Source organism: Homo sapiens, chromosome 11, assembly GCF_000001405.40.
Source record: "Homo sapiens chromosome 11, GRCh38.p14 Primary Assembly".
NCBI classification, from domain to species: domain Eukaryota; kingdom Metazoa; phylum Chordata; class Mammalia; order Primates; family Hominidae; genus Homo; species Homo sapiens.
This window is the reverse complement of record NC_000011.10, coordinates 97,205,136-97,277,224: the sequence shown is the minus strand read 5'-3', so window position 1 is coordinate 97,277,224 and position 72,089 is coordinate 97,205,136. Positions and strand designations below refer to the sequence as shown.

The following is a 72,089-nucleotide window of genomic DNA, read 5'->3' as shown; positions in this document are numbered from 1 at the left end:
ATGTCTTTGCTATTGTAAATAGTACTGCAATTAACATATGTGTGCATATGTCTTTATAATAGAATGATTTATAATTCTTTGAGTACGTACCCCGTAATGGGATTGCTGGGCCAAATGGTATTTCTGTCTTTAGGTCTTTGAGGAATTGCCACACTGTCTTCCACAATGGGTGGGCTAATTTCCACTCCCACCAGCAGTGTATGCTTTCTCTCCACAACCTTGCCAGCATCTGTTATTTTTTGACTTTTTAATAATGGCCATTCTGACTGGTTTGAGATGGTATCTCATTGTGGTTTTGATTTGCATTTCTCTCATCAGTAATGTTGAGCTTTTGTTTATGTACTTGTTGGCTACATGTATGTCTTCTTTTTAAATGTGTCTGTTCGTGTCCTTTGCCCACTTTTTTATGGGGTTGTGTGTGTTTTTTTATTGTAAATTTGTTTCTTATAGATGCTGGATATTAGACCTCTGTCAAATGCACAGTTTGTAAAATTTTCTCCTATTACTGTGAGGACAGCTTCTTTTGCTGTGCAGAAGGTCTGTAGTTTCATTATATCCCATTTGTCAATTTTTGCTTTTGTTGCAATTGCTTTTTGCATCTTCTTTGTAAAATCTTTGCCTGTGCCCTAAATGGTATTGCCTATGTTGTTAGGATTTTTATAGTTTTGGGTTTTACATTTAAGTCTTTAATCCATCTTGAATTAATTTTTGCACATAGTGTAAGGAACGAATCCAGTTTCATTCTTCTGCATATGGCTAGCAGTTTTTCAGCACCATTGATTGAATAGGGAATCCTTTCTCCATTGCTTTTGTCAGGTTTGTTGAAGATCAGAGAGTTGTAGGTGTACGGTCATATTTCTGGGTTCTCTATTTTGTCCCATTGATCTATGTGTCTGTTTTTGCACCAGGACCTACTGTTTTGCTTACTCGATCCCTGTAGTATAGTTTGAATTCAGGTAATGTGATGCCTCCAGCTTTGTTCTTTTTGCTTAGGACTGCCTTGGCTATTTAGGTTCTTTATTGGTTTCATATGAATTTTGAAGTAATTTTTCTAGTTCTGTGAAGAATGTCAATGGTAGTTGAATAGTAATAAATAGCATTAAATGTACAAATCGCATTGGGCAGTATGGACATTTTAACAATATTGATTCTTCTTGTCCATGAGCATGACATGTTTTTCCATTTGTGTCATCTCTGATTTCTTTGAGCAGTGGTTTGTAGTTCTCTTGGTAGAGATCTTTCATTTCTATAGTTAGTTGTATCTGTAGGTATTTTATTCTTTTTGTGGCAATTCTGAATGACAGTTTATTGTTGCTTTGGTCCTTGTATTGACTGTTGTTGGTGTATATGAATGCTAGTGATTTATATGGAATATCTTTTTTCAAACCTTCACTTTCAGTTATGTGAATCTTTACAGGTGATTAGAGTGTTTTTTAGGCAGAATACAGTGGGGTCTTTTGAAAACATCTATTTAGCTTGTCTGTATCTTAATTGGAGGATTTAAAACTTTGACACTCAAGGTTGTTATTGATAAGTGAGGACATACTTCAGTCATTTTGTTAATTGGCTTCTGATTATCTTGTATGTTATTTTTTCTTATCTTGGTCTCTTACTGTTTATCTTTGTGATTTGGTAGTTTTCTATAGTGATAACTTGATTCCTTTCTTTTTTATTTGTGTATGTGCTTTCACAGTGAGTTTTATAATTTTGTGTGCCCTCATGATGGTAGATACTATTCTTTCATTTTCAGATCAATCATTCCTTTAAGCATTTCGTGTAGGGTGGTGAATTCTCTCCATTTTTTTCTTTGCCTGGGAAAGACTATTTCTCCTTCATTTCAGAAGGATACCTTTACTGTGTGTATTATTCCTAGCTGACAGTAATCATTTTTATACTCTTTGCATATATTATTCTATTTTTTCCTTGCCTGTAAGGGTTTTCCTGAGAAATCTGCTGTTAATAGTTTGATAGGATTTCCTTATGAATGACTTGGCACTTTCCTCTTGCTGTTCTTCGAATTCTCTTTGTTGTTGTCTTTTGAAAATTTGAGTATAAGGTGCCTGAAGAGAAACTCTTTGGATGAATGTATTTGGGAAACTTTCAGCTTCCTGTATATGTATCTCTCTTCCAAGATTTGAGAATTTTTTAAGCTATTATATTATTAAATTGTTTTTTCATGGTTTTTCCTTATCTCTTCTGAAACTCTCAAAACTCAAATATTTGTTTATTTGATGATGTTCCATGTTACATACACTTTTTTCATACTCTATTTTTACTTTACTTTCTATTGTATTTTTATTTCATCCATTGAATTCTTCAGTTCTAAGGTTTCTGTCTGGTTTGTTTTTATGTTATGCACCTTATTTAATGTCACATTCGTTTGATCATAAATTGTTTTTCTGATATTTTTGTATTATGTATGTGTGTTCTGTTTTATTTCCTGAAGATCATTATTTTTGAATTCCTTTTCAAACATTACATAGATATTCTTTTCTTCACAGTCTTTTACTAGGGAGTTACAGTATTTCTTTGGAGATGTCACGTTTCCCTACTTTCATGTTCCCCTACTTTTTCATGTTTCTTGTGTTAGTACATTGATATCTACACATCTGGTATAAAACTCACTTCTTCCCATATTATGGAGTAGCTTCTGTCTGGGAGTACTTTCTTCTTGCAGATGTATCTATAGTGTCAACTGAATAAAACACATTAGCTTTGGTGTTGGGTGGGTACCTTAGTGTAGTCTCCATAGGATTTCTTCAGCTTTAATAAATATCAGTGGTATCTGTAAGTTCCTCACTGGCTTAGGCTGTGGTTGTGTGTGGAGGCTGTAGTAAGGCTTTGCTGGAGACTAGGGCACTGGGTGGATTTCTCCCTAGGCTCCAGGGTGGCATACTTGGGTACCAGTTGTGGTGGTAGTGGGCCATGGGTAAACTAGTACTCAGTTCCCCTGATGGCTCATACAGACAGAGTGATGTTGGCGGCTGGATATAGCCTCAGGCTCCTGTGGCAGGTTGTGTGGTCACAGGCAGTAGTGGTGGCAGTCCAGACAGGCCAGTCCTTAGACCCTGGACATTATGCACAGGTAACTCTGGTGGCAGTAGGAGGCCAGGTTTTCAGTCTCCAGGTGGTACACATGGATGCACAGCAGCCTGCGCTCTGGAGGGGTGAGATTGTATTGATGTCTGTGTCCCTAGTCAAGCAGCTCTCAGAATCCACGGAGCACATGCTTTGGCTCCCTATTTCCTGGGTGCAGCCTCCTGGATATGCTCAATTATCTCTTCCCTGGGATATAGGATACTGTATGGACTCGGGTACCAGAGACATGATGGCACCACTGGGTCCAGCTGGTGTCATAATGCTGCAGTCAACTGAGTCAACATGAGGTAATGTCAGTTGGGCCCTAAGAATGTGAAAATACAGGGTTAATTGGGCTCCAGGGAAGGATGTAATATGGTGTTGCCTCTGCTCTCCAAATGCCACTGTGCTGCAGCATCCTGGGTCCCAGTGTGTGGACGAGACCCAATGTAAATATCCTCTTTGAAATAATGTAGTTGTATGGACTCCAGGTAGTTTCCTACACTAACCTCAGGGCCTCTAAGGACTTAGGAGCTCCCCTGTTACTAGGATTGCAGACATATGTGGTGGAAAGGTGGACTATTGACAATGTCTCACCTACCATTTCTCCTATAACCATAGAGTCCTCTCTGGCTCTGAGCCTGTCCTCACTGGCTGCTTCACGTCCCTCTCTATGCTGCCATCTCAAGTTTTTATGGCTCAGAGAGTTCCTGTCACTTCCCTGCTGAATTCCTGTGTTCTTCCTTAGAAACTCTATTCTATTTTTGATTATCTACTGGCTGTTTTGTTTCTTCTTCGTGGAGAAGGTAAGTGCCATGTACTTCTAGTCAGTCATCTTGATGACTTGTCTAAAAAAAAATTTTTTAAAATGTGTTTTCAACTATATTATGTTCAAAAGATATTCTCAAACTGTAATGAGCTTCATAATATATCATGTAGTTTATAAAACTGCAGCTCCCAAAATTGTCAATCCATTTACTCATTTTTTCAATCTATAACACAAAACAGTTTAAGGACAAATTCCTAAGAAAAAGTTGAAGTTTTTAATTGTGTGTTTTATTTGATATATGTTTAACTTCTTTTCAATTTACATGAGTTCATATATTGGTATTCATGGTTATTTATTCCCACTTTTCAATCAATCTTTCATTATTTTATCCATCATTGTTAAATGGTATTCTTTGACTCTCACACATTACCTGCCCAGTAGTGAATAATTTGAATCTTTCCCCTTTCTCTTGCTCTTCTGATAATTTTAGTAGCAATGTTTTCTACTTGTCAAATCATATGTTTACATAATATTTTTTAATGTTACCACTCTTGGTTGTATGTTGGTTCTATGATTGAAAATAATAAATGATCCAGTAGCCTATGTTTTCAAAGTTTCCCTAGGCATTTATGGTTAGATGGCACCCATCCTTCAGTAGAATTCTCAGAAACAGCACTTGAACACAGTGAACTCTGGTGTTCTTGAATATTGCAAACTGATTTTCTATGTTCTTAATACTTGAAAGAGAGCTTGGCTTGATCTAAAATCCCTGGCTCCTATTTTGTTCCTTTAAACTTCTTAAAAACATTGCTTCACCATTGCCTTACTTTGTGCATTTGAGAAAAATAATTATTTTTCCCTTATTCGTTATTTAATCTTTTTGTCTGGAAGCCCTAAGGATTTTTTTCCATCTTCCAATTTTAGGTTTTAATAGAGTATATCTCAGAATTGATTGCTCTTGTCAATATTATGAGGTACCCACGAGCCCTATCAATGCTTAGCTTCTGTCTTCTTCTATTTCTAGGAAGCTTCCTTGGATTACACTTTGGGCAGTTTTTTTTTCCCCCATTGTTGTTTAGTTTGTTCTTCTATTCAGGGACTCCAATATTTATATGTTGGATCTCCTTTATATGACTGCTATTTCAACTTACTCCCTTTAATCCTTTCTTGAATTATTATTATTATTATTATTTTTTTTTTTTTGAGACAGAGTCTCACTCTGTTGGCCAGGCTGGAGTGCAGTGGTGCGATCTCGGCTCACTGCAACCTTTGACTCCTGGGCTCAAAGCAATTCCCCTGCCTCAGCCTCCTGAGTAGCTGGGTACAGGCATGTGCCACCACACCCACCTAATTTTTGTATTTTTAGTAGAGATGGGGTTTCACTATGTTGGCCAGGCTGGTCTCGAACTCCTGACCTCAAGGTAATCCTCCCAAAGTGCTGGGATTACAGACATGAGCCACCACGCCCGGCCGAATTATTTTCATTCTTATGTTTACTTTCCTTCTTTTCTATATTCCTTATTAAATGTTCATGCAAATGTATACTTGCTTGGACATCTTGGACTTTACTCTTCATTTCTCATATGATTTTGCTCTGTTGAAAACATTTTCTTCCTGAGTTTAACAACTATAACATTTCTTCATATTTTTTACCTATACAATTTTAATTTGTGAATTTCTAATTCAAGATTTCTTTTCATACCTAAAATGGCTTCTATTACATGATACAATTCCATTTGAAATGTTACTTTAATAGTTGATTTTTAAAGAAAAGTTATCAGCTGTAATATTTCTATTCATATTTTTTAAATTTTATTTTTACAATAGCTTTGTAAAATATTAATTTAATTTGTATCTCCTATATTTAAGCATTTGTGAAAAGAATTTCTAACTTACATGTGCCTTCTTCCCTTGCTTAAAGGAACCATTTTCTTTAATGAAAGATATTGGGTGGAGATAGAATTAGGTATGTTTTCTTTTTAGTTTGTCCTTTTACCTCTTTAGAATTCTGATTTTTATTTTATCTTATCTCCCTACAATGCTATGTCTCCAAGTTTAATCATGCTTACTCTGTTTACAAATACAGAACTCACGCCTCCTTAAAAACAATACTTCTATTCCCCCTCAATTTTGAACCATTTCCTACTAATTATAAAAAGTGTGCTCATTAGGTTTATACTATTAGATTTTTATTTCAAGCATTAAGGGTTTTATCTTGTTGTTCCATGTCCCCCTCCTCTTTTTATTAGACTCTTATATCCCTTATTATACTCTCTAGACACATTGGCTTGAAATGATTGTGGCCACTTTGTTGTAATTAGGTGTATTTATTTCTCTACTTTATAGGTAATTTGAAGGTAGCAGTATTTCTCTGAATTCTAGGAATGCTCAAGGTATAGTCCATATATTTTTATTTGTTTTACTTATTTTGCAGCTTATGAATTATAAGATACATTAACAGAGTTCTCAGGGATTTTCTTTTTCTTGCTTCATGAAAATTTATTTCTGTTTCTCCAAGGCTTTAGAAGAATTTGGCTTATTATATATTGGTGTTGGATATATTTGACGAATCAAGGAATAGGACTTATCCATAGTTGGGGGAAATGTTAATGTATCAGCAGCAGTAGATTAGACAAATGAATCTACAAGACCATAGACATGCTTTGCAAGGCTCTGGAACCATGGTATTGGCCATTGTGATAGATGAAAATGAGGATAGATTTTTGAAGCATAAACATTCATTAAGAAACAAAAAATGGTCAAATATAAACAAGCTTTTTAAGTATATTCATTAGAAGTTAGAGTTCAGGCTTCTCTTATCTGTAAATCACAAGGAAATGATATTTGCAGTCTAGATAATTTGTGACTATTTGATACTCATATCAGTCAGTCAGGACTCTGTGGTTCCAAGTAATTAAACCTGACTTCTGTTAGTTGAAGCAGAAACTAAAGAAGGTATCATCTTTTAGAACCTAGCCACTTAAAGAATCAATACAGGTCTGACCTAAAGTGCTTAGTTGAATGATATTAACTCAAAGACTATGTATGTGTATTTGTGTGTGTGTATGAGTGTGTGTGGGCATGCTGTATAAAGGTAGATTATACATGTATGTATATGTCTAATATTGTAAGTGTGTGTATTACACATTGCATACAACTATCTCAGACATTCAAAATTTGCAAAAAAAAATTTACCTTTTTCTTTGAAATTCTGCAGTCAAGATATCATAATTTTTCTGCACAATATACCAGGAAACAAAACATTTGCATTAACTCAGATAGTAAGTAGACTATTACACCATAATGTATACTATCCTCCAAACTAGCCTGGTCAAATAATATGTTACATGTTTACAGATATCGTATGACTGTCAAACAAATATAAGGAAATTCTATTTCTGGAATGGTATTATGAGAAGCTGAATGGGCCACTCAGTGAAATGAACATAACTGGTAATAATAATTAAAAGTAATGTCTCTGGAATTATTCTAAAGGCATACAGCCAAAGACGACACATTTATTTAAGAAAACCTACTAAAACTCAGTAAGAACAATGAGACTGGCATTTGAACGATGACCTCTCTCTCTGCACTCTCAGCATAATGTGATGGAAACTTCCCTCAGGCAAATGTAGCTAAGAACACAACTATCCCCCTAGTGGAAGGGTATGATATCTTCTGAGGAGGAGCAAGCCAGTGGAATTTTTTTTTTTAATACTCCTTTCAGCTACTTTGCAGAGGCTAAATTCCAGGCAAGTTCACTGAAGAGGTCAGTGGCTCGCTTTATCCACTGAGCCCCACTCATGGGTGGGGGCCTTAGCTTACGGACAACATGCTGAGAACACCAGGCCCCAATGGCTTTCATACCAACTCATTTATAAGGAAGAGTTTCCCCACCTAATCTGTAGAAAAGAAGCATGCCTAGAAAACTAGGGGTGTACATGCCTTTCCAGCAGGGGTAACTCAGCGAAAAGTGGTCCAAAGTCCTGGACTGCAGCTCTAGGAACTTGGTTCAGAAATTTTGTCCAGGGGCAGAGGCAAGTCTCAACAGAGAACTCTGAAGCTTTACTGAAAAGAACTGACTTCACTTAAGTAGAGTCTGGCGAAGTTCAAGCCTAACGGTGCTTTCCAAAACATTGAAGGTGTTAATAAAGCAATTACATGGAGGTAACTTCATGAGAAGAATAAGATCAGTCATACTCAAGCCGCTTTAGGAGAGACGAGGGGAATGAGACAGCTAAGAAAAGCAATCCTGGAGTCATAAAAACCTCATATAGTGGCCCCAAATACTATCTGGGCAAAGGTCCTCAATTTAATTGGAACAGTCTATAGAACAATATATGCCCCATGGAATTTTTGAAAACAGAGTACCTGATCAGCAACTCGATGTGATCAGTGTAAGAAACAGTTAAAGATAGCTCTGCTGAAACTACTGTCATCCCAGGGTGACTTTGAACATGTCCAGAGCTATAACCTCTGAGGAGCGACTTCAGGAACTTCATGCCTTGGGACAAATAGACTTCACTAAAATATTCCAGACAGTCACTAAACAAACAGAAAACAACTACTGCTACTCAGAAGAATCAATAAGGAAATAAAAGATGTGGACAAGCTTATATACCAACCAGATGTAACAGACATCTGTAGAACACTGCACCCAACAACAGCATAGTACACATGAAACATTCTCCAGGGTAGAGTATGTGTTAGGCCATAAAATAAGCCTCAATAAATTAAAGTAATTGAAATTCTACAAAGCATATTCTGCAGCCACAACTGAATAAAATTAGAAGTCAATAACACAAAGAAATTTGGGAAATTCACAAATACATGAAAATTAAACAACATACTCCTAAATAACCAAATAATCAAAAAAGAAATCACAAGGGAAATTAGAAAGTGCTTTGGATATAAATTAAATGAAGACAAAACATACCAGAGCTTATCAGACGCAGTTAAAGCAAGTACTTAGAAATCTGTAGTTGTAAGTGCCTATTATTTTAAACAGGGAAAGATCTGAAATCAATAAGGTAACATTTCACCTCAAGACACTAGGAAAAAAAGATCAAATTCTACTCAAAGAAAGATTAAAAAAGCAAATAGTTTTGAAATTAATAAAATACAGACTATAAAAACAATAACGAATAAACAAATCAAAAAGTTGTTTTATTGAATAGCTTAATAATTATAAATATTTAGCTAGACTGAAAGAAGCGAGAATGCTCAAATTACTAAAATCAGGAATGAAAGAGAACACTACTAGACTTAAATAATAAAGTATTGTCAGGGAATACTATGAAAATTATGTGCTAATAAATTAGAAAATTTAGATGAAAGAACAAAACACTAGAAAAACAAATTGCTAACACTGACTCATAAGGAAATAGAAACTTCATATAGACTTAACAATGTTTAAAGTAATTGAATTGATATTTAGAGAAAAATAAACTACTCACAGAGAAAATACAAAAGCTCAGGCCCGTTTACTTCAATGGTGAATTTTAACATTTAAAGAATTAATACCATCTTTTTACAGACTCTTACAAAAAAATGGAGCAGGAGAAGTGTATACTCCCAATTCTCTGAGTCCAGTATTACCCCGATACAAAACCAAAAAAAGAAATAAAAGGAAAAGAAAATAGGAGAACTATATCTATATCTCTGTCTATCTATCTATCCATCTATCTATCTAGAGAGAGGCAAAATTTCTTAACAAAAAGCTAGCTCACCAGATCCATCCATATATAAGAGACTAGACATTGTAACAAAGTAAAATTTATCCCACAAATGCAATACTGATTTAACATGTAAAAATCTATTAATGTATGCAACATGTTAATGCAATAAAGGACGAATAAAATTATTGCAATAGAACCACAAGTAGCATTTAACAAAATCCAACACCTCTCCATTATGAGAATACTCAACAAACTATGAATATAAACAAAATTCTTCAATTTGATTTAGGGAATCTACCAAAAATCAATGGACAGCTGCATGCTTAGTGGAAAAACTGTATTTTCTTCATAAAATCAGGAACAAGGCAATAATGTTTTCTCTTACCACTTCTATTCAGTATTATACTGAAGTTTCTAGTAAGGGTAAAATAGCAATAAAGTGAAATAAAAGACACCAGGTTGAAAAAGAAGTAAAACTATGTATCTTTGTAGATGGCATGATTTTGCATATAAAACTCTTCTAAGACATTCACCACAAAACAAATTCTGCAAGGTTGCAGCATATAAGATTGCTATACCAATATCTTTTGTATTTCTATACACTTGCAAGGAAAAATCCAAACATGTAATTAAGAAAACAATTTATAATAGCAGCAAAAATTGCTTAGAAATTTAACAAAAAAGTCAAAACTAATACTCCATATCAGATAACTTAATTAACAATTAACACTAAGATAGTAACAAGCCTATATAAATCTACAGATTCAGTGCATTCTCTGTCAAAATTCCAGCTGTGTATTTGTAGATATTAATAAGTTGGCCCAAACACTCATATGGACATTCAAAATATCCAGATTGCCAAAACAATCTTGATAAAGAACAAGACTATATTATTCACACTTCCCAAACTCAAAACTCACTACAAAGTTACAGAAACCATGACAGTGTGGTATTGGCTAAAGGCTATATATGTATACATATGCTATGGTTTGGATGTTTGTCCCCCTCCAAACCTCATGTTGAAATTTGGTTCCCTATGTTGGAGGTGGAGCCTAACGGGAGGTATTTGGGTCATGGAGGTGGATCCCTCATGAATAATGTCCTTTCTTGAGGATAGGTGAGTTCTAACTCTATTAGTTCCCACAAAAGGTAGTTGGTAAAAAGCACTTGGCACCTCTCCCTTCTCTCTCACGTGCTTCCTCTCCTGCCATGTGATCTCTGCACATGCTGGCTACCTTTCACCTTCTGCCATAAGTGGAAACCCCCTGAAGCCCTCACCAGATGCAGAAGCCCAGTCTTGAACTTTCCATAGCAGAATCATGAGCCAAACAGACTTATTTCCTCATAAATTACCTAGTGTCAGTTATTCCTGTACATTAATGTAAAACAAACTGAGACAGACACATACACACATACACATACACACTCTAAACTACTCAAAAAGAAACACACAGACACATATATATGAATGTAATAGAAATGGGAGTTTCAAAATAAACCTTTACATTTATAGTCTATTTTTGAGAAGGGTGACAACTGAAATCTTTTCAACAAATGGTGCTGGTCCCACTGGATATCTACATGCAAAGGATTAAATTGGACCCCTATTTTACATAATTTACAAAAATTACCTCAGTGAATCAAAAGCCCTAAATACAAGAGGTAAAGAAATTAAAGTCTTAGAATAAAATGTAAGTCATCACCACCTTGGACCAGGCAATCATTTATTAGTTATGACATCAAAATCACAAGCAACAAAGAAAAAATATGTAAATTATACTTCATTAAAATTCAAAACTTGTATTCTTCAAAGGACACTATCAAGAACCTATAGAGTGAAAGAAAATATTTACAAATCTCGTATCTTTAATAACTTCTATCTAGACAACATAAATAACATTTACAACCCAATATCACAAATTACCCAACTAAAAAGTCGTCAATTAAATTAACACATGTTTTTACAAAGGTTTAAATGGCCAATAAACATATGAGAAAATGCTAAACAATATTAGCTGTTAGGGAAATGAAAATAAATGTCACAGTGAGGAACAACTTCACACTCAGAATTATAGTGACTTATATAATTAGCGATTTAATTATATCACTATATATAGTGATAGTCACTAAGGTGACCATCATTAAGATGCAGGTAATGACAAATAGCAACAAGGATGTGGAAAAACTGAAACCCTCATACACTACTAGAGAGAATGTAAAATGAGGCATACACATTGACAGTCTGCCAGTTCCTCACAAGTTTAAACGTAGAGTTGCTACCCTTACTCCCAAGATAAATGAAACCATATAGTCACACAAAAAATTGTTCATGAATATTTATAGCAGCCTCATTCAGAAAAGTCAAAAAATGAAAACAACCTAAATGTCTACTGATTGATGAATGGATAAACAAGATATGGTATATCCACATAAGGGAAATTATTTGCCAATAAATAAAGTACTGATGGAAGCCGTACCATAGATGATCCTTGAAAACATTTATTCTAAGTAAAAGAAGCCAGTAAATAGGATCACATATTATATAATGCAATTTATATGAAATGTCCAGGATGTGAAAATCAATAGAAAAAGTTAATTAGTGGTTGACTAGAGATAGAGGGAATGAGGATAACAGTATGTGACTGTAAAAGGGTACAATTGCAGGATTTGGGGGGATGATGAAAATGTTGTAAAATTGTGGTAATGGTTGCACAACTTTGAATAGACTAAAAGCCATAGAACTGTACATTTTAAATATGAATTTAATTGTATATAAATTACATCCCAATGAAATTATTACTAAAAAAATGTGAATTATTTCCTTCAGGCATCATGTTTGATTCTTTTGGAGCCAAGGAATAGAATCTCTTGGTGTACTCCAAATTACGGGAAGTTTGATATAAATATAAGAAGAAATTTGGTCATTTTTCCTGTCCTCATCACAAATTGGGGAAGCCAAACACTATATCTCATAGGGGACCCAGAAACAGTAACCAAATTGACCTCTCCAAAGTTTTAAAAGCTTACCAGAGACTTATAAGTGCTGTCAGCCCTTTGAAAGTTTGTTCAGAATACTAAGTAGCCTGAGAATACAGGTTAGCTTATGCTTTCGATGATAACATTCACTTGAGGACACAGCATTCTTGTTTATTTTCCATGTGTATCTTTTTGCTTCTTATTGAAATTAATTATTCCTCATTCTTTGGACCTAGTTTTCAAATTTCAGACAGAAAATATTCTGATTGAATTTCATTTACATCACCAGCATTTTTTGCTGGTGTAACGCTTGACATGTGATTTTTATGAGTCTGCATAAAACTCTGACTCTCTCATGAACCAGATATATTTAGAGCATAATCATGTAACAAAGCATGTGTCAATTGAATGAAAACTCATAAGAAAACAAGTTGAAAAATCTCATTGCTATGGTTTGAATGTGTTCCCTCCAAAATTCAGGTGTTACCAATTGTGATAATGCTACGAGGTGAGGCCTTTAAGAAGTAATTAGGCCATGAGGGCTCTTCTTGCAGGAACGGAGGTAAGGCACTATTGAAGAGGCTTTGAACATTGTTCAGCTAGCTTGCCCTTCCACCTTTTGCCATGTGAGAGCACAGTTTTTCTTCCCTCTGGAGTGTGCAGTCCTCATTAAACAACTGAAAATGCTGGCACCTTGATCTTGGACTTCCTATTCACCAGAACTATAAGAAAATTAATCTATCTTGTTTTTAAACTACCTAGTCTCAGGTAATTTTTTATAGCAGAACAGACACATTAAAACAGTACGTCCAGTAAATCACTTGGATTTTTCTTTACTAACATCCTAGCATTCAAAAGAACATGACTGTTCCGTTAAACAAATACTAAAGGGCAGTATCATCAGGGACCACTTGGATTCTGGAGACAAAATATGAATATAGTCTCTCTAGTCAAGAGTTTAAGACAAAGAAATATCCATTGTAAATGTGTATGTAGAATTCCCCTAGTTGACATGTGTAGTCATGTGGAAACATGATCTTCCATATGAAACTCACCCTTCCATAAAGCCTTCTATATCACCAGCCTTTCAAAATATTCATTCGCGTTAAGGTCAATGCCATCATTCCTACTGGTAAATCAGTAATTTGTTTTCATAGCAAATATTTCCAGTGCTGTTACTCAAGAACTATAACTAGAAATTATTCAAAGTCATTAATGTGGCCATTAATGTTCCTGAACCTTGTTTTCAACGTAGTGAAGTCCAATTTCCATTTTAAATGCAAGCCTAAAGTGTCCACATTGTATCACTGAAGCAGCAGATGTCAATTTGCTAAAAGCACTTTTTAATCCATCAAACAGCTATGCCTAGAGTAACCATAAAGCCAAACTTGACTGCCTTGACTGCTTGGAGATGAGACTTTCAGGGCCCTTTAAAATATGAGGTCATGAAATAAACAATCTTTAAAATGGTCTTCTACCTTCCAGTTTTCTAATTTCTAAATGAAATTGCTTACCACCTCGAGGGGATGGGAAATAAGCATTAAAATAGACATTCAACAGAAAATTTACGTTGCAGGGAGGGACTGTGATGACAGAAGAAACTGAAAAGATCAGTGTTAACTACCAACTCATATGGCTTCAGACATATGCTCCTTATGAGCCAGAAGTTCTTTGGATTACAGCAATTATAAAGTAGGAGCTCATCCTGTGGATTATGAAGAGATAGCTTCAAATCCTCTTAGAAATACTGTCAGTCTCCTTAATATTCAGCCCTTTGCACAACACTTACCTATTCGCAGAAAGAAGAGCCAAATATCAATAATTAGTTGGACTCTCACACTGACCAGAAACTAACTGAATTTTTATCGCCAGTATTTTAACCTTCAGTGCTTGAGTTACTTTGAAAATATACCAGGTAATGTTAAATAGCTGGTATGATAAAAGTAGAGGAAAAATGCATGGTTTCTGATCAGTAAAAACAGTTCATTACTTCTTTACAATAACATTGTCAAAGAGCAGAGAACTATGTAGTTTAATTTAACAAAGCAGTTATTGAGCACTTATTATGTACTCAATGATGCAAAAATAAATTTTAAAAAAAGCAGCTAGAAGAACATACTAACAGAAGTGAAGAGTGAGATGGGATAGCCTACCAGTAAGAAAAAGGCAGAAAGTTACAAACACAAACAAACAAAAATAAGTAGCAGAGTTCTCTGGGACTGTTTGGAATATTTCCAAATCAACAAAACCAGAAGGCAGGAACTATAACACGTTATGTCAATTTATGTACTTTAAGAATTATGAATCATTCAAATATTTCAAAAGTTCAATTTAGTGTTTTAGAAGATAAAAGAATGGTGATGAAGTTTGGATTGCAGTTTTTAAGAACATTTTAATTATTTCCGATGAGGTAAATTTTAATTTTCTTGAAATTCACATACAAATAATGATCCTTTATCTAACACTACAAAGATAGTGAGATGTTACTGTGTTTGTATCTCTGTGAATGTGCATGCCCACATTTATACAGTTAAGTTTACTTAGACACAGACAAGAAATTACGCTCAATTCTTCCAGATTTGTTCAGTGAGGTTTATTATCAAGTGTGTATGCAAACAGCAGGGGCTTGTATGCTTCCTTGAAATAAACGATAATATATGTGTAATAAAAATACTTGGATCTATAATTGCACTATAGCCTATGTAGAAGTAAATACAAATAAAAAGATCTTGTTTTACTCCACAGGGCTTTTTTTTTTTTTTTTTTTTTTTTTTTTTACCTTAAAACACGGGTCCTGTTTTCATAGTTATGTATAACCTGGGTCAGCTTCACAATATGCAGCCAACTACAAATCAAAACTTGAGAGTAGTGGAGAGTTTATAAGGCCTCAAAATCTCACCATTATTGCAAATGACACTGACTAAAATTAGTTCTTTTTCAGGCTATCTCTTTGGGGTTTCAAATAGTTTGGTCTAATAAGACACTCCTTATTGGAATGAAATACTCAAGGGAGAGAAGCATTTCTTAAGCTGTTATCAGTGTCCTCATTAGTGGTGTTTAATTGACAGCTAGCAGAGGTGCCCGAGGGAAGATGGGGGCTGGAAGTCAGGGTACCACAGATGAGCAACCTTGGATTCACAGTTTTGGCCCAATACTGGCCTCAACTAACTCTATACCTCTAATAATACTAAGCTTTCTCCTGTTATCTCCTTTGACTGGTTTAGGTTAAAAGTTCCATTTTGTTGGTCATTGACCTTGAAGTTTCTGTGAGACCAACCATGATATATTTAAATGTACCAATTTAAAAATAAGTGGAAAATAACTTTTCTAATATTTTATAGTCGAGCTCCCTGTAAGCTATAAGTGTGTGGGTGTATGTGTATGTAGACATAGACATAGATATACATGTGTATGTAGACATAGATATATACACATATGCAGACATAGATATGCATACATGTATGCATGTAGACATAGAGATATATACATGTATGTATGTAGACATAGATATATACATGTATGCATGTAGACATGGATATATACATGTATGCATGTAGACATGGATATATACATGTATGCATGTAGACATGGATATACACATGTATGCATGTAGACAGATATATACATGTATGTAGACATTGATATATATACATGCATGTAGACACTGATATATACATGTATGTATGTAGACAGATATATATACCTGTATGTATGTAGACATATATACATGTATGTATATAGACACACATACATGTATGTAGACATATATACATGTATGTATATAGACACATATACATGTATGTATATAGACATATATATGTATATATGTGTATATACACTTTATATACACATATACATATATATGTCCATACATGTATATACATACATGTGTATATATACACACGTATATATACGTGTGTATATATACTTGTATACACATGTATATACAGAAATATACGTATATATACGTGTATATACATGTATATACACACATGCATATGTGAATGGTACTAGTGAATGGTACTATTGGCAGGCAGGGTAAAGAATGCCTGCTATCAGCACCACCACACCCTACCGTTGTGTGCTATAGGCATGCAGTGGTGGGGTAATCAGAACACAGATGGGTAAAATCCATTTCATACACATATATACATATATACGTATATATGTATATACACGCATGTATATACACACGTGTATATATACGTGTGTATGTATGTATATATACATGTGTGTATATATACGTATATACATGTGTATATTTATGTATATATGTGTGTGTGTGTATACACACACACACACACACACACACACACACACACACCCCTAACAGTTTGGAGCTGGGAAAAGAACTTAATAAACTGCTTTCATATACTTATTTCTTTAATTGTTGTAAGTAATATATCTACAGGACTTAAAAACTAATACAGTATTACAAGGCTTATTATGAAAAACAATAATTCCTCAACTCTACCCTTCCTCCTCCCTAGCCCTACTACCGGAATAAATTAGTACAACATTTCAACGTTTTAGCTGTTTTTATATTTGCTTCCAGATTTCAGATATAGAACCACTCTTAGACCAGGTAAGCAAGAATCTAGTTCCAATAAAGTGGCTTCATTACAAGTTGCCTCCTGCTGGATGATGCAAGTATTTCTCTTTAGATTGTATAAGATTAAAGTGTTGAAATGATGCCGTCTTGCTGATTTGCAGTGATTCTCTCTTATTTGTGTCAGATCCAGGATGAGTTCAGACCCTGGGCTATCCATGGACCATGGCTGACCCTTGGCCTAAAGCCACATATCCAGGCCTATGAAATGGATTTGACCCATCTGTGATCTGATTACCCCACCACTGCATGCCTACAGCACACAAGGTAGGGTGTGGTGGTGCTGACAGCAGGCATTCTTTACCCTGCCTGCCACTAGTACCATTCACTAACTCCATGCCACTTGTCAGGCAGTCTCCAGGAGTGGCTGTGCCATTTCCTCCAAGGTTCTGAAGACTGTTGTTCTACAGGACCATGAGCCCTTCTAATCAGTGTTCTTTATCACCTGCAAGGAATGCGAAAACATCATGTTCCAGGGACAGTCTTCATTTGCGCTAGACAAAAGACAAACAATCCTTCCTTGAATGGACCCACTCTTCTTTTTTCACTCATCTCCTCTCACTGATCTCCCTGCTGGTGGTGGCGGATAGAAGGCAGAGATGTGGTCAACACCAAATGAGATTATGTTCTGGGAATTCAGAGATTACAGTCTGAAGAATTCAAGATAAGGTATGATGCTTCTAAACATATGAGTGTCTCTTTTCTCTACATCTTCAATAAATCACTTCCTTATATTTGTCATGGGCCCATGAATTTTGTTACAAATTTTAATTCAAATTGTTTATGAAACAGATGCCCCACCAAGGTATTATCCTCAGTCCCACATACCCTAGGGGAGGTCCTGTTTAACAACAAAGTGATGCTGTTTCTTGATTTCATAATTTTAGACATTATCTATTGAGTTCCTGCTATAGAAGATTAGAAATAATCTTATATTTTGCCACCTTTGTGCCCTACCTCTAGCCTAGCAATTTCACATTTTTGGTTAAATATTTTAGTTTGCATTTTTATGTTTGTTTTACCTAGAATTTGTTCATATATAAAATGAGGATAACAAATTACCAAGGTTCTAAAGTTGCTAAGGTTATATATAAAATACATTTAAAAACTCAGGGTAGTTACCTGGCACAATTTAGCACTCCAGAAATGCTTTCTACCGTCAATGCTTAGTTTACTTAGCATTTATTCTTTTTCCAAACCTTTGGGAAGAGTTGAAAATTTCCTCTTAACATGGTCAGGTGATCAAGCAGTTATAGTGTTTTTTTTTCTCCTTTGACTGTAACTCTCTTAAAATTTTCTGCCTGTTTGCTGGAAGATATTATCAAATAGAGAAATATCAAGTAGAGACCCGAGGACTTCCTAGACTACTGCACAGTATTATCCTGATTTTTTCCTTCAAGCCTCATGAGTATTAGTCCATTTGTTGAATTACACAACTTTATCTTAATTTACTCTCGATTTTGTGGAAGGAACATATATCAATAAAGTGTATTAATGTGCATGATATGCAAAACTTGTATGTTTTACCCATCTAAAGCTATCTTCGTTTTATACTGCACTGGAATAGTTTGAGTGTGGACTTTTAAGCTGAGAAAGACTATTATTCTGATTCCTAATCCTTTGATGAAATTTTGTTCGTCTTTCTCAGATGATGGACACATACATATATACCTATCTGCATGTAGAGATCTATAATAGATATTGTCCCCCTAAGAATGTTTAAGGTCTTTAAGAGCACTAAAATTGCATAGTAATTTGACTTGGTTCATGTGACTTATTAATTTCAGACTCTTCAATGACTGGTTCCTTCAATCTGGAATCACATGTCACTTTTTCTCAGGGAAAGTTTATTTTAAATTTTTGATAATATACTTGAGAGTATCTTCCAGTCTATTTTGCCTTTTCTCATATTTTGAAATTCCCAGTTTAAACCTGATTTACATGGCTTTACTCCTCATTTCTTCTTTCTATATTTTTCCTATACTTTTGAGTCAGAGCCTCAACTTTCTCCAATAAGCCTTCAAAAAATGTTTCTACTAAAATGTACTTTTTCAAATTTTCAATATCTATTTAATTCCTTAAATGTTCTGTTTTAGCATTTATTCTTTTTGTTTGTTTGTTTGTTTGTTGGAGTCTTGCTCTATCGCCCAGGCTGGAGTGCAGTGGCATGACCTCAGCTCACTGCAACTTCCTCCTCCTGGGTTCAAGTGATTCTCCTGCTTCAGCCTCCCAAGTAGCTGGGATTACAGGCATGCACCAGCATGCCCAGCTAATTTTTGTATTTTTAGTACAGACAGGGTTTTGCCATGTTGGCCACGCTGCTCTCCAACTCCTGCCCTCAGGTGATCTGCCCGCCTCTGCCTCCCAAAGCGCTAGGATTACAGGTGTGAGCCACCACATCTGGCCAAAATAGCATTTATTTTCATATTATGATGCCATATCTTGTCTTGATAATATAGTTGCTGTTCATGTTGTATTTGTTGTTTTTGAAGTTTTCTTCCCTTTAAATTTTCCATATTTCCTCAGAGTGCTTTTTGTTTTGTTTTACACACACACACACACACACACACACACACACACACACACACACGGCTTGGCATCTGTCTTTAAATTTTGTAAATTTCCTCAAATGTGTAAGCTAGCCATTCCTATGTAAGATTGACTCATTTTACAGGTAATCAGAATATCTGTACGGTGAGAAGTCCCAAAATATGAATGAGTTTGACTTGTTTGGTGGCCACTGAACTGTTTTATTAATATCAGCATTTATACATTTTTTGGTTCACAATGTCCCTCCTAGTTGGTAGTATAAGCCTGGCTTTCAGGATTCTAGAAGCTGAGTGAGAGAAGCAGGAGGATATCTCAGCATTTAGTGAGAAGACATTTACCTAATGTCCTGTTTTAATATATTCATCGACCCTCAAGGCCTCTAAATTTTGCTCAATGTGTACAAATCTAGAGCTTATTACCTTTAATTTTTCAGAGTAGATTCTTTTCCTGATAAGCTAGACGAGGGATAGTCATCTTGCTGTGTGGGTTAACGTGGGTATGTTGGCCAAAGAACAATCTAAGTGCTTTTGAAACAGTTCAAAAAATACTCTTCCCTGCTTTAATTCCCATTTCTTATCCCCACTTTAAAGTGAACTGGTGTCTCCTCTTCCTGAGACTGGTTTTGCAGCATAAATAAGGTTACTTATCACTGTCTTCTGCCTCATCCAACTGATGGATTTTAGCTTTGTCTATTACGCTGGGTAACCACTACTCTTAATTTCCCTAAATTTTAATGCCATTGTATCTCTTCACCTTTTCCTTTAGGTGTCTATAACTTTTAAAGAATTCCTTATACTCACAGAGATTTTGGATAAAGCATATAAGAACTGAGAGTATTCTGCTTATGATGTTTAATAAATATAATTTCAACATTTTATAACTGATTAACTTTAGGTGCTTGACACAGTTTGAGGCATGTGGTACACATTCCATTCCATCTGTTAAAATTATTATTAATAATGTGAATTCAATTATTGTTACTGGAAGTTTGTTGTTGCTCTTTCAATTGTTCTTTTCATGGTCACCAAGGTAGATAATGGCAGAAGTGGAATGCAAACCTTAGCTTTCCAGTCAAACCTTAACTTTCCAGCTTCCCTTCTTCATTCATTTCAGAAATAACGCATTCTTCAAAACCTCTGATCTTCTCTGTGATTAAAATTGTCTCCTATAGAAACATCTGAATTCAAGGCAGAACCTATGAAAGACATCAATAAGTAGATGTCTTATTCCAGGTTCTAACCTGGAATAAAAGGTTTTTATTTTGAGTGTATTTGTAAGTGGTTCCTTTTGTCTGAAAGTGCACATCTATTTAGATTCCTGATTACAGCGTGAAATGATGACCTTTTAAATATTTTTGAGTACCCACAAGGAGGTAAGCCATTTTTTAAGGGACTAAGAATACAGATATTAATTGTAGTCCTATTTTGAAGAAGTTCACTTACTAGAGCTTAAACAGATGAATTATAACAATCAGATAACTGAGCTAATGGCTCATGAAAAAATAATTCAGAGATCAGACGAGGTAATTACCACTTTAGCTGGAGAATCAGACTTCTCTATAATGGTGTGAAACGAGTTTGTATGGACAGTAAGGAGTAGGCATTAGACTCATATTTCAGGCAAAGGTAATGGAGGAAGAAGGAAAAACGTTGTGAAGGCATGTGCAGTGCTGTTCACAAAGTATGTGAACTGTGGTTAGAGCAGGGGTTTATAACTTTTTCAGTCAAACTCTCACATAATCCAGTCAATTCTGATCTTACTTTGGCTCCTTGACTTAAATTTTTCATGCTAGAAACCAAATGCTGATTTGCACATGTTGCATAAACAATTCAGCTCAACCTGCAGTTTGAAACAAAAATTTTAATGCTTGTCAAAATGATGAAATATTTACGATTTATCAGAGTAGTGATGGAAAAGCCACAGACCTAGAAGCTATGTGGAAAGGACTACTGGAAAGCAAGATGAGGGAGATGAAATGAGGCTTGAGTTTGATAGCACTGGCAATAAGTAGCCCTGAAAAAGGCATATTTAAAACTGATGCTATTAAGCAACTTAGTAGCATAATTAAATTTCTACTGTATAGCATATTATTTCTACTGTAAAAATGGGAGATGAAGTAGAGTGAGGAAAGAGTTGGAAAACAGAAACCAGTCCCTTGACCTACTGAGTCTGTTTTATAGTCCATCAATTAACCCCCTATAATTTGTATATCAGATTTGCCCTGACCTTAGCAAGAACTGTGAACTGGTTGGCCTTATACCTGATTACCATTCTCTACATTTCTATAAAACTTGGTTTATCCTATGACACTGGTATGGTTTATGAGTGTGGTCTGCCTACCCCTCACCCATGCTAATGCCCTATTCCCTCACAGTTCATAGTCCACAAACCACACACTTAAATAGCATCATTCACTTGACCTGTTTGGGAAAAGAATGTTTAGAAATTGTTAGAAATTGCCATTCTGAAAGTTGACATGAAGTAATGAGCACACCAAGCAAATGATTTTCAGAACATACACTCTGCCAGAACAATCTATTTTAGACAAACAATGGGAGGCTTAAAATAGCCACAGTGTCATGGCCATTTTGAAATGAATAAAATGTTTTAGGTGACAAAGGGACATGTTTGCTCTCGGTCACAAGGGAGACTGAACAAGATTCTGTGATGTGCTACTATAAAAAGGAAAAAGAATAATGTGTTCATGACTTCATGCATATGAAAGTCATATTTGTACTTTCTAGAGGCTTTGGGGTATTATTTTTTAACTAATGATAAATTCTCCTCAGCAACTTGGCAACATTTTCCTATAATTACTCCTCCTTTAAAAATATATTTCTTGGCTGGGCACGGTGGTTCATGCCTATATCACAGCATTTTGGAAGGCCGAGGCAGGCAGATCATGAGGTCAAGAGTTCGAGACCATCCTGGCCAACAATGTGAAACCCTGTCTCTACTAAAAATACAAAAATTAGCTGGGCATGGTGGCATGCACCTGTAGTCCCAGCTACTCGGGAGGCTGAGGCAGGAGAACCGCTTGAATCCCGGAGGCGAGGGTTGCAGTGAGCTGAGATCACATCACTGCTGCATCCAGCCTGGTGACAGAGTGAGACTCCATCTCAAAAAAAAAAAAAAAAAAAAAGTCTTTCTTTTTATAAGATTATTGCTTTGCATTTCTCAGTATAAAATAAATCTAAATACTATATATGTGTACACCATAATATCTGCAGCATTATAAATATCTGCAGCATTATAAAGAATGGCATTTTAAAATCAATAGTATAGGGCATAGAATTAAATTGTGCCACATAAATTTCTAAAACCTCATTATATTTTATATCTACACTGTATGAGAATTATCTCTGACCTATAGAAACTTAAAATATAAGAATTGGAAGAAATTACAAATCCTGTTATATCAGTCACAGTAATGACATAAATCAATGGCACACTTAAAGATCTCCATGAGCAGAATTTAATAAAGGGGCATCTCATAGAGTTTGAAATCTACAATAAATGGTGAAGTACCCAAGGACTATCAATAATGGGAAGCCATTATTACCATTATCACCAGTGACCTGATGGAACAAGGCGCTAAAGAAGAATTGTCAATGGTAGGAGCCAAGGAAGACAGACTGACCCACATGAGTCGTAACTGTACAGTAAATACAGCAGTTGCCCAAACTATGGCCAACCACAGAGAGGCATGAAATAGCAAGGAAGAGTCATATCTTGATCTTTCTTTACTTTTATATATTTTCAACTTCTGTTTGTCTTTTTCCAGAAATCAAGGGACTATAGCATTTACATGTTGCAATCTGCAGGGATTAATCTTTCTAGGCACAAAGCTAAAAATAACAGTATAAAACTTATGGGTACACCACTACTTTTGCCACTCAACATTCATCACTATCAACATTCCTGTAATTTATTCATGTAAACAACTTCCCATTTCCCCAGGGAGGAAAATGTAATGTCTAATCAGCCAACATATACTAGCTAGCAGGGCATGATTTTATCAGTAGCAATTAGCTACAATTGGTACTTATCTATACATTTTTAGAATAAAAAGGACAAAAAATAGTCAACACTGAACAGAGCTGCTACAGTCCCCACTTTTTAGCTGGTAGTAAGCCGCAAATGAGTAATCATAGCTTTATATACTGTGTGTTCTATCTTCTGCTGCCTTCTACCAACACTGCCAATAGTTGTGAAGTTTTTTTTTTTTTAATTTTTTTTTTTTTTTTTTTTTTTGAGACGGAGTCTCGCTCTGTAGCCCAGGCTGAAGTGCAGTGGCACCATCCAGGCTCACTGCAAGCTCTGCCTCCCGGGTTCACAACATTCTCCTGCCTCAGCCTCCCGAGTAGCTGGGACTACAGGCGCCCACCACCATGCCTGGCTAATTGTTTTTGTATTTTTAGTAGAGGCGGGGTTTCACCGTCTTAGCCAGGATGGTCTCGATCTCCTGACCTCGTGATCCGCCCACCTCGGCCTCCCAAAGTGCTGGAATTACAGGTGTGAGCCACCGCGCCTGGCCGTTGTGAAGTTTTTGTTTGTGTTTTTCTTTCCTGGGGGAATAACTCAAACTTCTATCATTACAACTTCTAAGTCCCCGTAGGACCTTTCTTCATGAGACTACTTCTGTTTTTTTATTAATTACTATTATTGAAATGGGAACACTGAGCTACACCCAAGTGATTCTCCAGGTTCCAGACATAGTCCTACATGCTATATCATGCAGCCATAATCTAATTTACTCTAGGTTATGGGTATCAAGCATCTTGCCCAGTATAATGATTCAGAAGCATGCCAATTTAGTAGAATAAAATTGTCAGGGTGCACTCTCAGCTTCTAACTGATAATAATCAAACTATGTTTCTAGAGGAATTAGTTTTTCTGGAGCACTTTTATGTCCAAACACACCAAGTCCAAGACTGTGGGAATAGGAAGAAAAGTAATTTTAGTAGATTGTTGAGTATAATTATGAGAAGAGCCACCACACCTTAACCTTTAGGTTCTGGACCCTTGAAAACTGGGAAATTTGCAAAAGGTCACACCTTAAACTGGCTTTAAGGCATACATTATACCCTTTGAGAAGGCACACCAATATAATTAGTTGTTATTCTGCAGCTTGCTCTGTAATTGATACCAACAAACCTTTCTATAGTTCTAACAATCCATATGCTTTTGAGTAATGGAGCCCAGGAAACAACCTGTGAATGTCATCAGTGAAAGCCCATTGCAGACCGCTACAAGAGGCTTGCTTACGTGTAGAGAATGGGTCAGCTTTTTAACCTGATTGTTGATAAGCTTCTCTGCCCTGGAAAATCTTCAGTGGGAATTTACATGAATACAGATATACTCATAGTCTACCTATTCTGTAAATTCCTGTCTGGAAAACTCCCTTGTAACCAGACTTCAGGCTGTCCTTTCCAAGTCCTCGGGAAATTGGGCAACCCATTAATCACTTTTCATGAGTCCGTGAGGATCCCTACACTCCAAGCCATCTCTCATTCTAGACGGTGGAAACCCAGATACTTTGCCCAAAGTTCTTCTCACTGGCAAGTTTCCTTTTCATACTATTAGGGTTACCTGTAAGTGAGGTTGTAGTGCAGCACTATGTACTTCCAGCAGGGCTAAATGCCATGCAGACTTATTTATATGCCAAGTCTACACATGGTTAACTAGGCCCCCTGTTAACTCAACACAGGAAACTCCACATGAGGCCACACATTTAGGTATAAAGAGAAGTAGTGAAGTGTTTAGAGCAGGGAGCAGGTAACATATGAATATGAGCAATATTTGTATCCAACTTGCTTGTGCCTTCAAGACTTCCTTGGGTACATTCATAACATACAACTTTCATTTAATAGAAAGTTTATCTTTCTATGTCCAACTTTCTGATTGAGTGGATCAAATTCACATTTAATATTGGGCATCTTGGGTTTCACATTCATTTAATTTTCTATGATCAGGCACTATGGCTCTATCTTGATGCAATTGCAAGATAGAAACTATTTTGCTAAATGTAAAATTTTTGTCAGCAGAATATAGAATATACCATGACCTTATTTCAACATTTGTGGGTCTTCACTGTGATTCTTCTATTGGGAGTTGCTGAAGGCTTCAGACTGTATCTCGTTATGGTATAGACTGCTAAGGCACAATCTAGGCTGCTGGAACACATGACCCAAGTGGTATAGGTGCTTGCATCACAGCCTGGATGTGATACAAATCCTTTTTTTGCTCTGGCGCTGCTAAAACTGGCAGTATTATAGACTATCTGGTAAATGAATTAGAGGATTATACTCCTCCCTCTAAAATCTAAACATTTCTCTTTTCAACCTAATGGGTGGCTCAAAAAGCAGCAACTTGTCTTTCACTTTAAAGGGGATCTTATGACGTGCCCAGAAAACTGGACCCCTAGAATCTCCAAATATATGGCATACCCCTGACATTTCTCACAAATTCTAGTACTCTGTTTTCTAGGGTATCAAGGATGTTTCCAGTTTCCTGCTCGCCAGGTTCAGTTTGCATAAGAGCATCAATATATTAGAAAAAGGTGACATTCTGAAGGATAACAAGATGATCAAACTTCTTCAGGCTAAGTCATCACAGAAGGCATGACAGTTGATATAACCCTGAGCTAAGACAGTATTAGTGTACTGTTATTCTTGAAGAGATAAAAACAAACTGTTTCTGATGTCTTTACTGATTGCACAGAGTATAAATCATTTCTTAGATCAATAGCTACATAACAGTATTTTGTTGATATCAGTATGGAATAGTAGCTGTGACTAGTATAATTGATTGAATGAATTTAAAATTACCTAGTCATTTTCCAAGAGTTATTTGACTTTCTCACAAGCCCCAGAAGGGAACAATAGATATTGTAAGTTTCACTGGGGCAATGCACTATGGACTACTAGAGGGCTGAAGGAAAGAGGTGGACATGGGTTCTAAACTACCTGTTAGATACTGTACTCATTACCTGGGTGATGTGATCTGTACCCCAAACCTCAGCATCATTCAATATACCCATGTAACAAATTTGCACATGTACCCCCATATCTAAAATAAAAGTTGAAATTATTAAAAACAAAAAAGGAGCAAAAGAGAAGTAATAAAAAGAAGCAAAATGAAATAAAATAAATAACTGAAACAATGACAATAGTTGCCAGAATCTCACTACCCATGCAGTTTTGACACTGCTGGTGGAAGAATATTCTCTGAAATTCCCCCAGGGATGCATTATTGCCTTTGGTTTCAATATGGCTAAGATGACAGTTAAGGCATGGCAGGTGACAATTCCAGAGATCCTTCCTACCATGGTACCCCACTGATACATTAAGAAATCAACTGGAGATTCTGTAATTTAGTATCTATTCCTACTCTACATTCTGGGGCATAGAAAATAACCACAGGATAGGTCCATGGATCAACTGGGCTTATCCTGAGATTTATATAGACCAAGACTCCATCTGTCACCTAATTACCATGATCACAGAGGTGACTAGACAACTCCCAGCAACTTTATATACATGAAAATCAATTTAAGACTAACTCTGTGCTTGTATATACATCTCTGGAAAGTATTAACCCAATCCTTTCAAATTTCTATTTTTCATCACTTTACATAATCAAGCACTTCAAAAGAAAATACTGCCCTAGTGGCATGTCTACTTTCCTACCTTCAGGCAAGCATTTTCTTAAAGTAACTGAACAATGACTCTTGCGTTCTATAAAATTGTGCCTTTCTCATTAATTCATTCAACATTTATTTATTAAGCACATACTAACAGCTCAAAAAAACAACTAGGCCTTAAGGATAAGAAGAACAATATCTGCACCTTGCCCCAGTGAAGCTTACATTGTAGGTTGAAGATAAACGTACATAAATACTTAATTATGGTGTGAAAATAAAGACAAAGGAAAAGTAGATCAGTGATAACACATATAAGGGAGACATCATTTGATCTGAGAGGCACCAAAGACTTCCTAGGAAGCAGATTTTTGAGTTAAAGGCTGAGAGATGCATAAGATATTAAATCAAGTTTAGAAATGTGGGAGGGAAGAAAGTTCTATGGGGCTGGAAGATCGGTTCCAAAATTCCAGGCAGACAGAAAACTATGACAATCTTAAGGAAAGCAGATATAATGGAGGATTCTGGAAGTTATACATCAATGATCAGACACATACAAGTTTCAGGTTATCAAATAAAAGTTTAGTTTAAAATGAATAAATTTATACATACCAAAACATATTTTAGATGGTAGCGGGAAGTTAAAACTGAAGCCTGGAGTAAGTAGCTCTTGTATTTGCCCAGTGTTGGCAGATCTAGATTTCAGCAGTTAAAATGAATTAGGTTTCTTGTAATCCCAAGAGCTGGAGTTAATTTCAAGTTGCCCTCTTCAACCCTTCCCTGTACACAAAGTAAACTTGAGAGGAGAGAACAACATGATCACCAGAGAAAAGACAGGAAGCACCAGAAGTAAGGAAAGGGCTTGAGGCAGCTTGCCTGGTCCAGGGACTGACTGCGGGCCAGGAGAGATTTCTGAATACAGGCAAATAGTGAGAGAGAAATCCCCAGGGCTCCACAATCCAAAACGGGCTTCTACAATCTTCGCTACAAGAGAAACCCTCCACTCACTAGGGCCTTGTTCCTGACATACAGAACTGCCTAAAGATTGCACAGAGACGCTGCTGCAGAAAGGGAACCCACAAGGAATCCCACAGGCATCCAAGCCTAGAGCAGCCTCAACGGGGTGCCATTTTGGGAGCTTAAATACCAGAGATCTACAGACATGGCTGTTGCTGCTAAACTGCTCCAAGGAAGGAGAAAGGAGACTGGGTGCTCCCACATATCCCCAGGAGGGTCCGTACCACCCTGCTACAGCCTGCTGTTAAGACTGAGACCTGAATCACACTATTCACAGCTCCTTGCCCATGCTGCTTGCCACATGGGAGGGACCCTGCCCTCTGTGGTCCCAGTCTCGAGGCACCATTTTGAGAGTTTATGGCTACGTTGCCCCCTGCCCTCAGGCTGAGTTCAGAATGGTGCAGCTGCAGCCACATCACCTGCCCAAGGAGAGACAGGAAAACAGGCTGTTCTATACACATTTAGAACAATACCCATTTCCCTGCAATGGGCTTCTGTGAGACAGACTGCACCCCCCATAGCTTCCTGCTCACACTGCCTGCCTGGGAAGGGCCCTAGCCTCCCTTGTCACAAGACCAAGGCACCATTTTGAGACTCTAATGCTGAGCTGCACCCTGTCCTTGGGTCAAATTCGAGTTGATATGGCTGCAGCCACTGCCAGGCCAAAGGAGGACACAAAACCAGGCTTTCCTATGCATACCTAGGACAAAATCCACTGCTCTGCTACTGGCTACTGTGAGACCAAGACTTGAGTGAGCCACACTCCCCACATGCTTGCCCATGCTGCTCATCTGAGGGGGGCTCTGCCCTCTCTGGTGACAAGCTTACAGCTGTTAGTGTTTTGAGAGTTTAATTCTGGTATGTGCTTACTCTTGAGCCAAGTACTAAGTAGTGTGACTACAGGTACCATCCATATAGGGGAGGCACAGGGGAGCTAAGAACACTTAGGACAATACCCACTGCTCTTCTACAGGTAGCTGTGGGACGGGGACTAGCCTGCCCAATCCATTTCACCTCCCAGGAACATGAACATGAAACACTTGAGTCCCAGTGGGCTGCTCCGCCACCACTACTGCCATCACCCACATCATACTAGCTGTCCAGATACTGAAAAACTGCCCGAACACCTGCCCCCCAACTCCCACTCCTGTATTTGAGGCAGGTTGCCTGGAGGTTCAAGCATCAACCTTCCAGGACTCACTAACATCAGAGCAATGTAAACTGCTCTGAGGCCTAAAATCAGGCACATTTGTCCCACTGCTGCTACCACTGGGGCCTAAAGACTGGCTCAGTTTGTGTCCAACTGCTGAACAAAACTTCAATGCAAGCTCAAGTGATAACTATACTCTGAGCCATGGAGGAAATCACAGATACCACTGACCCTTTTTGCAATGTGTACTGCTGTGTACTGCTGAAGACATCATACAAAGATTATACTACCAAAGGAAGCCAAAATCAAAGCCAAAATATCCTACTCAACTGACAACATGCATACATTTTCAGAAAAAAATTACCCCCTACAAAAGCAGTTTTAAAAATTTGGAAAAGCAACTGCTACACTAGATAAGCATATATCAGTGAAAGGACACACTGATACTGAAGAAAAAACAGAGAAATATGACACCACCAAAGGACCACAACAATTGCCCAGCAACAGATCCCAATCAAAAAGAATTCCTCAAAATGCCAGATAAGGAATTTAAAATATTGATTTCAAAGAAGCTTTGCATTGGTTTTCAAATTACTCTTGCATTGAGATGCAAGAGAAACTTCAAAACCAATGTAAAGAAATCAGAAAATCAATTCAGAATATGAATGAGAAATTTACCCAGGACACAGATATCTTACAAATTTTTTAAAAAGCAGAAATTCTGGAACAAAAAAATTATCTGAAAGCCCTACAAAATACATTGGGAAGCTTCTGTAATAAACTAGACCACGCAGAAGAAAAAATCTCAAAACTTGAAGTATTTTGAAATAATCTAGTCAGAAAAATATTTTTAAAAATAGAATAAAAATGAATGAACAAAGGTTTTGAGACACATAGGGCTACATAAAACCTCAGAACTTATGCGTTATTGATATTTCCAGGAAGAAAGAGCAATCAAAATGTTTAGAAAACATATTTAAGGAAATAATCAATGAAAGCATCCCAAATCTATCAAGAGTGTCAGATATGAAGATACAGGAGGCTCAGTAATTCCCAGGAAAATATATCGCAGAAAGGACTTCATCATGGCATATTATGATCATAATGGCTAAAGTCAAAGTATAAAAAATAATGAAATTAGCAAGAGAAAAGCATCTAGTCATCTATAAAGTATACCCCATCATACTAAGCAGACCTTTCAGCAGAACTCTCACACCCCAGAAGAGAATGAAATGAAATTTTCAAAAGTGCTGAAAGAAAAAAACTGTCAATCAAAAATTTTATATCCTGCAAAGATAATTTTCATAAATAAAGGAGAAATCTTTTCCACACAGCCAGACACTGAAATAATTTGTCACCATCACAGTAAAGAAAATGATGGTCAGAGGTCTTAACGAAACAAAAGGCCAATATTAATTATTAGAAAAATACACAGAAATATAACACTCACAGTATGTATAAAACAACTGCACAAAGGAAGAGAAAATAATCAAATGGCAATACGTCAGAATTTCATCCATCCACCAAGACAAAAAGAGGGAAATAAAGGAAAAAAGTTATAAAACAACTGAAAAACAATTAATATCAATATTAATTATGAATGTAAATTGATTAAGTGTTCCATTAAAAGATACAGATTGGCAGAACAGATCTAAAAAAAATCATCCAACTATATGCTGCATACAAGAAAATCACCTTACGTGTAAAGACATAGACTGAAATTAAAGGGTAAAAAAGATATTCCATGCAAATGGTAAGCAAAATCAAGCAGGATAGTACTTATACCACATAAAACAGACTTTAAATCAAAAACATTAATATAAAAAGGTAGTTATTTAATGATAAGAGGATCAGTTCAGCAAAAGATATAATAGTCCTAAATATGTATACACCCAACGCTGGAGCACCCAAGTTCACAAAACAAATATTACTAGACCTAAAGAGAGAGAGATAGGCAACAATATAATAATAGTGGGAAACTTCAGCACCCCACCCGCAACACTAGATGGATCATTGAGACAGAAAATTAGCAAAGAAACATTGGACTTCAATTGGACTTTAGACGAAATGGACTTAACAGATATTTACAAAACATTCTGCCAAACAAATACAGAATACACAGTGTTGTTTTTTTTTTTTTGTTTTTTTTTTTTTTTTTTTTTTTTTGAGACAGAGTCTCACTCTGTCACCAGGCTGGAGTGCAGTGGCTGGCACAATCTCGGCTCAGTGCAACTTTGATCTCCCAGGTTCGAGCGATTCTCCTGCCTCAGCCTCCCAAGTAGCTGGGACTACAGGTGTGCACCACCACACTCAGCTAATTTTTTATTTTTAGTAGAGACGGGGTTTCACCATGTTGTCAGGATGGTCCGGATCTCCTAACCTTGTGATCCGCCCGCCTCAGCCTCCCAAAGTGCTGGGATTACAAGCGTGAGCTACCGTGCCTGGCCAATACACAGTCTTTTTATCAGCACTTGGAACATTCTCCAAGATAGACCACATGTTAGGCCACAAAAAAAGTCTTAATAAAATTAAAAAAAATCAAAATTATATGAAGTATTTTATCAGACTACAGTGGAATAAAACTAGAAATCAATACTAAGGGAAATTTTCACAATTATACAAATACTTGGAAATTAAACAGCATGCTCCTGAACTATCACTCAGTAGATTAATATGGAAATTTTAAAAAATTAAAAATGAAAACAACATATGAAAACCTGTGAGATACAACAAGAGCAGCGTTAACAGAAAAGTCTACAGCATTAAATGCCTACATCAAAACATCTTAAAGACCACAAATTAACCTAAAGTGATGACTCAAGGAATTGAAAAAACAAGAAAAAACCAAACCTAAAGTTAGCAGAAGAAAAGAAATAACAAAAATCAGAATAGCACTAAATGAAATACAGACCAAAAAAAAGATAATACAAAAGATCAATGAAACCAAAAGTTGGTTCTTCAAAAAGACAAACAAAATTGATAAACCACTAGATACAATCAGCAATGTAAAAAGAGACATTACAATAGATATTACAGAAATACAAAAGATCGATGATTATGAACAACTACATGCTCACAAACAAGGAAACCTAGAAGAAATGGATAAATTCCCGCAAACACACAACCTCCTGCGAATAAACCAGAAAGAAATAGGACTCCTGAAGAGACCAATAATAATTAGCAAGGTTGAATTAGTAATAAAAGAATCTCCCAACACACACACACAAATCCAGGACCAGATGAAATTCACAGCTTAATTCCACCAACCATACAAAGAACTAACACTAATATTCTCAAAACTGTATTTTTTAAATCAAGGAAGAAGGAATTCTCCCAACTGAATCTGAGGCCAGTATTACCCTGATACTAAAACCAGAGAAGGATACACCCCCACAGAGAAAAAAAAAAAAAACAACTAGAGACCAATATCCCTGATAAACGTAGATGCAAAAATTCTCAACAAAATACTAGCAAATCAAATCCATCAGCACATAAAATAATGCATCATGGTCAGGTGGGAATTATCCCAGGGATGCAAGCATGTTTTGACATATGTGAATAAATGTGATATATCACATAAAGATAAAAATCATATAATCATCTAAATAGATGCAGAAAAAGTATTCTATAAAATTTGGCATCCCTCCTGATAAAAATCCTCAGCAAACTAGGTATAGAAGGAACATACTTTAACATAGTAGAGGATCAATATATGACCAACTGTCAGCAAACATCATACCTATTGGAAAAAAGTTGAATGAGAACTGGAACAAGACAAGTATGTCGACTTTCTCTACTCTTATTACTGGAAGACCTTGCCAGAGAAATTGGGCAAGAGAAGAAAATAAAATGCATCCAAAATGGAAAAGAAGAAGTGAAATTACCCCTGTTCACTGACTATATGATCTTATATCTAGAAAAACCACTTCAGTAAAGTTCAGTAAAGTTTCAGGATTAAAAAAAAAATTAAGGAACAGAAATCAGTAACATGTATACACACAAATAATGATCCAGCTGAAGACCAAATCAAGAAGGCGGTCCCATTTACAATAGCTACAAAAAGGCAAAATACCTAGGAATAAGTTTAACCAAGGAAGTGAAAGATCCCTATAAGGAGAATTATAAATCACTAATGAAGAAAACCATAGATGGCACAAACAAATGGAAAAATATCCCATGATCATAGATCAGAAGAATCAATATTGGTAAAATGACCACATTGCCCAATGCAATCTACAGATTCAATGCAATCCCTATAAAATTACTAATGTTGCATTTCACAGATTTAGAAAAAAAATCCTAAAATTCATATGGAACCAAATATGATTTCTTGCTCCTGAATAGCAAAAGAAATCCTAAGCAAAAAGAACAAAGCTGGAGTCTGTACATTACCTGACTTCAAATTATACTACAAGGCTATAGTAATCAAAACAGTAGGGCACTTGTACAAGAAACATACATAGATCAATGAAACAGAACAGAGATCCCAGAAACAAAATCCACATACCTGCAACCAAGTGATCTTTGACAAAGTCATAAAAAATATGCACTGGGAAAAGGATACCTTGTTCAACAGATGGTGCTGTAAAAATTGGGAAGTCATATGCTATATGCAGAATGATCAAACTAGACCCATACTTCTCATTATATGCAAAAATTAACCCCAAACAACCTAAATGTAAGACTTGAAACTGTAAAATTTCTAGAAGAAAATCTAGGAAAATCTCCTGGACATTGGCCTAGGCAAAGAGTATTACCAAATCCTCAAATGCAAATGTAACAAAAACAAAAATAGATGAATGGAGCTTAAAGAGATTAAACACAGTAAAAAAGAATCAACAGAGTAAACAGACAACTCACAGAATTGGAAAAAATATTTGCAAATTATATATCCATAAAAGGTCTAATAACTAGATTCTACAAGGAACTCAACAAGCAAAAAAACAAATAACCCCAGTAAAAAGTAGGCACTGTCCACCACTTCAGACATAAAAGTGGCCAACATGAAAAAATACTCAACATCACTAATTATTGAAGAAATGCAAATTAAGACTACAAAGATAAACTGTCTCACATAAGTCAGAAGAACTATTATCTTAAAAGTCAGAAAATAAGAGTTGGTGAGGTTGAAGAGAAAAGGGAAGGATTATATACTGTGGGTAGTAATGTAAATTAGTACAACTTCATGAAAAACACTATGAAGATTTCTCCAAAAACTTAAAATTGAACTATAATTTGACCCAGCAATCCCACTACTGGGTATATACCCAAAGGGGAAAAAAATCATTATATCGAAAAGATATCTGCACTTACATGTTTATCACACCACTATTCACAATAGCAAAGATATAGAATCAACCTAAATGTCCATTGGACAGATGATTGGATATATCACATTTTCTCATATATACACACATACCCCCAACACACACACCATGGAATACTACTCTGCCATAAAACATAAAATAATGTATTTTGTAGCAACATGATGAAACTGGAGGCCATTATCATAAGTGAAATAACAAAGTCAAATACCGTGTGTTCTTACTTATAAGTTGGAGATGGTAATGGGTACACATGAACATACAGAATAGAGTAATATACATTTGAGACTATAAAAGGTGGGATTGGAGGACAGGGATAAGGATTGAAAATTACCTGTTCAGTACAATGTTCACTATTTGGGTGATGAGTACACTAAAAGCCCACCACTACCCATTTATATGCTTATGAAAAATCTGCACTTGTACCCCCTAAATATAGACAAATTTAAAAATTTAAAAAACTGAAAAGTCTTAAAAGGCAAAAGAGTATTAAATCATATCATTATAAAATTAAAAAATACAGACATGAAAAAAGCCCTATATATTACTATAGATTCAATGATACTAGATAGATCTAGACAGATTGACTGACAGATTAAAAAATGCATAACAACACATTGAATAGTCTTCTATTGGGGCAAAAAAAATGGAAGAGAGAGCTAAACAAGAAAAATAAGACATTTAAGACGTAATGAAGATGTATGTCATAAACTGAAGGGTATGATTAATTCAATCTTTGCACAGTCCTCCACACAGGATGAAATTGAAAATAACATACTCAATAGGATGTATCTGAATGTGACATACATGTGATATTTGTTTGTAATTTTGGATGATTTTCCTTGAGGTATTTATGATCTAGTAGTTTTTGCATGCAAACTTCTACTATAAAGAAAAGTACATCGCTAACAAGAGGCCAACTTATCTTAAATGGGCATTGGCAAGGTAAAATTTCAGAAGGAGAAGGGAGCCAAATCAAGCAAGTGTTTTAAATTTATGTTGAAGATATTGGCCTTTATTCTAACAACTCTGGACAGTATTCGCATGATCGTATTTAAATTTTAGTGGATGCAAAGGTAAGAGTGAGAAGGCAGTAGCTCAGCTGAGAGATGAATGTGGATTTGATAAGGGTGAAGGCTGTGGAGAGAGAGTAAAGTGGATGGATTCCAAAAATATTTTTAAGGTTTCTTTCACCCTGCCCTACGATCATCAACTTCCTACAGAGAATATTTAGACATTAATGTTCACAAGGTAATAATTATTATACCTTTAACAGAACATAGCCCAGGAATCACTTCCCTGTTCTTGGAACTACAGCTGGTGGCATTGAGAACATCAACTTTCTAACAAAACCTCTAAGCTTCATTAGCATGGTGTAAATTGAACACCTTGGTATTGCCATAGTCCGGTGTCACATCTTTAAGAGTTAGGTAAGGAAAGAGTATAAGTAGTTAGTTTCAATTTAAATGATTATGACTTAATTTATAAAGAAATTAGTGCTACGAGATTTTTAGACATTAACAGTATATCATTATGTGGCAGAGTCACACAACATAAAACCTGTAATACAGAAAGCCATGAATTTTTTATTTAAGTACTTGGACCCCTTTATGCTGAGAACAACGGGGAAGCAAAACTCAGAAACGTTGAATCAACCACTTTATACGTTCAAACAACCCTAATGAATTTCTATAATGGGCATTTTTTTATACACTAAATTATAGGAAGTCATATAAACCAGTGCTATTAAATGATCTGGTTCATCTACCTGGGAAATTGCTCTGGGTCTGTTATTTAAATCTTCTGGACCTCTTATTCCAGATTTCTTTTTCCTTCAAAATATAATTAAGTGCACTAAATCAAATGTTACAAACTGTAGATACTTTCCTACAAACAAAATATAGTATGGGGGGGACAAAACCCTTACTCTAAATCTTCATCAATCAAAACCCTTCAGCTAATGTTGGCAATGAAAATCTCCACATAAGGAAATGTGGAATCATACTTGTTGCCAAGGTTCAATTTGGGGATTGTGAGGGTCAGGATTATGTGTCAACTTGTCTAAACTGTAGTCCCACTATTCAAGCAAACACTAATCTAGGTGTTGATGTAAAGGTATTTGTGGATATGATTCAAATCCATAGTTAATTGACTCTAAGAATATTATACTAAATAATCTCGGTAGACCTAATTCAATCAATTGAAATACGCTAAGAGCAGAACCAAGGCTTTTATGAGGATTAGATTCTGAGGATAGACAGCATGTCAAGCCCTTGCTTTAGAGTTCTAGCCTGCCCTGACAGTCTTCTCTACAATTTCAGTTGGTCTACAAATAAATACAAGTTGCCTTGCCAGCCTTCACAAATGTAAGCCAGTTTTTTTTAATAAATCTCTTAACATGTATATTTTTTACTGGTTCTGTTTCAGTGGTTGAACCCTAGCTGACATAAGGATACTTTGTAAGTATCAGCTACTATCCTGCTGGTTTAAGGAGAAAGTTTGCAAGCCACTTAACACTCTGACTTGTTTAGGAAAGCATTAGCCTCCCTTTTCTGTACCACTCCAGTGAGGCAAGTATCTGGGACATAGGGATGGTGGAAAGAGTATAAGAATTACTTTAAAAGTTACTAAACTAAGATGCAATCCTAGATTCTGATAATATCTGACCTAACTCCCCTTCCTCCACATTTTGAGGGTATCAATTTCTGGTGTTGTTTTCCACTCCTACTATATGATTAAGTTATCCTCCAGATATTTTTAGGTAGACAATGTGGTAGCTACTGCATTATCCTCATGGGTAGGAAGTGGGGAAGACCTCAGATGGAAAATGAAAACAGCTTTGAAAGAATCAGAAATAACAACGAAAAAGCTTGCAGAAAGAAACTTAATATACCATGTCCTCTAGTGTACAGGTATATTTCATTCATCTAGTTTATTCATCTAGAACATGTGGTCCTCTGTAAGGCAGACACCCTTCCAAGTTACCAATTTGTCCTCTCCTGTGAACAAGTCCTTCTTTCCCCTGATTTCCAGTACTTTCTACACCATTTTATTCTTCAACAACCAAGCCTAAAGTACAGTGAAAGACAGGAATTTCTTCTCAGTTTCAGGATTTTGTCTGAGGCCCTACACCTTTCCTCAATGAATGGTACATGAAATACCAAGCCCTGGACTGAGGATTCTCCAAGACAATCTTACCTCAGAAAAACACAGCAATAATAAATATCACCCAAGAGATATACAAAGTGGCTACTAGGAAGTCTAGAGTAAAGTGGCTGTACACTGTAATAGGGAACACCTTTGTGTATTCTAGAAAAATAGGTCTGGCTGCTGTTCTCCATTTCAACAGTAATGTTTCCTATAGCAATCTACCTTCCCCAGTCCATATCTTGTGACTACCTGCTGTCTACACAGGTCAAACCAGAAATTTAAATAGAATAAGCATCATCTGCCTACAACTTTCAATTTGTGGTAACATTAGTATCTGCCACTCAACCAGTATAGCGTGGTGTTCTTTATTGTTTTTCTAGGTACAGAGAGCTCCAGGGGCTTCCTCTTGGCTCTTCCTACTACAACAGGTATTACCCCATAGGTAGTGGAGGGAGAACAATGGAGATTCTGCATGATGTTGAGATATCAATTCCAAACATATACCCAGATATTGAGATAATAAACATGGTGCTGATTTGAGCAGACACTTCAAAAACCGTACAAATATTTGGAAACACTGTTGTTTTGGCTGACTCCATAGACATCCATAATACTAAAATTCTGCAGTAGCATTCTGGGTTCCAAGATGGAGAAAATAAATTAGAAAAATTCCTAAAATGAGCCTAATTTAGAGCACAGTTACCTTGGTAAATAGTGATAATGCTCTCTGAAGTGAGCTGTGAGGAAGACTCACTGAATGTATTTATGATGTTATTACTGGTTCTATAATATTCAACATTCCTTTTTGTAGAGAATAAGAATGTGGGATTTTGGTGTGATGCAACTTTTTATTATGGTGAGTCAAAGCAGTCCAATTTTGTTTAGGGGACACGTGTCATACAAATGAGGTAAAATTTCAGTCAACTTCTTAACTACTATGGTCCTTGAGATGTTCACTACGGACGAAACTATTCTGGTGTCTCTGTGGGACCTGCCATACATGCAGACAATTATGCCACTTTACATTTGCTAACTGAAGGGACTTCCCTTATGTCTGAAACAACAGAATCCTCCCATTGCTAATGAAATCAGATCTGAAGCATCTCTAACCAGAATTTACAGTGTACAGAGAAAAGTGACCAAGACATTTTCAAAGCGTCTCAAGACTCTTTCACCACTGTATTTCTCAAAGAAAACTATCTTCTAGCTACTCTCAGGGAAAAAAATATGGGATATATACAGGTTGATCACCTGTAAAACACATTGTGTAAACATTCCTATTACCAAACATTTGATTGATTTCAAAGTTTGATCCTCTAACCACATAATTCTATGAAATGCTCATTAAAATGCCTATTTCTAAACCTCAGTCTGTTCTTAATAAATTAGATTTTCCATAATAGATTCTGAGAATATCTATTAACAAAGATATTCTGAAGAACACTAAAATTTGTGAAATCACTGCTAATTTTACTGAAATGTTTCTGGCATTTATCTTTAGTTAGCATAGTTTCTTTACATCTAAACTACAATCCAATTAAATGAATAGTTAGAATTACTCCTTGAACATAATAGCAAATTATCTCAATCTAAAATTAAATTATTTTGCAATAAAAATAAATCGGTATCAATTTCTAGATATTTCTCTGATATCTGCTGATATAAATTGGAAAGGTCCTGCAATTATTTTAATGTATAAGAATTCTCTGCAAGAGTTTGACTTTGTGACTGGAAATATAAAGCATGTTGAGTCCCAAGTAATTTAGGAGAAATGAGGACTTGAGGTCTGTAACATGAGAAAAAATCCACTCTCTTTTGTAAGAAACTTGCTAAAATAAAGAAATTATAGCATCTGCCAGAAAGGAGGTAAGAATCTGATGTGATAGGAGAGAAGGTACTGCTTCATCCAATAACGGATGCTCATACTGGTTAGAAAGGGAACTGAAAGTCCTTGAAATCTTTCTTTCTGTCATAATTATCAATGATCTACTCATTTATCGTCAGTGTCATATTTTCACTTTAAATATCTGTGAATTTATGAATCAGACATTAAAATTTGAAATTTTACAGAATTAACATGTATTTTCAATGTAATAACCAGGTAAGAGCTTTTTTTTCTTATATTTTTCTTGTACAGTCATAGAAAATCCTTCAGTTTTAGTCTCTGCTATAAATTGAGAATTTAGGCTCTTGTATTTGTCATTTTATCTAACTTGTTTAATGCTATTAAAAACAGGATTCTACTGCATAGCTTTTGTACTCTTCATGCCCTCATTCTGTTCTAAGGTCAAAAGTAACTTAAACCCTGAAAGTGATACCTTCATCAGGCATTTTATTCCAGCTGAGTAGAGGTGACAGCTCAATTAGATATTTCATTCCTACATGCCATGGGATGTCAGATATGCTTGTCCCTGCTCTATCACAATTTTTAATTGATTCATGCTCAAATGAGGCCAGTTAACCCTAAATCTTCCTTACTCACCGATAATGGTTTGGCTGTGTCCCCACCCAAATCTCATGTCTTGGTTTTACCACTAATAATTTCTGTCAATTTCAAATTGAATAAGGTTACCTTATCTGTGAGTAAACTGTTGACTCATTAGAAGATACAAATAATTAGTGACAATAGTTTTTACCTTCATGGAGTTTGGCATCTAAACACTCTGGAAAAATCCTATAACCGTCCTAGAATCTGACTTTATTACCTACTAATTTAGGCGGTTTAATTATTTTGTAAACTACTATCTCACCCTTTTTCTCCAGGCCACTGGCAGTGAAGTTGAGGAACTAAGGATGGAAGAGGAAAGAGTTATTAATATTTGTTTTTTCTTCCATAAAAATGTAGGAATAACAAAATCAGCAGAGCAAGCCAAAATCCAGGTAGGAAGGTAAAAACTATTAAGTCAAATGTAGAAGAGTGAAATTGTTGTTAAAATTTAAAGCAGATTTCGAAGCAAGAATTGAATCCAAAATTTGAAAGGGAGGGAGGTCAGAATCATTGAAATGCACTGGGTGAAAACAGGGAACGCTCCAGGGCAATTTTCTAAACAGGTGTTGTATACTTGGCCTTTACATAGTGTATGGATAAACTAGCCAAAAGTAAATGGCTTGAGACAAGAAAAAATAAAGATTATTTTCTGCTTAAAACATAAAAATCGAAAAAATATTGTTTCTGCCTCTAAAATTTTTGCACTCATATGTATCTTTGAAACACTGTTGACACAGGCAAAGCTCTTGGTTAAAATTTATCATCACTACCATCATCACTTTTCTTTAAACCATAGCAGAAATCTCAGCTTGAACCTCTGCTGGGCTGGGCTGGCAAGCTGGCTGAATGAACTGGCCAGAAGTTTATTTTCATGCAATATCAGTGGGTTTTCTGAGAATAAAATCAATCAGAGAAAATAAAGTCTCAATAAGTTTGACCAAGGAATAAAGGTCTATCCTCCAGGTGAAGCTAAAAACAGCCTGATGATTCTCAAGAGATTTATCTGACAAAATGCAGAAAAGTAGGAATACAGAAGCAGAAATAAAGTGAAAATAAAAATCAAACTAAAGTTTTCCAAAACTTTAATATTTATTGTGGAACAAGCAGTACTTATTGATCAGCTCTCTAACTGAAGTGGAAGAAATTATGAGAAAGGAATTTTTGCCTACCTCATACTGGAACACAGTACAACTTTAACATTTTGAAAGTTTCATGGCCTATGGTGTAGCAAGAGAAGAGGTGACAGGAGGACATGGAGATTTCCAGTGGGTCTGCAGAGGAAGGTAGGGAAGCAGCAGCTGCAACCTGCAAGACATAAGATGCCTCCATGTACATGGAAGACACCCTCCAAGGCCTTCATAAATATTTGACATTCTACAAGAGCCACATAGGGAAATAACCAGTGGGATTTGCATTTTTATAGTTACTGTAGCTTCATTTTTACCCATGACTACTTTACATGATCTCTAAAATTATTAGAATTTTAAATATCCAGGAAACAAGGCATTGTGATTTTTTTTGTGTGTGTGTGTGAATGGGCATGTTTTCAAATAAGGAGTGACTTACGAGAAGTTGAGAGTAGCGTGCTAAATGTGTACCATCAATTGGCATACTTAAAACTCACAAAATACTTGATGCTAATTACAAGTCATGCTTTAATCAATATTAGATTTCTAAAAAATTCCAGATTCAAAATAAATTTTAAAAGGGATTCCAAAATTAAATATTGAGTGACCTTTATTCAACAATTGTCAGTAGCATTTTTCTCAGGTAACCATTAAACTAAAAATACCAATTGATTCTAGGTCACATTTTTTATTTTAGGAATTCTCATCGGTGTCTTGATAAGAGTCTTTACGTTCTCTTGCCCTTATTCTGCCATTTCCCTTTCACTCTATTCTTTCTCTGAAATTAAACACTTTTTCACTGCTGCTTAACTCCTCATACTACTTGCTGGACTCCAGACCTTTTTAACTAATGCTAATTCCACTTTTCTGTTTTTTCCCCTCTTGACCTCATTCTCCTTCACCTACTTTCATAAACCTCACTCTTCTTTCTCCTTTCTATCCTGTTCTTTTTACCCTATATGAGTATACCTGTGTCTTTCCTAATTCCTAAGTAATATACCAAAATACTCATATTTTCTGTTTCAACTAGAGTGTTTACTCATAAAACTGGGTATAAAGATACTTAGGTAAAGCCTTTTACAGGTGAGAGAAATTATAATTAATAATTACACAGGATCAAGGTTCTACAGTTCATTTTTCCTTTAATATTATGGTTTCATATCAGTATTTAAATGAATAAATGGTAAATGAATAAAAGTTCTCTAAACATTTAGGTTTCTATTTCTGTTCTTGTATGTTACTAAACTTTTTTGAAGTAAAATCTCATTATGACTGGTATCTACTTCCCTCAAAAAGGAGAATATTTTGATATTTCATATGAGTGGACATCACTGGCTCATCCCGCTAGTTTGTGATGCATGTTAAACAAACACAATTCTGATGCCCACTTCTGTGGGTTGTTGCAAGCATTGAAGTGGATACTATTAAGTCCATATTACAGTTCCTGGCACACAGCCAACATAAACACATAACTTTTCTTCCATAATACTGGTCAAAGTTTTTAAATTATTTTAAAATGTAAAACTGACGCTTGGAGAGGTTAGAAACTTAGAAAGGCTTGCTCGCAGCCAAAAAACTACTAAAAGCAGAAATGCCATTTACAACCAGATGTATCCAACCCCACAGCCAGTGTTCTTGACTATTATAGACCTGCACTGATTTATCCACTCAATATTTTCTTTCCTCTGGGCTGCACTCTGGTTTTACTTGTCCTTCTAATGACTGGGAGAACTCTCAAGTGATATAGAAACAGAGAAAAGATGAATCAATAGAATCACTTGCCCTAGTTTGATTCCGCTTATAAGTCATTTATTGTTGCTAATTAAATATTCACTTTGTACAATGGTAGAAAAATGGGTGTACTTGAGTGATTCATTTTTCTTCAGTTATGGGGTTGAAATTGGGGTGATGGCATAACTAGAGCTCTCTTTAGAGGTTACAGTGTATGACTAGCATTTGGCGTATGGAAAGTATGTATTAATATCTTCATTTTTAGATGAAGGTTGATCATATGCATAAAGTATTATGAGTAGACTAATTCTCAATAATTCTGTTTGGAAAGAACATCATGAGCCTTGAATATAAAGCTGAGGAATTTGAACTTTATAACATAATCCAAAAAAGTGCTGCCAGGTGCAGTGGCTCACATCTCTAATCCAAGCACTTTGGGAGGCCAAGGCAGGCAGATCGCTTGAGACCAGGAGTTTGAGACCAGCCTGGGAAACATGGTGAAACCCTGTCTCTACAAAAAGTACAAAAATTATCAGGGCATGGTGGCTGAGGTGGGAGGATGGCTTGAGCCCGGGAGGCGGAGACTGCCATGAGCTGAGATTGCACCACTGCACTCCAGCCTGAGCAACAGAGCCAGACCCTGTCTAAAACTAGTGATTAAAATTTCTGGTGGGTCAGAAAATTACTCTTGATACAAGTTACCTTACTAAATGAAAATGAATTTGAAAGGCCCCTAAACTGTTTTTAATCTATACCCTTTTTGTATAAAACTGATCTCTGCCAAGAGGCTCAATATTAATGAAATATATATGAGATTCGAAAGTCTGATTTCTAACTCAGTATTAGTATTTGGAAAATTGAGAGGAGAAGTTGGCAAGGTAATGATATTTTTCATCAACATCCTTATAAGTTTCTGTAGGCTAAGATAAATCAAAAGGTATGTTATTTCTCTAAAACCAATTGTGTTCTCAAATTCATCTAGATTGACTCACTGTCATAGTTTTTCACCAAAAATGAAAATCCTTCCTTTTCTAGAGCAGAGATTGTGTTAATTTGCTTTGTGTTACTTATTCATCCATAGACCTACTCTCTGAATTTTTGCCACCCAATAATAGGTGGACAGAATGCTGCTTTTATAGTCATTTTCTCTCAGATAATATGTTTTGTACTTGATTAGCAGATCTATACTTGACAGAGGAGAGGATAGAGAGAAGAAATGCAAATCTAGCCCATTATTAATAGCTAGTATTGGCAGCTATTAAAGTACTTATGATACTCTTTAAATGTTGCACCCAAATGGCTACATATTACATATATAGAGAAGCAGAGTCCAAGGATTAGGAGTCAAAACCTGACTTTGTCAGTTGATAACTATTCCCAAGTACCCAGTATGCAAAAAAGTCCTGTATATGCTATGATAATTTTCAAATTAGCAAACAAGTCACATGAGGACATTGTGCAATGGAAGGGAAATGGCAAAAACACAAATGCTAAAAGAAAATCAATGGCTGAAAGCTCTAAACACATGATATATTCCCATGTTTATGTCTCGTCCCTTCTCTCTTGCAATCTGCTTTCATTCATGCTGTAATATGTAAAATTTCGTCTTTATATACTGTATTGGTCAGGGTTCTCTAGAGGGATAGGACTCATAGGATAGATGTACATATGAAGGGGCATTTATTAAGGAGTCACAAGCACAAGGTGAAGTCCCACAATAGGCCATCTGTAAGCTGAGGAGCAAGGAAGCCAGTCCCAATACCAAAACCTCAAAGACAGGGAAGTTTACATTGCAGCCTCCAGTCTGTGGCCGAAGGCCCGAGAGCCCCTGGGAAACCACTGCTTTAAGTCCAAGAGTCCAAAAGCTGAAGTACTTGGAGTCCAATATTCAAGTGCAGGAAGTATCCAGCATGAGAGAAAGATGAAGGCTGGAAGACTCAGCCAGTCTAGTCCTTCCACATTCCTCTGCCTGTTTTTATCCTAGCCATGTTAAATTTCCTCTTTCTGTACTGTATTAGTCAGGTGGTAGCTGATTAGTTGGTGCCCACCCAGATTGAGGGTGGGTCTTCCTCTCCCAGTCCACTGACTCAAATATTAATCTCCTTTGGCAATACCCTTACAGACACCCAGGAACAATACTTTGCATCCTTCAATCCAAGTAAGTTGATATTATATATTAACCATCACATATGCCCTCCACACTTCCACAACACTGCATATGTTTATGACTTATGACTATAAATAATTTAATCTTTTATTCATACTCTCTAACCCAGGCAGAATAAGTCTCCCGATAGAAACTCTCTCATTATCCTTATCTTGACTGTAGTTGCTCCTCTGTCTTAATTCCATTGCTTCCCTATTTAACTCTAGCAAAACTCTTGTCATACAGATTCAAAACTGTTATTCCTTCCCATTATACCACAAACTCAAATGAGTTTGGGACCAAAATATTTCATAGTTCAGCTGCTAGCATAGTTTCTGGCATGGAATATGAGCTTAAGTACTTTAATATGTTGAATTTGGAAAAAATATGGAACTGACAGTCAAAATGCAAAAGCCTAAGCTCCACAAGTAATCTTAAGACAAACAAGTCACATACCCAGTCCAAATCTGTGAGAATCACATCTAGTATACAGATTTATAGTATTATGTAACATACAAGAAAGTGCTTTGTTAACTGTAAAATAACAGGGTATTTTAATTATTATTAATTTAACTTCAAATCTAATGAAAAGATTATTTGAATTGATGCTTTATTGATTGTACAACAGAAATTGAATGGACACCCTAAGTTAGAAATTAAGTAAAATAATAAACTCTTTTTTTTTTTTTTTTTTTTTTTTTTTTTTTTTTTTTGAGACGGAGTCTCGCTCTGTCGCCCAGGCTGGAGTGCAGTGGCGGGATCTCGGCTCACTGCAAGCTCCTCCTCCCGGGTTCACGCCATTCTCCTGCCTCAGCCTCCCAAGTAGCTGGGACTACAGGCGCCCGCCACTACGCCCGGCTAATTTTTTGTATTTTTAGTAGAGACGGGGTTTCACCGTTTTAGCCGGGATGGTCTCGATCTCCTGACCTCGTGATCCGCCCGCCTCGGCCTCCCAAAGTGCTGGGATTACAGGCGTGAGCCACCGCGCCCGGCCAATAATAAACTCTTAAAATGAAAGTAGATAGAAAAACAAAAATAGAGATCTCAGTGATTTTGTTTCAGAAACTTACACTAGAAAAAATAAAGTTTCAGAGAACTCTTAGGAAAACTCAAGAAGTAAATCACAGTAAAAAAAAAAAAAAACCATATTTGTCGAGACTACTCTGAGGTTTTAAAAGTTTAAGAGAGAAAAGGCTGCTAAATTTGGTCAGAAGAAATTCATTATCATAGATACACTTAATAAGATCTGTTTAAGAGCTGCCATTTTACATTGAAATAGCATTTAATTTACATCAGCCACCAAGCAACTGGCCAATCCTTTTAATGGATTGATTTGAACTAAAGTCTCTAAGAAACAAGAATTCTTAATAATACCTTATAAATGTGACAGTTTCAGATAGTGTAGAATGAGATCCATACCTCCTGGTCTTTGCCATTTTCCATCTCATTACTTTGGTTCCGTTACAAGATTCTATTTTAAGCTCAGCTACTCAATTGTATACACTTTACAGTCTGTTTTCTCAATCTATTTTGACCACATAAGGCAAAAATCACAGCTATCCAATTAATTCCCCTAATTAATAAACTTTATTTTCCCTTCAGCTGCTGATGGCATGCCCCATGCTGTTCATCTAACTATCTGTCTTAAGCCTTCCCTCCGACCTACTTGCATGGATCCTTGATGATTTGGGGCAACATGCCAAGATTTTCACAGCTTTGACAAACACATTAAAAACCCATTAAAACCCCTTCTGCAAATCTGTCCATATATACCACTGTGTCGCAGTTGCATCTCTGCTTCACTTCTTATCCATACCTTTATTGCTTCTCAATTGAATTACTCAGTTCACTTTTGTAATAGCTTGTCAGGGTTCATATTTTCACATTCCATGATGTACGACGTGAAGCTGATCTCAGAAGCTAGCACGCCCACACCTGTACACACAACAGCCATTCCCTCTTCCTCTGGCGATTCTATTCACTATCTCTTCACTAAAGGATTTGTTCCTAACATATATTTTCTTGTTTTTAAACTTAAGAGGGACTTCTTGTTTTCCTGATGCAAATCTGTAATCTATAATTGCCTCTCATTCAATCCCAGCCCTCCACTAATTACTTTGATATTGGTAAATGGAATGTCTCCCCTGAACTCCTGTTGTCTGGAATAGTCTTTCTTATTATTCTCCATCTCATTAGCTCTCTGTTTCCAAGCTCAACTGAAAGCAGAATATTTTTCTAATATCTGGCTTTCATTTTCTCATTCTCTCCTTCACTTTTATACAATTACAGAGGTAAATATCATCCATCCACTGAAAACAGTCATTTAATGTGAATCTCAAAAGACTAATAATAACACATGCATCATAGATCAAAGTGGTAAATATTGTCTGTCTCCATATTAGACTGGCTCCAAAAGATCATTATTTCAAATGGAATTGTTACTGCTTGGTTTGGAAATATTCGACGTGCACAAATATTTAAGAACTTTCTTATATGAAAAGTATCTCTATCTTTAATTTCTGTATCTATGACATGGTTAGCATAGCTGAAATTTCACATCAGGCAACTTTAAGCATTAAAATAAAGTATATTCATTGCCAAGATCATAGTTCAGCATATGGCAAATGCAGGATAATATTATAATTCCCTGGACTTTAATACTGTGTTGATACTTACATCTTTTCAATTTATAAGACAGAAGGCATATATGTATATGTGTGTATATATATGCTACAATTAAATAGTGGTGAAATACAGTATAGTTATTCCTCATATCTGTGAGGGATTGGATTCAGGTCCCTCCTTCCTATCCCTCAGCCCCTGCAGATACCCAAATTGCAGAGGCTCAAGTCTTATAGTCAAGTACTACATTCAAAGTCCATAGTAGTTGCATATAACCTAGGTAATCCTCCTGTATCCTCTAAATCATCTCTAGATTACTTACAAAATCTAATGCAATGCCTGTACATAACTTTATTCATGTGGATTCAACATATTGCTCCATGTGTAGCAAATTCAAGTTTTGCTTTTTGGAACTTTGTGGAATTTTTTTCTGAATATTTTCGATGTATTGTTGGTTGCATCCACAGATGTGGAATCCATGGATGTAAAAGCCTGACTTTATAGAGGAAAACACATTCCTACAACTGTAATATTATTGGGCACTCATTTGGCAACCAACTCTTTGCACAATACTTTAAAATACATTATCTCATGTTGTCCATGATGTAGTTGCTACTGTCACTCTCATTTTCCTAAAAGAGAAAGGTTTTGAAAGTCGAAGCAGCTTGCCCAAATTTGTACTGTCAATGAGACCCAGCTTGATATTCAAACTTATGTCTTCTGACTTTATATTCTAAGTTCTTATTGCAAATTCATCTAATAAAGCTTCATGAGATAATTTTAACTTGGATTAATAGAATTATGACACATAGAGATAGTCAAATGTCCTTCTAAAATTAAGGAGCAAAATGAGTGTCTTTTTAAAGGAGAAGGGAGAGTCCAAAGATATGCATCACAAGGCTTCAAAGAGAAGGTTCATTACATTTCTCAGAAATAGTACAATTCTCAACAAAAATAAACAATGGGGAAAGGACATCATATTTAATAAGTGGTATTGAGAAAACTGGATAGCCATATGAAGAAAAATGAAACTGGACCCCTACCTCTCACCTTATACAAAAATTAACTCAAGATAGATTCAAGACTTCAAGTTAAGACCCGACACTTTACAAATCATAGAAGAAAACCTAGGAAAAACTCTTCTGGACATTGGCCTAGAAAGAAAATTTATGATTAAAACTTCAAAAGCAAATGCAACAGAAACAAAATTAGACAAATGTGAGTTAACTAAACTACAGAGCTTGTGCATAGTGAAAGAAACAGAGTAAACAGGCAACCACGCAGAATGGGAGAAAATAATTGCAAACTTTGCATCTGACAAAGGTCTAATACCCAGAATCTATAAGGAACTTAATTCGACAAGAATAAAACAAACTGGTCAATGGACAATTAAAAAGTGGCCAACAGACATGAATGGATACTTCTCAAAAGACGAAGGGGAACTTCACACACTGGGGCCTGTCATGGGGTGGGGGGAGCAGGGAGAGATAGCATTAGGAGATATACCTAATGTAAATGACGAGTTAATGGGTGCAGCACACCAACATGGTGCATGTATACATATGTAACAAACCTGCACGTTGTGCACATGTACCCTAGAACTTAAAGTATAATAAAAAAAAGAAGAGGTAAAATTAAAAAAAGACGACATTCAAGCAGCCAACAAACAATGCTTAATATCATTAATCAAATAAATACAAATTGAAATCACAATCATATATTTCACACCTTTCAGAATGGCTACTTTAAAAAAAAAAAAACAAAGGAAAGTACCAACAGATGGCAAAAATGAGAAAAGGGAATGCTTATACACTGCTGGAGGGAATGTAAATTAGTTCAACCCCTATGGAAAACAGCACAGAGATTTCTCACAAAACTAAAAATGTAACTACCATTCGACACAGCAATCCTACTACTGGGTATCACCCAAAGGAAAAAATATAAAAGCATTCTTTCAAAAAGTCATCTGCACCTATGATGTTTATCATAGCACTATTTATAATACAAAAATCATGGAAACAACCTAAGCCTCCAACGGTGGATTAAAGAAAATGTGTGTCTACACACACACACACACACACACACACACATAAATGGAATAGCATGCAACCATTAAAAGAAACGAAATCACATTATTTACAACCAAACGAATGCAGCTAGATATCATTATCTTAAGTGAAATAACACAAACAGAAAATCAAGCACTGCATATTCTCACTTACAAGTGGGAGCTCAACAATGAGTACCCATGGATATAAAGATAGAAACAATAGACAATGCGGACTCAAAAATGTGGAGGCAGGGAAGCAGGGAGAGGACAAAGGATTGAAAAACTATGTGTTGGGTACTAAGTTCACTATTTGGGCAATGTGTTTACTAGAAGCCCAAACCCTACCATTACTCAGTATACCCATGTATCAAACCTGAATATGTACCCCTGAAACTATAATCAACAAAAATTAGCTCAATTCCACAAAATATAGAGATGAAGGAACAATGAGAACGTATGGACACAGGGAGGGGAACATCACACACTGGGGCCCGTCAGGGGGTGAGGGACAAGGACAGGGAGAGCATTTGGACAAATACCTAATGCATGTGGGGCTTAAAACCTAGATGACGGGTTGATAGGTGCACCAAACCACTATGGCACATGTATACCTATGTAACAAACCTGCACGCTCTGCACATGTATCCCAGAACTTAAAATAAAAAATAAAACATTCCTACAAAAGGAAAATATGTAGTCCACTGTTTTTACAGAGAATATAAAAGTAAGGGACGTTTTAAACTGAAGTTCAACATACCATGCTTAGCACTATTTTGAGCACAACATAAACACAGGGTAAATGAAGTACAGTTGATTCATGACCGGATTAACAGATTGACAAAGAGAAAAAGTAGCTCTTTTGCTAGCAAAAATATTGGAAATGAGCTGGGGCACATAATTTACAATAATTCCAAATAAAATAAGTTTAAATATAGCATTTTATGGCTTATAAAATTTATAAACAGTGAGGAAATACACAGCCGTTTTAGTAATTATCTCCATTTCTGGAGGGGAAACTAAAGCTGAGAGTGACTTTCCTCAGTGAGTCAGTGACAGTCTGGGATGTGAGATCTGGTCATCTGATGCAAAGAGAAGCGTAACAGCAATACCATAATATGTGTGGAGATTACTATCTCTCACTGAGGGACATGCACTCATCATTTCCCTACAGCCAGTTCATGCTCCGCAAGGGCCTAGGCAGAACTATGCTCCACACAAAACTGTCTACCGTAAACTGATCCTTTGGAACAGAGATTTACCAGATCGCATCCTGAAACATTCCATATCATGCCCTCTTTTGCTCTTTTCTAACAACCTGAGAACCAGTTGGCTCACTGAGGATGAGAGATGTGCAATTACCTAGTTAATGTACGTTGTGCTGGCTCACATTCTCACACACAGCCTGAAGTACAAAACACATTCATAACTAGTGAGACTTGAAAAATCTCAGTAAGAAAAGACTTTCCATTGCTCCCTCCTCTTATCATGTGCCTTTTTTTTAGAGAAAGAATCTGGCTTTCGAGATTCTGTGGCTTACAATGCGAATAGCTATGAAGGAAAGATTATGAAAATGAGAAAATGTGGAAACAAAGCCTGGGAGAAGCAAACTGAGGCTAGAGCCAGGTCTTGTACTCCTGAATGTCACTCCCTGGCCCATTTCATTGTACTTTGCCCTTTTCATTTCAGTCCTAACCACTGATCTCAGGATACTCTGCATTGAATCAGGACATAGCAATTGCCCTTTATGAGACCCACATTCAGTTATTCAAGTCTTAATGTTCTGGACACCTTTAGGAGATCTTTTCATTATAGGCTCACAGTATCCAAGTAAGAGAATAAAGAATTTCTTCTATCTAAAATGCTGTGCTAAAGGTTTCAAAACTTCAGAGACCTGCAAACTGTGGCTTAAATAATACTAAGGGTAAGCTCTTACAGGCGTCTGAACCCTCGGTTCCACCTAGGGAAAGGGCTCCTTTGTGTGTAACTTTTCTGTTTTTCATGCCATTCCTGTTGAGACCTTTTCACTAAATCAATGCCTTTTCCCTTTGACTTTGATACAGACAGTGTCTTGTTATCTACACCTGAAGTCTCCAGATCTATTAATCACTTTAATTTGCTAACTAGGGTAGAAGACAGGATGAGCGGTTTGAGGGCTTCTGATTTGCAGTGGTTACCTAGGCTAAAACAAAACTTTTTAGTCTCTTTTTTTCAAACATTATTCCATTGTACTATAGAATATGCTCTAGGGAACAATCCTCTCCTGGCAGGCAATGAATGAGATGACCTTAATGGAGCTCTTTTCCATCTAATGTCTATGACTCTTTAATTCAGTTATCCTTCAGGCATGGGAAGAGCTTTCCATCATTACCCCTAATTTGTCTAACTATCGACATTACTTCAAAAAAAGCCTCCCAAGGTATGTTCCACTTTTCTGTCACGCTTGAACTTCTGTTTCATGTCACTGGCTGCCTCTGTTGATATAGGATTTCAGCCCTGCCAAAATCACTTTCTGGTGTTCCTCCAGATTGTTATTGAGACACTTGATAAGATGTCTCTTTCCATGACAGATGTGAAAGCATTTGTCTCCCATTTTATGACAGGTACATTTCTAGCATCACTCATTGCTGCATATTTATATAGGTTAGTATTCCAGAGATAGAAACCAAGCCGTATATATGTATAATTTATACACAATCTTCCGCTTCTCCTGTTGTTTGAAATTCAAGATACTATCTCGTGAATGTTTATAATCTTGAACAGGCAGAGCTCTAGGCAAAACATACCCTGATGCTGTCTTCTCTGAATCAACAGTGGAGACTTGTCAGACAAATGATTTTAGATCAAAGGAAAAGATTTAAAGAAACAAGGAAAGAATGAATACACTCATACAGTATTCCTCTGACTAGTGGAGTGTAGGTGGTATTAGTATCTAGAATTTTACATGTAGAATTTACAAACTATACACATGTGCAGTTAGGGACTTTACTGAGTTTATTTTTTAAAATTAGTTATTCTTTACATGGCAACTGGCTTCAGGAGTAAATCACCTGGCTTCAAAGTATAATTCAACATGAATGGATGGACTTTAAATGAAACTGTGTACAAATACAGAGGAAGATGCATATATTATAAATTATTTTTAAAACTACTCTGAGCAGGGCATTTCCAGGCCAGCTTACTGAACCATTCTTGTGGATGTTATGTTTTTCAGGGACATGTAATCAGCGAGTACTGACTTTCTCTCCCATCCTTCATCTTATTAATGTGCTGCTTGAATAAAAGATGTGGCCACTGATCCAGTAGGAAATGCGCATCTGGTTTCCATCACCAATTGAGATGTTTAGAACTGCATGATTCCATCAATTCCCTGTCTTGGCTATTCCCACCCAAGGGCTCAAGATCACTCTCAAGTAACTAGCGTACTCAAAAAAGCAGTTTCAATCTTCTCTTACAGATTACATTATGGAAGACATATGCTTGCTCAGTGTAAGAAGCATTATTTTAGTATAAATTCTAAGAATATAAGTACAGACATTGATATAGGTTCAGCTGTTGACGTAGGCAGAGGCAGAGATGGCTTTGAAGTAGATTTGCTCCTTATGAATCCCTCTTTTCTTTCCTACAAATTCTGTGACTTCAGTTAACTGATCTTGATAAATGTCGTCCTGGCAAAATGCGAACTATATTAGACCCAGCCTCATAGGATTCTCCTCAGTAGTAAACAGGTTCATGCAAGTGGGATCACTGGCAAACAGTAACATACAAGATAAATATTAATTATTGTTAAATACACACTATGGAAAGTGTAATGTTAGAACTAAACTTTTCATTTACCTTCTTCTGAAAACCTTAATACAGATACGTGTTCTCCTCCTCTGCCCACCTCTCAATACATACCAATACACCAAATTCAATCAATCCAGCATTTTTAGTTACTTATCCACTCATAGTCCTCATCACCAAACCATCACCACTACCACCACCACACCCATAGGCACCACCAAGTACCTTTGCTTATGTGTCTTTCTGAAATGCTTTCCTCTCCCTACTCGTTATTTAGCTGGCTAATTCCTATTATTCTCTGTGATTTTCCTTAGGTATGACCTCCATAAAGAACCTTCATATCATCTTGCCCTGCATGAAATATATTAGAAGCCTTTGCTCTGGTCTTTCATGGTACTTTTAAAGGATATTATCATTTACAAAATGGAATACCAATGACTTTTCACAAGTGGTCTATCAACTAAGCATGTACTTAAGTAAATATTTTCAGAGGATTTCATTAACCTCTGAGTGAATAGTTGAAAAAAAAGAATGAAACAGATATAAGTCCATGTTTTTATTTGTAAATAAATGTATTGCCAAAATTACATACAAATAACAAATAATGTCTCGAGTGACATGCAATGATCAAAATCCTCAAAAGAATACTTTTGTTTAGTAGAGATTTGAACAAATAAACTACAATTTAAGGAGACTGTTGTATTTCTTTTGAGATAACCCCATAAGTTTTACATTCTGTATCAAGGCATCCATTTGCAGTAATAAAGATTCAAGGCTTATCCCTAAAAGGCAATGCCCATTCTTTATAGTCAATATGATCCTGCTAGCACATAAAGCCTGAAGAAATAACAGATACTAGATTTAAAACCACTTTACTAAAATTAATCCATGGTGATGATATGGAAGAAAACCACAGGAGTCTTGAGAAAATAAACTAGCTGCTGTCTGGTTGATACCAGAAATAGAGATTGGTATAAGGAAAAAATTAAAAGAAAGAAGTATCACAAATAAGAATGATTGATACTTATTAGAAACATATCTGGAAATAGATGATTAGGAATATTAAAAATAAAAATGAAGAGGTATATATGATGCCACTGAAGAAACAAGCAAAATTCAAATGAATAAAAGGTAAACAAGAAATCAGGAAATAAAAAAAGTCCAATAAAATCTGAAAAGGGAAAGAAGGCACAAAGTAAGTATCAATAAAGAAACCACAATATCATTACTGCAAAGTCAGAGGTCAAAACATCATAGCTATAGAAACCTTAAAGAGACTTTTTAAAATATATCATTTCTAAGAGGCCATAATATACAATAAGTTACAAATATAAAAATGTTTTAATATTTACAATTTAACGTACATGTAGACAATAAAGTTATGGGAAAAGAAACAAAAGACAACAAAAGTAACATCCCTACTTATGTACACTCACTATGCTTTCACGGTACATACTTTTACTTTCCAAACCCTAACAATTATATAGCATTTCACACAATAAAATTTTATATAGCATATCTGAATTACTTCAAAGCTTAATGCGGATTTAAATAATAAAACTTTACTATTTTGATCATAAATTAAGCAAATGAGACTAAAATGACATTTTTTATTTTCAACTTAATGGTTATTTAATAATCACTGCACTCCTTGGGGATGTTAACATTGTAGAACTCGACAAATTAACAAGATAGTTCTAGGTTGACTCTATTTTCTCTTAAATATTAAATTTATGATTTGCTAAAAAAAAAAAAAAACCTCTAATAAGGACACAGAACTTATAGTTTGCCAGTTTGTGTTACAAGAACTTTCTACACTGAGGAAGATATGAACACTAGTTATCACACTCCAAACACTCTGCTTCCTGCACATACCATCTCCTGCATTGCCTATTTTTTCTAGCAAAGCACTTAGTAATCACTTGTATATGTTTAATTGTGGAAGTCTTAAAGCTGTAATAATTTATATTGTGTAAAATAGAAAGGACGTGAATTCAGTACATCAGGGATGGAAAATATGCTCTTACTCATTCTCCTGTGGCTGAAGTAGAAATCAGTAGTATGTATGTAAACCTTTTTTTCCTGAGCCTCAAAATTCCTCTCAATGCTCAGTTCCAGGCAGCCATTACCAATTGCTAAGAGTTAGCATATGGGTGAAAATTGATTTGACATCTCTAGTTAGAATATGAAATGCTGGCGTATAAATTATAGGTCAAGAGATCACAGGTATCTGGATAAGCAATATCATTCAGTTACAAAAAAAAATTGGTGTGCAGGGTTAATATGAAATCTGAGAACTATGTAAACCATTTCTCAGAGATTAAAGCCATGATATAGTTACAATGTAGCCAAAACTGGCTGTGGAACATAGAGAACTCGTAAGTGTTACTGTCTTAGATAGCTGGAACGATCACTGAGACTACTCTTTTATATGTTAACTTGTTTACTGCTCACAGCAAACTTATATGTTGAGTACTATGATTATCATCTACCTATCCTCAATTAAAACACATGTACCCTAAAACTTAAAGTATAATAATAATAAAATAAAAACAAAACAAACAAAAAGAAAACAAAGAGATCTTATTATCATCCCCAAGTTAAACTGCATAACAAAAGGTAGAGGTGGGATTTTTAACTAATTTATCTTCAGAGTAAGTGTCTCTACTAACTTCTATACTTTCTGTTGCCTATGCAAGTCTGTTATAGAAATCAAATAAGAACATGTGGGTAAAAGTGAGTTTAAACCACTAGCAGATGTAAGGAGTTGATATTAATAATGAATCCATGAAACATGCAGGGGGGTTAAAGGTTGGGTTTGCAAATAAGAGGTTTGTGTTTGTTTGTTGTTGTTCTTTTTTTTGAGATAGAGTCTCGCTGTATCACCAGGCTGGAGTGCAGTGGTGCGATACCAGCTTACTGCAACCTCGTCCTCCCGGGTTCATGCCATTCTCCTGCGTCAGCCTCTTGAGTAGCTGGGACTACAGGTGCGTGCCACCATGCCTGGCTAATTTTTTGTATTTATTGTAGAGACAGGATTTAACCACGTTAGCCAAGTTGATCTTGATCTCCTGACTTTGTGATCCACCCACCTTGGCCTCCCAAAGTGCTGGGATTACAGGTATGAGCCATGGCACTTGGCCTTTTGTTTTGCTTTGTTTTGTTGAGACAGAGTCTCACTCTGTCACCAGGCTGTAGTGCAGCAGCATTATCTCAGCTGACTGCAACCTCCACCTCCTGGGTTCAAGCGATCCTCCTGCCTCAGCCTCCCAAGTAGCTGGGACTACAGGTGCGTGCCACAACGCCCAGCTAATTTTTTGTATTTTTAGTAGAGACAGGGTTTCACCACATTGGCCAAGATGCTGTTGATCTCTTGCCCTCATGATCTGCCTGCCTTGGCCTCCCAAAGTGCAGGGATTACAAGCATGAGCTACCGTGCTGGGCCAAGAGTCCATTTTAATATGTGGGTATGCTGTGGCCATTCAGTCAGTAAGTGCTGAAAATATCAGAAGACTTTATTTCACTGGAGTAATATTTGAATTTTAACACTTTGTTATATTATCCTCAAGAAACCAAACAGGGAGTCAATGCCAACATCTCAGTGATTTTCTACTGATACCTGACTACCAATCTTCTGTTGCTTCATCTGCTTTATACTTTACCAGGAACTCCTTGAAGGTAGGGACCATGATCTTTACAGTAGGTATTGATAGAGTAGGTATTCTATAAATAGGTGTTAAATGAATAAGTGAGTTAATCGTAATTATATTTACATTGACTTTTACTCAGACAAAATGCCAGCGTCATTTTTGGAGGGCTTGCCTTTAAACTTGAGTCTCTGAACTTGTGCTAGCAATATTTTTACAAAAACAGAAGCCTGCAGATATCCAACCCCCATACCCCCAACACACATACACATGACCCTTTCCCTATAGTAGCTTTCATCACAACTCTGAGGGTGAAGAAAGCAGGGCTTAAGTTGCATGTTCCTTAAAATATGCATCTCTACTGAGCAGAAGAGAAATTGGTTATGACAGTTGTTAGAATACAAGTAAAGAGTATATTTCTAGCTGAAAAGATGTCTAAATAATGTCTCAAATTTTAAAGAAACAGGCTCAATGTATCAATTAATTAAGGGCAAGCCAGTTATAACACAGCAGTTAGTAAACAGTGTAGAACTGGAAGACTATTTTCTGGAAAATCAAAACTCATTTATACATTTTTTTCCCTTGCTTTTCTAAGTATGTGTTTTGAAAAAAAATACACCATCCTTTTATCTAGGTTTTCAGTAATATAAAATTAAATGCCTTCAAGTGTTAAAAATTCCTGACAAGATACAAACAAAGACTAGTTATTTTTTGCAAGTTTTTTTTTTTTATTATTGGCACCTTTAAGAACTATTTCAATGTAATTGTCAACTGATTCAGAACCGTCATTTTAAAAATAATTCCATATACCTATAGGTGCACTATTAAATTGGGCAACAGATGGTAAAATACTTAAAAAATAAAGGAGCTCATCTTGAAATTGAATCACAAAGAGATACTGTTATTATCACAAAATTATAAACATATAACCATAATTAAAAGTAACACTTGAGATAAATCCTGTTGCCATATGCAAACATGTTTGTGGTTAGGGACTAACACATTCAAATACCCAACAGCAGATTCTGATGTATTCCTGAGTAAATTTTCAACTTTGAGGGTGCCAATTGTTTCTTTCCTTGATAATTTTACTGTTTTGTTTCTCTTTTGAAAAAAAGAATGACTATAGAGTTTAGCACTGTATTTGAGATGTTGCTCAAAAATAAATAACTCCTGACATGGAGTTATAGGCTGGAGTGTAGTATATTTTAACCTCACAGTTTGGTTATTTTTATGCTGGTTTAGATGTTTCTAAAAATTTTAAGTGTCAAACCACATAAATTTCAAATGTCCCTTACAGCCATTTAGACGTTTTTCTCATTACCGATGAGTAAAAATCATTTTTGGAGGCAGCAGTATAAGGGCTTCACTTTCTCATTTACCCTAGATATGAGTTTGTTTCATTCCCATTTTTTATAGGCAATAATGCAGCTGTGCTAGACATTTGCCAATTGTTACTCTTTTTTGTGTGCACACAGGAACTGACTGGGATTTAACAGTCCAACACTCAGGCAAACTATTCTCCCTATCCACAAATCCCCACAGGAAAAAGATACCAGATCCTTCTTAATATTTCTGTGTGCCAGTATTCTCCAGGACTTTGCTAGTTGTTCAACTATTTTCTGAGTCCACAGTAAAAAGAAAGAACCTGGAACAGAGACCGTCAAGCTTCCCACCCTAGACCCCAACACACAGCATGATAGTCATGTAGTGAACAAACAAAAAATGTGAAATGGACTGTGGATGAGAAACAAATGTGGGTATTATTTCTCTCACTCCCCCTCCTCTTCCCTCAAGGGAGAATTAACAAATGAATAGGAGGAGGGTTAAGACACACCATAGCTCAGTTCTACTCCAGTTTCTTTTATGTAAACTCTAAGATTATTGTATTTTGTAAATATTATCCTTGGAGACCTTGTGATATTGATGTGAGCTGATGTCAGGAACAGGTCGAGTTGGGGAGTTGGGATGGGGTATAGATGCCAAAAGCCACACCCAGGAGCAGAAACTAGCAGGTATTCAGTGACATCAACACAGAAACAGGGCCTGAAATATTTCAAGGCACGTTGATTACCACCAAGATGGTGAACTAGCAAGGCCACAAGCTACCCCCTCCAAAATTAACTCTGGAAAAACTATAGAAAATAGAGGAAAAAATGGATTTCAGGAAATAAATTTAAGAATATAAATAAAAACAGAAATCCCTGACATGTCTTGAGGAGTCCAAAGGCACTGTTTAAGTATTGTGGATGTCAAGGGGGAATAAGGGGAAAGTGGAAGCAGGATGGGCAGAGAGTGGATAAGCTAACAGTAAGAGGATTGGTTGGAGAAAAGCTTTTACGTTTTTCTTATCCCCCATTCTACCTTGCCATCCCATGTTACCTTGAGACAGTCTTTGTCCCTTCATTACAGGAATCAGCTGTGCCAGACTGAATCTTCCAGCACAGATGTTCTCGGAATAAGGACAGAATGAAAGGAAGTAGGGATGAGGAGCTAGTGAAAGTAGGTATGGACTCACCAGCTGGCCTTGAGCGCTGATTCCTTCATATTCCCCCATCCTCTTATAAACTATGCAAGCTGCCTCCTCATATGAAGCTGTTGCCTAAAGCTTGAATTTTTAATACCTTCCCAGATTATTTTTGTATGAGGCACAGCAAATGGAGGTGATCAAAATAGATTTTGTATGAGTCTTCTGCCTTATCCTTAATTCACCAGGATTGACACAGAGCTAGACCTGGCCTTACATAGCTCCTTCCTCAATGCACATAACCTAACAGAGCAGCTGATATACTAGAGAAACACGAATTTGGAAGCTTAAATAACACCACCCTATACATTTGAAGACTACCGTACTTCAAAAGGAAACTAGATAACATACACTATTTAAAACAGAACTAATGTAACAGAGGAATCATTTAGAATATTTATAGTAAATATCAAAAAAGATAGGATATTGGCATGATACAAGAAAAACAAATTATAAACTATAAATTGGGTGTAAAATATATTAATTGAAATAAGGAATACATTGGTAAGTATGCAGAGAAATCCAGCTTGGAGGGGGCAGGGAACAGTGAATTAAAAGACTAGATTGAATCTCTATCCTAGAAGACATCAGAAAAAAGAATGAAGGGAAAAATCTATTTCTATCTATACAGATAGATAGAGATACGGATATATATAATGACAACTAAGAGATGTGGTAGAATTGAAACCGTTAGTATATATGCTAGGTAGGCATAAGAAAAGGAGAGAAGATTTTAAAAATATGAGAAAAGAGCTGAAAGCGTGGAAATAAAGCCAGTATTAAAATAAAAACACCTCGAGATTGAACTGTTAAGGAGAAAAAAAAATTCAAATTTAGATTATGGAACATTTTAAGAAGAAAGAAAATGAGAATATTATAAATACAAAGAGAAAAAGCAGGTTACTTCTAATAGAACAAGAATCAGTGTGAAAGGAGACTAGTAATAATAAAAATAATGGGGGGAAGGAAGAAACTTTCAAAGGTAATGGAAATGTCTGTGGCCTTAGTGGTGATAATTTCTCGGTGGTACACTTATTCCCAAACTCATCAAGTTTCATACATTAAATACATGTAGCTGTTCACATACATTATACCACAATAAAATGTTTAAAAAAATCAGAGTGACATCAAAGTTTTCATTAGTGACCCTTGATAAGAAAAAAATGAAACTCTTTTGTACTGAAGAAAAATAACTTTGAACTAAATTTTCAATCAAGTGTGGATTGCAATAAAAATATTTGCACACACAGAAAGTCACAAATAATTTGCTGCATGAAATGAAACACTTTTAGGAGGAAATGCTGGAGATATGAGAATTAAGGGTATTCAAGTGTTTTGATAAAATTTATTATTGTTCATAATAAAGGTAAAATCAAAGAAACAGAAATGATAATATATACACAAAATAAAATTTAATACAAATAACTTTTGGTGACTGGAAATGGAGGGGTGAAATGGGGGACATAAGGAAGGATAAAAGTACTTGTCTTGTTGGGGAAGTATATAGAAAATGATGTATTTAAGAAGGTAATTGCAAAAAATAAGCATGAATATAGGTCTTTAACAGCAACAACCTAAGAAATAAAAATAAAATTACCAATTCCTAAATCAGCCAAAGAAAGTATTATTGATGAAATAAAAAGGGAATCAAGAGAGATTACAATAAATAGAATATATAAGTAAAATGCCTAATAAATCCTAATTAATATTACATTAAAAATGTGTTAAATCACTTAGTACATATAGATACACTTTTTAAATTTTTTAAAGCAGTTTTAGGTTCACAGAACAATTGAGCAGAAAGTACGGAGTTCCCATATATGCACTACTCCCACATATGCATAGCCTCCCATTATCAACATCCCTCACCACAGTGGTACATGTTACAATTGATGAACCTACATTAACACATCATTACCACCCAGAGCCCCATAGTTTACATTAGGGCTCACTCTTGGTATTCTATAATGACATGTATTCTTGTATCCACTATTATAATTTCAATTGCTCTAAAACCATCTGTGAGGCCAGGCGAGGTGGCTCAGGCCTGTAATCCCAGCACTTTGGGAGGCCGAGGCGAGCGGATCAGGAGGTCAGGAGATCGAGACCATCCTGGCTAACAAGGTGAAACCCCATCTCTACTAAAAATACGAAAAATTAGCCGGGCGTGGTAGCGGGCGCCTGTAGTCCCAGCTACTCGGGAGGCTGAGGCAGGAGAATGGCGTGAACCTGGAAGGCGGAGCTTGCAGTGAGCTGAGATCACACCACTGCACTGCAGCCTGGGCCACAGAGTGAGACTCCGTCCAAAACAAAAAAAAAAAAGAGCAAAAAAACACCCCTCTGTGCTCTATGTATTCCTCCCTACCCCCAACTCTTGGCAACTACTAATCTTTTTTTACTTTTTTACCATAGTTTTACCTTTTCCCAGAATGTCATGCCATATAGCTGGAATTATATAGTATGTAGCTTTTCAGGATTAGTCTTTCACTTACTAATGTGAATTTAAGATTCCTCCATGTTTTTCATGGCTCGATGGTTCATTTCACTTTAGCACTGAATACTGCTCCATTGTCTGCATGAACCACAATTTACCCATTCACTTACTCAACAACATTTTGGTTGCTTCCAAGTTGTGTCAAAAATGAGTATAACAACCATTCTATAAACAACCATGTTCAGGTTTTTGTGTGACATGTTCAGGTTTTGTGTGTTTTGTTTTCAGTTCTTTTTGGTAAATACCAAGGAACATAACTGCTGGATCACATGGTAAGAATATGTTGTTTTCTTAAAAAAAAAAAAAAAAAAAAAAAAAGTGACATTGCCTCATCCACACCCATGGGCAAATTCACTAAACATGAGACTTGCTGCAAAAAAAATTTAGTTGTCATTGTCTCACGGTTACCTGGCCAATAATTAAAACAAAGATGTGCTTTCCTTGAGAATCTGAAAATATGTATATCTTAACACAAACTTTTAATGTTTAATATTGCTTTATTATTTTTCCCAATTTATAAAAGCAATACTTAATTATTGTAATTATCTCAAAAGTTCAGTAAAACATTTTAAACCTCGGAGAAAAATTTTCTCACAGTTCTACCGCCAAATGTCAAGCTTCACAAATACCCAAATGTATCTTCATCTCGTCCTTCCAGGTATCTCATGTAGAAGGCCAAGACTACATTTGTAAGCACAACTTTACAATAAATTTTTTCATAAATTATTAAAACTGTTTGCAGGATATGTATACCATGATTTACTTAACTGTTCTAATGTTGAAATATCTTTGTACATAAATATATGTCTGATTTGGGATTACTTCTGTAGTTTAGGTTCTTAGAAGTGATATCTCTTGATACATGTTGTCAAGTTGATTTCCAGAAAGCTTATACTAATTTACACTTCCATTAGCATTATATGAGAGTGTTTTTTCTTTTTCCCTTCATATATTCTCATGTGTTTCAGGAGCATCATTCAAACTGCTTGGCAATACTTATTTTTAATATTAAAATTTGGTATTTATACATCATGCTACACTTTTAAGGCACTTTTAAATATACCAGTCTGAACTATCTAATCAATACCATGTGGTAAAGAAATATTCTTACTACCAACTTCTAAATGATTTATTTCATTTGGTGGATTAATATTTAAATAGTAATCCCAAGATTCTAGCAACAATATTACAAGCCCACTGTCTACCTTGGGTTTTTTGTGTTTTAGGTCTTCCCCCCAAGCTTTATTGAATTATGATTGAAAAACCAAAAATTACATATTTAAGGTATACAATGTAGTATTTTGATATATGTATACCTCCTGTAATGATACCCACAATCAATCTAATTAACATATCGTTCACTTCACATAGAGACAATATTTTTACAGAACAGAAAACAGTAAAACTGCTGGGTTCTAGTAGTGCTGACAGAAACTGAAGATTGTTGCTGCCCACTGAAAGGGGCAGCCTTCTCAGACTGTGGTGGCCTGTGGGCCAGTAGCACCAGCATTAGCACAATATAGGACCAGCCCAAACCTACCATTGCAGAGCCTTCAACTAACAGGATTTGTAGGTAATCTGTAGGCACTTTAAATTTTGAAAGCAACTGGATATATTGAACATTCTGATACATGATCCCAGGAAACAGAATCAAGGCTGTGGGAGTAATCCAGGTGAAGAATGAGTGTGGTCTGAACTAGAATAGTGATGGTAAGAATGGGGAGAGGAGAATGCATTTGAAAATATTTTGGATTTATAATTCATAGGTCTTGGTAACTAGAGTTTAAACAAGTATAAGAAGGAACCATAATAAAAAAAAAATATTAAAAAAAAGTCTGTTTTCTTACAACATTTCAGAGTTTTCCTCTCCTTTTTCCCCAAAGGAATGATAAGTTACTAAGTTCAGAGGACAGGGTGATTTAAGGCCATGGTCCAGCAAGTAAAACTTCTGCTGTGATGAGCAAACAGGTTAAAAGATTAAATTCCCTATTACATAATGCCTCTTTTCTTGTCTCTGGTCAGTTAACTCTTTGCAATCAATTACCTTCATGCTGTTGGAAGAATAAAATGTACCTGAAGTGTCCTATTCTTTATCCTTCTACCATAGAATGGCCTAATGTTGAGCTGCAACTACTCTGCTCAAGACTTTAGAAGAAACACTGTTTCCCCCCTCTATTCGACTCCCATTCCATTAGTTTTATCCTCACTTGCTGCTTCTCACCACTGAGAAGGCAAAATATCAAGGATCAGGATAATGATGTGGGACTAAGTTGGGAGAAAAAGCAATCATTTAATTCTGCATTAGTTCAAAACAGTAAAATCTGACTACTTTTAGTCAAAACAACTTCTCAGTTGCTAGGTATTTCACAAAAGAGTTTGATGCCAAACCCTCCGTTAATAATATCCAGAGTGATTTTTTTTTCCCTCCAGATCATCTCCTGTACACCTCTCACTCTATAATTTGTGCTAAAAGTAAATAATGCTTTCTGCACTTGGGCATGAATAAATAGCTAGTACTATACCTGCCATCCCACTGTAAATAAAAAGAACATGGACATGACGGACGAACAACAGCTTTAAGACAATGGGCAACAAGAGGTGCTTAAGTGTGAGCTGAGAAAATAAAAAATAGCAAAGTAAGCCCTTTAACCTACAAGTTTTATACCTGGAAGCACTTTCCACTGTAAATACAAAGAGAATCCAAGTAGAACACAGTAATCTCACGGTAAGTTTTCATACATACAGTATCATACTTATAAGACGAAGCACTTTCCCCTTAAGATCTGGTTTAGTCATGGATATTTACTGTTAGTTCAAGTCAATACTGCAATAATGTCCTAGTGATACAGGAGATAGAAAGAAAATACTTAGGCAGATAGTGAGGGTAAAAGAAGTCCTCGGCAAGGCTTCCCCTTTCAACAAAAAGCAGCCCCCAAATCATTTCTTTTATAACAAAGAGCAGCCTGAAAAATCGAGCTCCAAGCATAAATAACCAAGCTTGAAGCTTGCACAGATGAATGCCAACATCTGCGCCAATAGAAAAAGGCTACCTAAGGGCGAGGCATGTTCAACATGGAGGCTCCATTTTCCCTTTTCTTTGCCACCACGTGTGCAGTAAAGAACCAGGCAACATGGCACCAGCCAGGTAGACAACTCATCTGCATAATAAAAGATTGGGATGGGGAGGTGAGCTGCTTCAAGCATTATGCAAATGGAACACCTCATCTGACCAATCTTTCGTGCCATATGTAAATCAGACACTGCCTCCTCAAGCTCATCTTTAAAACCTTTTACATTTCACTATAGAAGTGGTAACCCATTTTCTACAGGACCCCTCTCTGTAGCAAGAGAGCTTTTCTCTTTCTTTCACCTATTAAACTTCCACTTTGAACCTTACTCTTTTTTGTCACTTTCTAGTTTTCTGTGGCCACGGGAAAATGAACCTCGGGTATTACCCCAGACCAACGATGTCACTTCACTAAGCAGTGCAATCTTAAATACAGACCGAAAAGGAAAAAGTAAAATCTCTTTGCCAGTGTCAATGTTAAAAGTATAATAGTAATTCATATGGATTTTTAAAAATAATAAAAAGCCTGCTAAAATTAAGAAGTGAATTTAGTGTGATCACAGGATACAAGGTCAATATAAAATATAAATTGTATTTGAATATACTCACAACCAATAATTGGAATTAAGTGAAAAATGCATTAGCAGCATTAAAAATCATGATGACTTAGGCATGAATTTCATATGTGTAAGATCTTTACACTAAAATCTACAAAAGATGCCTGAGATAAATTAAAGACAACCAAAATAAATGAAGAAATGTACTATGGTCAAAGATTGGGAGACTTAATATTACTAAGAAGACAGAAGTTCTAAGTTAGATCACAGAAGTTCATATAAATTCCACTCAAAGCCAATTGTAAAAATTGATAAGCTATTAGTAAATTTATAGAGGCAAGCAAAAAACAAAGGAAAGGCAAAATAACTTTGAAAAAGAAAATGGTTAGAGGATTGACACTATTTTCAAGACTTATTATAAAGCTATAATAATCAAGACAGTATGGTATTGCTGTAAAAACAACACATTAATTAGTGTAAAAGAACAGAGAATCCAGAAGGAGACCCACACGTGTATGGTCAACTGAATTTTCAACAAAGTGTAAAAGTGACTCAATGGGAATAGGTAGGTTTTTCAACAAATGATTCTAGATATTCAACCTTCAACAAATGGTACTAGATTTTCTTTATAAACAACAAATGCTGGATATGTGATCAAAATAAAAATGACTCTTAATCTCTCCTATCATACACAAAAAATCATAGAAATGGATTATGTACCTAAATATAAACCTAAAATTATAAAACTAAAAGAAAACCAAACAATTGTAAACAGGCTATAAAAAAGATTACTTGGAAAGGACATAAAAAGCAGTAACTATAAGAGAAAAAAAATGACAGGTTGAATTTATCAAACTTAAAATTTTCCCACTCTTCAAAGTCACCATTAAACAAAAGAAATGCAAGCCTCAGACTGGGTACAAATATTTGCAATCTGGCAAATGATTTGCATCTAGAATATGTACACAATTCTTATTATTGAATAACAAGATCAGTGATTCAATTCAAAAGGAAATAAAGGATTTGAAGTGACACTACAAAAGATACATAAATGTCCGGTAAACACATAAAATGATATTCATCATAAAAAATTAAATTAAAACTAAAATGAGATTCCTCTAGTTCCCATTAAAACAGCTAATATTAGAAGACTGACCACACCGAGTTTTGGCAAGTGTATCTAGCAAGTGTAGTTCTCATGTATTGCTGTTGAGATTATAAAATGTTACAACCACTTTGGAAAAAAGTTTGGCAATTTCTTATAGAATTAATGATACACATTATATGTAGCAGACAGAGATGTGTATCTGAGATTTCCCTTCAAGAAAAGGCACATTACCCAGTTGCAAGGAGTGTGCTTAGTTGACATTTTCTAGCTGTAGCTCTGTAACAATCTGCCTTAACTTTCAAGATGAGGTCATGCTCTTCTCAGTGTGGAACCTAACCAAAGACTGAACAAGGATGTAATAGGAGCCTGGCCATTTCCGCATAATATAGGATTCCTTTAATTGAGGAGTTTTGATCCAGAGCTCTCTATTGGGGTGGCAGGGATCCTTTCAGGTTTATATTGCTGTCCTATATATTCCCCTACCCAATCCTGCTTCATTTCTTTCTTTTCATAGGTGTTACTCCCCAGTAAAACTTTGTACTCCTAACACCTTCCCAGTTTGTGAGTCCCAGAAAACCTAACCTATCCCAGTGGGGGCTAGATTAACCATCAACTAGCTGGGAATGAAGACTCCATTCCTCGCGGCAGATGGTGTAAAGAGAGCTCCTGGCAGAAGACAATAGTTCAGTTGTTAACTTTCACCTGTTGTGAGCTGGGATGATGGTGGTGAAAGAGCATGCCCTGGTGAATGTGATGATAAATATAAGGGAAATGGAACTGGATAATTATTCCCAAGTTGCCTTAATGCCTTATAGGCAAATAAATTAAAACTGAAGACAATTAACAAGCAATTGATAACTGAATATGAGAGTCAGATAGTACCTTCCTTAGCTTACAAACCAGCCTTCATTTCACATAGTGGCTGAGCATAAAAAAACTGAGGGGCAAGACAACTGAATGTAGGGGAAGACAGACAGAAATACAGACCTGAAAAGATTTCTGCCAGCCCAACGGGGAGCTCCATATCAACAATCCTCAATTAAGGAATCCCAGGTTGTGCAGAAATGGCTAGGCCCTCCTATTACTTCCTTGCTCAGCCAAGGCAGAAGTGTTATTCCAAAGTCAGAGCCCTCATTTGGAAAACCAGGGATGCTGACACAGAGGATGGGAGTATCTGAATACAAAACCCCAAAATATTTACTCCCCAAACGTACTCCAGCTTCTAGACCTACGAAAGTGGCCCGTTCCTGCCCATTTACATTAGCATGCTGTCTATGATGAAAATATCTAATTATTTCACCCAAAAGGCAAATGCAAACACTTCAGAATCTGCCCCCGCCTCCTCTCCTGGCTGCCTGTATAACCCTATAACTAGTGTTAGGTTAGAGTATAACCCATCCAACTACAAGCTGTGCCTGATAAAAAGAGATTAAGGACTTTATACCAAAAATGTTACTGCAGAGAATTCAACTCATAACATCGTATGGTTAAGTATTTCCACTCCTAGGTTTTTACCAAAGAAAATAAATAACTGAATTACCTGAGAAGCAAACATCAAGATGGGATATGCGCGGGAGATGAGAAGAAACACCCAAAAGGTAAAGGGCGGGTTATGTGGTGAGAAGTTTCAGGCCATAACACAGGTCTTACACCTGTGAAAAAAGAAAGTGAAGCAAGGATTTGGTAGAAATAACCTTGACTGCCATTTTGAGAGGACACCTAAGTAAATGTTGCATGTTAGGGTAGTCCTGCAATGGGTAAAAACAGCCAATGGTTCTACTCCTAGTCATTGGCTGGGAACAGCCAAGAATACATGTGAGATTGATATCAACATGAATGCCACTGCAGCAAATATAAAGGTAGGACATCGGGAAGCTGTCAGTCAGCTGTGCTCCCTGGGGCATTCTGTCCTGAAAGGAGAACTGAGCTATACAACTGCATGGCCATAAAAATAATGTAACTACCCAGAGAATTGTACACGAATGTTCATGGAAGTTTTATTCATAACACAAAGCAGCAAGCAATTCAAGTGTTTATCAGCAGGTGAATAGTTAAACACATTAGGGCATATCTTTACAATGAAATATTACTCCAAAATAAATTGGGACAAACTACTGTGCAAGAATATGGATGAATATCAACACTTACACTGCGTGAATATAGCCAGAGAAATAAGAAATTGCATTATATAATTCCATTTACCTGAAGTTCTAGAATATACAAAACTGATCTATAGCAGTAGATGTTTGATCAGTGATTGCTTATGGCAGGAATTGCAGGGGAATTCATTACAATGGGTCAGAAGAGAACCTTTGGGAGTGGTGAAATGTTCAAAATCATGATTGATACCATGATTATATGGATGTATACATTAGGTAAATTTATCAAGCTCTAAAAATGATTATGTCTTATTGTATGTAAATTACATCCCTATAAAGTATATTTTTTTAAAGTGGCTACTTCAACAGTTCTATACTAGGAACACAACTTATTTTTCTATTTCAACTAACCAAATTCAATTCAATAAGTATGGGGGTGATAGTAGATGATAGTTCCCACATGCCAACCCTTCAAACAAAAATAAAACTTTTGAAGTATATGTCATTATTCTATAAGTGAAGCATTGGAGACTAAGCAATATAAGTTATCTCACATGAAATCACACAATTCCTGTGGGGTAGAGCCAAGTCAATATAAAGCAAATTCAAAGCTCTTACATTCAGCTCTATTGCCTCATATTTTGATAGCATAATAGGAAGCCAGAAAATCCTTCCAAACATCAGTTGACATACGGGTCTTCAGTATGGTTCAAAAAAGAAAATTAAATCTGCTAATATCCTGAAATACTTATTATTTTGATTATCACCCTTGCGATTTAAGTGACATACTACTCAATTATATTAATACCCTACCCTAAACTGATGAAACTATTTTCTTTTAGAGTTGTTCATTAATAAATTCAGAATACTGCTCTTCTGAAATGCTGTTTCATCTGCTATTTACAGGATTCTTTAATACACTAAAGAGAGTTACAAACTTAATAGAAATAAAATGAGCTTTCAGGGCAGATTTGAAGATAGTTAAGGCCACTGATTTAAGAAGACAGTTGAGTATTAAAATGGTCTTGAGGACATAAGAAATGGGGGCCTTTGTATACACATGTCAAGAAGGCAAGCACCCAAAAGATAAATGATAATATGGAGGAAAATACAGATCAATACAATTGGAATTTTAAAAAAATCAAGAAGGCAATTTAAAAATGGATCTCAGGGTAAACAGGAATCAAGTGATTTATATAAACCAAGATAATGTGTATTTGTTCTTAGTTACGGTGAAAAGGCAAGTAAGTAACACTATAGGTATTGTAGCCCATGAATAAAAAGAAAAAATAAACTTCTATTTCAGTACAGTTAACCTTTAACAAGTGTTTCCAAATGTTAACATTCCTTTCTTCTTTGATGTACAAATCCTGCTTTATTTTTGTTTTTTATTTTTCAGTTACTACATCATTAGAGGGCCAAACCTGTACAGTTGTCCCTTCTTAAGAGACCCAGTGGATGTCTGAAACTACAAATAATACTGAGCCTGACGTCCATCAATTGAAACACGTTTCTGTTCATGTCTTCCACCTTTAAATGTAGTGACTCTTCCATCTCAACTAAGCATTTATCATGTACTATGGTCATAATTTTTGCAGTTTGAGTTATGACAGCAAAACTAGCACAAATTTCTTTTCTTCATAATTTTACACATAGTAGATTCATTCTTACTATAAATCTTAACAACCTCAACATATGGTGTTTTTACTTTCCTGACTAAGTCAAGAACTTTTACCTTTTCATGTAAAGAAAGCACTTTATGGGTTCTCTTTGACATATCCGAATTGGCAGCATCACTATTCTTGTGCTTTGGGGCCATCATTAAGTAAAATAAGTGTTACTTGAATGCAAGCACTGCAATAATGCGACAGTCAATCTGATAACCCACATGGCTACTAAGTGATTAAAGGGTGGTGAGACTAGACAGCATGGAAACACCACTGGACAAAGAGGGTGATTCGTGCCCTGGATAGAATGAAGTAGAATGGCACTAGATTTTATCATGCTACTCAGAACAGCAGGCAACTTAAAACTTATGAAATATTTGTGGAACTTTCCATTTAATACTTTTGGACTGCAGTTGACCATGGGTAACTGAAACTGTTGAACATTAAACTGAGGATAAGGGGTGAACCACAGTATTACTCATCAGTGATTACTGGTCAGTTGTTTTAGCTAGGATTTCAAGCTCCAAGTTTCCATTTGCGTTGAGGTCACATTAAATTTATACTTAGTTACTCCTTATGTATATCTGGACATGAGACCCTATTAGAAGACAATTCCAGTTTGATTTTTCTTAATTCAAAAAATGATTTGTTTAGTATATAGCAAAGAAATATTTACTGATTTTTGCCTCTGAATGACACATTTGATAAACATACTACTGCTGATGTAGAAAACTTAGATAACACAATCTGATTATTGGTGCAGAAAAGATTTTACCAAAAGCAATGGGGGTTGCTTGGCCTCCAAGGAAAGAAAGTCCTTAATCCTTCCACCCCTTCCCTTTTATTTTACTTTAGAAAGAAGAGTGTGTTAATACAATTGGCTAGAGTTTGAAATGCTCTTTGGCCAAATGTTTTCAGGTATAAGACCCAATAGAAATCTTTTGTCCTACATTGCATGACAGTAGCCTGTCACTCCTTTTCTGTCAGTTCTAGGTTTGGCTTTTCAATAAACACGTGTTGTAAGGTCTAGAAT

The 72,089-nt window shown here is 35.9% G+C and overlaps 2 long non-coding RNA genes across 3 annotated transcripts in view; both read left to right on the top strand.

Annotated features, from left to right (window-relative positions):
• The window catches only part of LOC105369450 (uncharacterized), a 19,643-nt gene extending 13,371 nt beyond the window's left edge, over window positions 1-6,272 (top strand). The window contains exons 1-4 of one of the 2 annotated variants that reach the window (XR_947939.2): window positions 3,303-3,386; window positions 3,700-3,884; window positions 5,769-5,813; window positions 6,194-6,272. This is a non-coding gene — a long non-coding RNA (uncharacterized LOC105369450). Of the gene's footprint in view, window positions 1-3,302; window positions 3,387-3,699; window positions 3,885-5,768; window positions 5,814-6,193 lie in introns of those variants that run through there. The other variant, XR_007062859.1, reaches the window with a different exon arrangement.
• Window positions 6,273-17,591: 11,319 nt separating this feature from the next.
• Window positions 17,592-54,582, top strand: LINC02553 (long intergenic non-protein coding RNA 2553). Its single transcript, XR_007062858.1, has 2 exons — window positions 17,592-17,779; window positions 54,205-54,582. It is a non-coding gene; the product is annotated as a long intergenic non-protein coding RNA 2553 (long non-coding RNA).
• The last annotated feature ends 17,507 nt before the right edge of the window (window positions 54,583-72,089 follow it).